Source organism: Rosa rugosa, chromosome 6 (assembly GCF_958449725.1).
Source record: "Rosa rugosa chromosome 6, drRosRugo1.1, whole genome shotgun sequence".
NCBI classification, from domain to species: Eukaryota; Viridiplantae; Streptophyta; class Magnoliopsida; order Rosales; family Rosaceae; genus Rosa; species Rosa rugosa.
Genome location: NC_084825.1, coordinates 7,313,016 through 7,373,963, shown reverse-complemented (window position 1 = coordinate 7,373,963; position 60,948 = coordinate 7,313,016). Strand labels below are relative to the sequence as shown.

The 60,948-nt window shown below is 38.6% G+C and overlaps 4 protein-coding genes across 4 annotated transcripts; 2 read left to right on the top strand and 2 right to left on the bottom strand.

Annotated features, from left to right (window-relative positions):
• Positions 1-1,259: 1,259 nt before the first annotated feature.
• LOC133718885 (cytochrome b-c1 complex subunit 6-1, mitochondrial-like) lies at positions 1,260-15,168 on the bottom strand. The gene is made up of 5 exons (XM_062145765.1): positions 15,054-15,168; positions 14,928-14,957; positions 12,524-12,608; positions 1,958-2,047; positions 1,260-1,435 (listed from the first exon to the last, which is right to left on the bottom strand). Coding segments are annotated over exons 2-5 (210 nt in total). The 5' UTR covers positions 14,930-14,957; positions 15,054-15,168; the 3' UTR covers positions 1,260-1,402.
• A 6,805-nt stretch (positions 15,169-21,973) lies between these two features.
• Positions 21,974-26,445, top strand: LOC133717169 (putative disease resistance RPP13-like protein 1). Its single transcript, XM_062143828.1, has one exon. The coding sequence runs from the start codon at positions 22,026-22,028 to the stop codon at positions 26,346-26,348; it is 4,323 nt and encodes a 1,440-aa protein (XP_061999812.1). The 5' UTR covers positions 21,974-22,025; the 3' UTR covers positions 26,349-26,445.
• Positions 26,446-34,522: 8,077 nt separating this feature from the next.
• On the bottom strand, positions 34,523-45,951 carry LOC133713883 (flowering time control protein FY). Its single transcript, XM_062139910.1, has 18 exons — positions 45,436-45,951; positions 45,186-45,277; positions 44,381-44,449; positions 44,133-44,237; positions 43,289-43,384; positions 43,112-43,194; positions 42,949-43,020; positions 42,777-42,874; positions 40,857-40,916; positions 40,700-40,760; positions 40,529-40,616; positions 40,349-40,412; positions 39,525-39,603; positions 38,008-38,097; positions 36,920-37,008; positions 36,075-36,589; positions 35,123-35,341; positions 34,523-34,830 (listed from the first exon to the last, which is right to left on the bottom strand). The coding sequence occupies exons 1-18, from the start codon at positions 45,710-45,712 to the stop codon at positions 34,762-34,764; spliced, it is 2,226 nt and encodes a 741-aa protein (XP_061995894.1). The 5' UTR covers positions 45,713-45,951; the 3' UTR covers positions 34,523-34,761.
• A 153-nt stretch (positions 45,952-46,104) lies between these two features.
• LOC133713882 (nuclear intron maturase 4, mitochondrial) lies at positions 46,105-50,131 on the top strand. Its single transcript, XM_062139909.1, has 2 exons — positions 46,105-46,190; positions 47,620-50,131. Exon 2 carries the CDS (start codon positions 47,656-47,658, stop codon positions 50,104-50,106), a length of 2,451 nt encoding a protein of 816 aa, XP_061995893.1. The 5' UTR covers positions 46,105-46,190; positions 47,620-47,655; the 3' UTR covers positions 50,107-50,131.
• The last annotated feature ends 10,817 nt before the right edge of the window (positions 50,132-60,948 follow it).

The following is a 60,948-nucleotide window of genomic DNA, read 5'->3' as shown; positions in this document are numbered from 1 at the left end:
TATTCCTAATTTAGACAAGGACAAACATTTTTCGCAGGTATGAGGCTAGTATTTGTGCAATAAAAGTAAAACGTAATTGCAAGCAGGTGAATGAATTCGTTCACCTAATAGGTGAACCTAAAAATTATCTAAATGTTTAAATTACATTACTTATTTAAATCAAAGAGAGTATACAAAATAAATAAAAAATGAAAGAGGAAACTCTGCGGCCTCCAAATCCTAGTCGTTATGACTTGGTTATCTATCAAGGTCTTTGTCGTCGCAACCAGCACCGGTCGAGGCTCGACCCACTGAGTTACAGTGCGTTATCGGATTTCTATTTATGGCAAAGATGGTCACCTTGATTTTCGCTACTCTCAAGTGAGACCTTGGCTTTTGGCTTGATCATGGCTGTATGGAGTGGCTGGTTTTGACTTGGATCTTGGAAGCAATCTCGATCCTCGTGGACGTCTGCGGTGATACTTAGGTAGCCTAGGTGGAGAATGGATAGGATTTGGAACTATAAAGGTGTCGGGCGGCGCAGGTTTGGACGTATTAATTTAGAATCAGTTTTGGATTCTTGCATATGGTTGTGATTGTCGTTGGTGATGTGAGATTTATCAAACGCAGATGAGAGGAGCCAGTGGTGGATATAGAGGCAACTGGGTCGAAGTTGTTCCGGTCAACCACAGCAAAGTTTGGGTGTCCCGTTTCTGGGTGCATTGGTTCATGGGGTTTGAATGTGTATGGGCTCAACCATGGGTCTCTATATTGGGTATTTTTGAATTATAGGGTTATGCACTTCTGTCTGGGTTTCACATCTAGGATTAGGTGGAAGGTATGGTGTTTTAGGGTTCTCTGCACTTTGAAGCCTTTTCTTTATGACTTGATGGGATTGCTACTTCTATTGTCAGGTAGGTTGTTTATTGTTATACTCTTAACGAGTCTCACTACAAGGGCATTGTGAGTACCGCAATTGTGCGTCTTGGGGAACAATGTCTTTTGTGTTAGAACGAGGTTAGTTTTGATCAGTTTATCATATTTTTGCATTCCCTAATCGTCGTCTGTGATTTGATCCACAAGTCTCAAGATCATGACAATAGTTATGTTGTTGGTAACTATCTTTGGGATGTAGATGAGTTAAGTTTTGCTTTTGCCAAAATTTATTTAGTTACGTTAGAGTTGCATTCTCATGTACTAAGACAACAAAGTGGTGTAGTACTATTGCATTTTTGAATCATTATTTGATTAGATATTACAAAAAAAAAAAAACATGCATGTCAACATGAAATTAAGAATTATTTTATTAATTATTCCAAGTTAACACCTTTTAATAATGATGCTAAAATAAAACACGACCAACATCAAAGCATAGGTTCAAAACGGTAAAAGAATAACAACGAAGATCCTCAAATTTCAATTGTTACTTGAGCTTTCCAAATAACTTTGGCGCGACCTACATTACATGAGAACATGATCAACAAATGAATCAAAACAAAAGAATTTCGTACTTAAGGGATAAATTCATTTTACATTTTGAATTTTAAACCTAGCCTAAAATCATTTATGCATCAAACTCCTAATTTGATCATACTCCCTTAATATTTCTAATTTGATCATACTCCCTTGACATCTCCAATTTGATCGTACTCCATTATAATCATCAATAAACTACTACATCAAATTCTCCTTGAATTGATAATATGGCTAGTCCACTTAGGCTAATTTTTAGCCTTGATCATGTACATGGTGTATTTTTAACATGTCCCAAGTCCTGAGGCCCAAAAAACTATTTTGAGTGGGTTTACTATATTAATAAATCATGAAAAAGTTGAACAACTAGATAATAGTTGGACATGATTGATTAAATTGGAGAGTACAAGGCATGTGATCAAAGTATAAGTCTGGGCACAAATATTTTTATGTGTAAATTTTGGAGAGGTAAAATGATTTTAGCTCTAATAAAATGATAACTTACACATTTGTCAACACAAGATATGTAGTCAAAGTACTGGCCAGTACAATGCTTGTAACCACTATCATCACCTTCAATCCTCTTGACACACGCCTACAAAAAATGAAATAGTTGAATTCACAAACTATGTCTATTCAAAACTAATGTGAAATATTGTGTTGTTGTGTATGTGGAAGTGCAAATACTAATACCAAAATAGTTGAATTCACAAACTATGTCTATTCAAAACTAACGTGAAATATTTTTCCTATTGTCTGTTTTTAATATTGAAAAATAACTTGTAGATAGAGAAAAATGTTCAGAAATTAAAATTCTCATTAAAAAGTTTTTTTTTTTTTTTTTTGAGGATGATCATAAAAAAGCATTAAAGAGACTATAGAACATCAATACAACTTTAGTCATAGCATTAATACACACAAAGCAAACTCAAAAAAAATTTCAACTTTTCAAATAAAAAAACTTGGAAGACCTAGGGTTTTTCCGTTTCCAATCTCAGTGTCTCGTCCGGCGGCTCCCCCTCGGGGTAGGCCTATGGCCTAGTCGGGCTGTGGTGTCCGGCCGGACGGGGTTTTTCTTGAGGCTATTGCTCGGAAGGTTGCTGCTCTAAGTTTTTGGAAGATGGTTGAGGCAGAGTTCCTGGTTGCTCAACCTTTACTGCGTGGTGGATGCGGCGTACTGTGGCGCTGCTTCGAGTCTGGCAGCACAGGTCGTGGAGATGACTGGGTTGATGGCGCGAATCTTGTGACACAGGCGCATGCATGGCAGCGAGGTCGGGCAGCCTGGCTGTTGTGCGTGCAACAATGTGGTGGAGGTTGGAACTGGGCTTGGGTCTAACCAAGCCTGCTGAGCTGGAGTTGTGGCTTTCCTTTGGGCTGCCTTCTTGGGTTTTTTTTTTTTTTTTCTAATAGTTAGTTTTTTTACTTTCTAATAATTCCCTAGCTTTTTAGGGACCTATGCTTGTTAGTTTCTTAATGAGCGCTAATGAGTGTAGTTGCTTGTCAATTTGCTATGTTTTTTTCATAGCTTATATGCTTGCTTTTTTAAGTGAGCGATTAGTTCGAATATAGATGGTATATCTTCTATGTATCACAAAAGTTTTTCTACTAGAACTTCTTGATCTGTCTAGTCGAAGGCAGCAGAATGATATATAATGACCATCTTGGCATGCATTTAATGAAATCCACATTTCAAAAACAACTTTAGTCATAGCAAGAAGAAAATGGGATAGAAAACGAGTAAAAATTAAATAGTGCTCAAGAGAATAACGTACTACCTTATCTACACTTTTAAGCAAATATTGGAGGAGTTTATCAAATCTAGCCGGATAATTGTTGTCACTAGAGATTTCCCAATCATGAAAATAATGACTCATTCAACTTGATTTATTCATTAAAGTGATTTTGAAAATTACTATATCAAGTAAATAAGTTTAGGGACAAAAAAAACCTAAAAGCCTAAAAACCCCGACCAATACAGTCCGGGCCTTAATAACAATAGGCTAAACTAAATCAACCTAGCCGCTAGACGCGAGAGAGAGAGGGAAAAAACCCTAGTTAGAAAACTTCACAGTTTTGACGGCATGGAGGAGGTGGATGAGATGGCTGTCCGACTGGCTGCCTCTCTTGGACTGGCAGATGTGCGTAGGCCGGTGGATCTGCGGCCGGCTCGTGGAGAAGGTTTGCGGCGTTCGCAGACGTATCTGGTGGGGAAGCTGCTGACGGCTAGGGCTTTTAACAAAAGATTGTTCATGGGCATGTTCCGTCGTGCATGGAGATTGAATGGACGGTACACTGCTCAGGAACATGGAGACCGATTTCTGTTCACCTTGACGGATCCAACTGACCGCAACCGGATTCTTCGCGGTGGTCCTTGGGGTTTTGACAGAGCTCCGGTTGTCCTGGCACCTTATGATGGAGTGGGAGCGATTAAGGATGTCCCGCTCTCCACCATAGCCTTCTGGATCAAGGTACGTGGGCTGCCACCAGACTTTCATACCGATCGGTGCTTGAGGAGAATTGGCAGTGCTTTGGGGCGGTTTCTGCAGAAAGATATAACAGAGTTTGGAGAGGGAAGGATTCGGATCCGGGTTGAGATGGATCTTCTGCAGCCTGTGATTTTCCGTCGTTGCTTCACGGTGGATGATGGGATTGATGTAGATCTCGATTTCTTCTTCGAAAATCTCTATGGAAGATGTCAAGATTGTGGTTTGCTTACTCATGTGGGTTTACCATGTGCTGGGCCGCCCTTGCCGGCGGAGGTCAGGAGTGAACAGTCGCCGGTACGGCGAAACCTTGACAGGGTGTTGAGTCGTGTGGATGTGTCTCCTCATGTGGGACCAATGGTGTTCGGAGCACAGCTGAGTCCACAGGTTGGACTCGAGAGGTTTCTGCCACTAGCTAAACCAAAAGGGAGGAAGGAAATCAAGCGCAAGATTGTTACCGATGGTGGTGCGGGCAGTTCTGGAGTCAAAAAGGCACCTGTGCCTGAGCTGGTGGAGACTGGTAGTGACCCAGCTTCGGGAGGTTCACGGCAGGAGCTGATTGGCAGTGGTAGTTTTGTGGAGAAGGAGATGCTGGAGGCCGCTCCGAGTTGTGGTATGCGTCGGAAACGTGTGGATGAAGAGGGTAGCTCTCCCAAGAAGCTACGCCTAAGTCTAGCAGTAAGTCGGACCAATTTGGATGCTATGACAATGGGATTGTGTCCTGTGAAACCTATGAAGGAAGTATACAAAAAAAGGCCAGGAAGGCCAAAGGGGGCAAAGAATAAGGCAAAAGAGCTTAAGGTCATGCATGCTTCCCCTATGAAAAAGTCACCGGCAAAGAAGGTCAAGACTCCTAGGAAAGAGGAGAAATTGGTGAATGGTTTACCGGAATTCACCGTGGTGGAAGCAGTTCATGGTTCCGACCCATCAAAGGGTAAGGAGCCAATAGTTGTTTGATAGGTTGATCCTAGTTCCTATTGTCTATGCTGGTAGAGATACCTCTATGAGTCTTGTGGAAGTACTTAGTTGTTAGCGTACCACAATTGCGTGCTCGGCGTGTGTGACTAGGTAGAATAGATTGCCTGCAAGGCGAGGTGTTTGTATTTGGTATAGGCTACTCAGAGCATAAGTGTCTTATTGGAGTAGTCTTTGTACTATTTCTTAATCTATGAACGGAGCATACTATTGGTATGTCTCAATTTGATCAAAAAAAAAATACAGTCCGGGCCTTGTTAATATTTGTGAGAAACGGTTCGGGTTCGGGCCTAGCTGAGGTATATACGGTTCAGGCCCGGGCCTTTGAAATTCATGTAATAGAAAGCCCGCAAGGCCCCTTAGTTACTTTTTATACTTTTTATTTTGGCCAATTCCTTACCCATTCTAGCATAAGTTACAAACGTTACCATACACCCCAATACATGATATTATTCTCACCCTTTCTCTCTCTTTCTAGCCGCACACCCTTCTTTTCTTCCTCATCTAGTCTTCTTGGTCTCTTACTTCCAGTTCATATGACATTTAACTGAAGGGAACCAGCCCCATATCACGCACAAACGCATGCATATATATAATTGCATTAAGAAGGCTAGATAGCTTGGATCCCTTACTCTTTTCTGTGCTCAATTTTTTATTCTTCTTCTTCTAGTCTCTTTTGGTTTTAAATTTTTTCTCTTTCTTCAAATTTGAAGTCTCTAGATCGTGTTAATGCAAGATCTCAAAGTCTTTGAATAAGTGAATAACCCAAGCAAAAACGGAGCAACCAAATGTTGAGACACATCATTTGGGCCAGGCCCGAAAAGTTTTGGTTCGAGTTCAGGCCCATAAAATTTTAGCAAAGCCTGACCCATGCCCAGCCATAAATAAGTTCCTCCAATGTAAAAATTTGATTTCCATAGTAAATCAAAATGCCAAATTGTTTGGCCATGAATATAGAAAAATGGAGAAATACAAAAATTTTCTTACTCTAGTTAAATATAAATAAATCAAATTATCCACTTTTCCGTGCCTTCATTTGAACCCGCTCGACTCATGATTTTCAAAATCTAGGTTTCCATTTCTCTTTGTAAATTCTACCCCGCTAGCTGTCCCACCTCAATGTATGCAGCCGAATGGGTATCCCTTTCCAAGGGATTGTTGGTTTATCGAAGCTTGGGGGTCAGTTATGGTTTTCTCATATGAAGATAAGGGATGCAGCAGTCTGATTTTGTTTAGTTTTCTGTGGTTAAGGACGGATTAGCAATTTGGGAGTTTGTCGCAGGGCAATGTATGGAATAAAGGGATGGCACGGTCGAATACTCTTACAATGGCGGCTGGTGGTAGGTGAATTGCGTGAGAGTTGTGAATATGAATTCGATTTGGGTTTTTTCAGTGGTCTAGAGATGATGCGATGACAGTGGGAAAGATAGGTGGGTGGTTCATCATACATACAAGGATGAGTAGCTAAAGAGACTGTGGTGAGATGGTGGTGGTGGTATGGCAAAGACGAAGGTCATCTATGCTGAAGGTGCAATGGTTCTGAGGATGAATATGCAAAGAAGCTCATGTTCCCATTTCTATCTAAGCTATAGATTGGATTTGGTCTCATTCCATGGAGCCTAAGGGCAACTCCAATAGTGGGGCTATACTAGATTTGAGACCATTTTGAGACTTCACATCTCTAATAGCCCATTTTAAGGGAACTTAGTTTCAGAATTATAGGACTTGGGCTCATCCCAAGTCTAATATTTGAGACTTTGCTAGAACTAACATCGGGCTACAGTAGAGAGCGACCACAAAGTGGGCTGGGTCAGCCCAACACTAGACTTGACGCGATGGGCATTGTGCTTGTTGGTGACGCGCTGGCAGCTACAAGGGCATATGCAGCACGCGCTGGAGATGGGCTACAGAGAGAAAAAGTGCAAGACATGAGGGCTCCGTCTGACACCCACGTGCAGCAATTGTCTGTTAATGACTATTGTGGGGTTGCAACGGTCATTTAATGGATGGCTAGGACTAATTCGGTTTGAAAATAGATGGTCAAGATATCCTCTTTTTATTATTTTTTTATATGCAACAGATATATTTTCAATCTAACGGATCAGATTTGATCGAAAAACTTGATCAATGACTCCTATTAATTCGAGGCTTATTAATTCTAGTTTTATTCAAAAAAAAATTAAAAATTACTAGAAAATTATAAAAATTACGAAAATTTGAAAGAAAAAAATTATTTTTTGAACCAAACATCAATTTCATTCAACTCAAGCCAGAATGGCACGGATACATACCTTCCCTTGCCATACTAAGGACAAGTTTAGGACGTGGTATGCTAGCACCACTCATTAGACAACCAGTGCTCACTTATTAAAAACAAGCCTATAACTGTGAAAAATCTAGAACACAAGAAATAGGCATAGTTCAACAAAAAACTAAAATCTCTCACTGCCATCCGAATTAGGGCTAGGAGTTTTGGTGGGGTCCATCCTCCTGGATCCTAAATTAGGAACCGCATAGAACCAGAGCCCAAAACTTTGAGCACTAAATCTGGATTTAATCTTAGCACCCAATTTTGTTTGGGCCCCCAAAAAAATCTGGACACCCAAACACAATTGGGCCTCCAACTTGATATGGGCCATAAGGCTGATCTGTGCACCCAATCCACTTTGGGCTCGCCCTTTTCTGCACTGGTTACGCCCAACGTCGACAACGCCGCCGCACGTACAGGAATGGAACACCCAGATTGCATCACCACCGCTTCTTGAAACCGGATGCCCTGAAATGCAGTGATAATGCAATGGAAGCTTCTATTGCACCAAACCACAGCCGGCTTTGAGCCACCCATCCACATCTGACCTGTAAAAATAGCGATCCACTTCAAGCCCAGCGGTAAGCCGTAAACTCGGTGCTGCCTTGATTGATTCACCATCTGCCTCCCGGCGAAGCCAATTGGCCGTGGCCCCTGCCATCGCTGATCACCAGAGGTCGACCAATGCTTCACGCGGTTCTCTGTCACCAAAACCAGGTCGCTCAATAGGCGACAACTCTATGACCTCGCAACGCAGCCTACGCACGGCCTAGATTTGAGTCTAGCTCTGCGCGGCCGCATCCACCACAGCCATTCTCGCACCCACCCCGATTTGAGTCTAAACAAATCAGACCACCTATCATTATCTGTCACATCATTAAAACCACTCCGGCGAGCCTCGAAAGAAGTGATGAAGATCTTAGGGTTGAATTGGGTGATCGCCGCAGAAACTCGGTGTTGGAGGGCCATCAGATGGCTTAGAGAGGAGGCCAATGCCGGCTTCCATTGTTAGAATGCAAATCCTTGGGGGCTAGGGTTTGGGTAGCGGCGAGCCATGCTTACTTTTTTATTTTTATTATATTATTAGATTGTGAAACATAATTACTGATTGAAAGAAAAAAATTATTAAATGATAAGAATAATGTTTAAATATTATGATAAAAATAATAATGTAAATTTTTACCTTATTTATTTAAATTAACATATTTTTAATATAATATTCATAAACATTATACTCATATATACTATATTTTAATCAAGAATAGTGAAAATAGTACACCCATATAGCACCTAATGGTTTTTTTTTTTTGGCATTCATATAGCACCTAATGGTTGGAGATGAGAGTTGAGTCCTATATGAATAGTGTAACGAGGGGTGCTAAAATGAGGATAGCACCCCTAAGTAAAACTTGATTGTTGAAGTTGCCCTAAATGGGCCGTTATTTTATTTTTATGGTTTAATATGTTTTTTCATTGTTGGTTCAACAAAACTAGTATCATTTTTGGTACGTCTTTAAATGGATTGACCAAATCTAGAGTGGATCGACCTAAATTTGAATCCATTTAGTAACAACAAAATTCAACCCGACCCAATCCGTTAACAACTCAATCCAAATCTGTATCTAGCAAATTAACGGATACCCGATCCACTAGTCTGATCCGTTTATCATAACAAATATTTTTAATATCTAATAATAATAATATTAAATCTTTTATTATGATACTTAATAAAACTTTAATAAAATATTGAAATAAAATTAAGAGTGAAGAAACCCTTTTGTAGGGTTTGGCAGAGTACTGCGGCCAAAGCTTCGGTTGCAGGCTGGTATAGCGCAGGCAGGACATCTTGTCGCAGGTTGGGGTAATTTGGGTGTGGTTTTTTGTTGTTTGATTGGTCCAATCTCAGTTCGTAAGGGTCTGGACGCTGTTAGTTGCAGTGGTGTCGGGAAAAGAATCGATCTGCGAGTTCGGCGAGATCAACATACAGATCGAGGGTCGTGTGAAATCGGAGGACTATAGAAGAGGAGAAGTTTTCTACTAATCCTGCTGGTAGATTGGATTTTCTTTTCCAGATTTCGATTGGGTTTTGCTGTTGGCTTGGTTCGTATAGCCAGCGGAACCGAATCGAGGATGATGCGATGCTGGAAAGGTCGGCCATTGGAGAACTTGGCGGTGGCCGTGCTGGAGTGGCAAAAGCTGACTAGGGCTACAGCTATTTTTGCTCCGGTTTGGGCTTGGGCCTATGATCAAATTTGAGTCGTTGGGTCCTATGTTGTAAGCCGGTAAGGAGGATGCCTTGCCACCCTCATTTGTCACTTAGTGATGAAGGTGGGCCTGGCCTGAGATGTGGACCCTCTTGAGATTCCAGATCGATTTATGGCCAAGACCAATAGTTTCAGATCATGACTTTTATGGGAGTTGATAATTATCTGGAATAAGATTGGTTGACAAACGGCTTATAGATGAGGAGTTGCTCCTATTTGTTTGCTGGGAAGTGGCATTTTGTTGGTACCAAAATTGCATGCTTGGCTAATGGGAGGCTAGATTATGATTTTGCCCCAGGAGACACGGAGTAGTTTTTTGTACTATAAGCTCGCTGCTATAGGGAGCTCATAACAGACTTGTAATGAGTTTGCATTTACTTGATAGAGTTCAAAATTTGTCTGTATCCTAATCAAGTACATGGTAGACTCTAGCCCATGCTAATGACTATTGGATCTATTAAAATCAATACCCTTTTCAAAAAAAAAAAAAAAAAGGATAAGGAGAGTGAAATACACGCTCCCAATTTTACAATCCATACTTTATGTATCCTTTTTTAGTAACTTAAATTTTGTCTTTCTATGAAAATTTTTGACCAAGGAAGGAAAGAGGGAGTGTGGTTCACTCCCCTTCATTAACCAATATACTTCTTAGAACACTAAACTAAGGTAAGCAAAATATTTAGTTCATATAATATATATATATATATATATATATATATATATATATATTATAAAAATGGACCAAATTATTAACGGATCGGATTAAATAAACGGATTAATAGATATGGACCAATACTGGATCAACGGAACAAATCTTCAATCCAAACTCATCCAATTAGTGCAAGGAAAACACAAGTAGTAATTTGAGTAATTAGAAATAGTCAAAATAGGTTTTTCATTTCCCCTGGAAAAAGGAAATCTTGATCTTCAAACTTCTTTAAATTCAAAGAGTCAAAAAGGTTGCATATATGAACAATGCTATTTCAATAACAGCAAACAAAAAATTACAGATTGTTTTTGAATCAATTGCAGGTCGTTATGATTGTTAATCGAATAATATAAAAAGTAGTTTGTTTCATCAATGAGATTCACATCCACTGTCTTTGAATGGGGGATTCCAATATAGGGATATTCATATCCAACATTATAGAGACAAGTACCACGAATTAAATATAGGTTTTCTCTATGCATGTATGAATCTGGACCAAAATCCGGTCCATTAACAAGTCTATTTTTGGGTATGGTTTGTGGGGCTTTATGCTGGCTTGCCCACTCTATGTAACTCTGTACTAGGGAAGTAATGAATTATTTGCATTATCAAACGGACACAACCTAGTAGTCCCATAATGAAAAGAAGTGTCGTTAGATTTATTTCTGATAGAAGTATTATGGGAAAACTACTTTAATTGTGTGTCAATGGCGTACATTACCATAATCTTTCTGGTATGTCAATAGTACACTACTACACAAAGTTAATCAGACAACTGGCTAAAGCCCGTTGTCTGAATGAAAATGAGAATGTTGTCTAGTAGCCTGTCGTCTGTTTGACTTCAATCAAACGACAGTCTTTTATGGTTGTCTGCTTCTAACTTACACAACACGTATATATAAATGTGTTGTCTGAAATTACCCAAATTCTATTAATTACAGGAGACTGTTGTAGAGTATGGACTGAGACAACAGTTTATTACTTTGGTGTTGAGTAAAATTATTCTAGGACAACAATGCTTCGATGGGTGTGTTGTCTATGATTAATCTCCAACAACAAGTGCTAGGTGCATGTGTTAGCTTGAATGAACCGCATACTACAGTAACTGTTTGTTTCTATTATCTGAACTGCATTTAACATAACAATTTGCTGGATGTGTATGTTGTCTGAAATGCATTTAAGATAACAGGTGTTGGATGCATGTGTTGTCTTGAATGAACCTCAGACTACACTTACTATTTCTTTCTGTTGTCTGAATTGCATTTAAGACAACAATTTTCTAGATGTATATGTTATCTCAAATGAATTTGAGATGACCAGTGCTAGATGCATGTATTGTCTTGAATGAACTTCACACTAGCCTTACTAATTCTTTATGTTGTCTGAATTGCATTTAAGATAATAAGTTACTGGATGCATATGTTGTCTTGAATGGACATCAGACAATAGGTATCATGTGTATGTGAACACTTGTGTTGTCTAGCTAATAGCTTGCATTACTACAATTACTTGTCTCATATGTTGTTTGAATTGAATTGGCACAATTGCTTTATAGAAATAGGCAAATATGAAAATGTTGATATAAATCAATTCCAAATGTCATTTAGCTACGTAGCTAATAGTGCACTCTTTGCTTGTTGGTGCATATATGAATACATATGATTATGTCATAGTGGGAAAACTATTTTAAGTATCTTATGGCCCGTATGAGGATCATCTTTCCAGTGTGTCACCGTTATTATAGAGTAAATGGAGTAACAAATAGTGTAGTCTTTGGTAGTTGGTGTATTTTAATACATATTAACACATATTATTGTTGGAGGCTCCTATTTTAATTTCTGACACTTTATCGATGCTTATTGTAATCTAAGGGTTAGCATCATATCTCTCCACATTTATTTGGTAAAATGGTCTCATTATTAATCAAGGGTGAGGGCAGGCACACACGACTCTTATTTAATATATATATATATATATATATATATATATATATATATATATATATATATATATATATATATATATCAAACAATAAATTAAAAGTTCCAATGAAAAATTATATTAAAGAAGATTTTTATTTATGATACCCATTAATTGAAGAGTAGGAAGCTTGAATATGGATATAAGAAAGAGATAAAATACAATACAATACCTTTTAATTGATATGATTTTATTAAGAAAGTAATTAACGGCTAAACATAAATATAGTTGTTATATATGAAAATTTGATCTAGTTGTAAGTTTCGTTTGTTACCAATTTCTGGTCAATTTCTTACTAGAAAATCGATAGATTTTGTGACGGCCTTTTAGAAATTAATACAAAATTACATACCTGATATTCAATTAAAGGCTTCACACATTTAGGTTGACAAGAATCCTCAAGATACTTTTTTGTATCAGCAATCTCCTCGTCCGCCCTTAACATAGTGAATAAAAACAAATAGATGAGTAAGAGATAGATCCAAAAGATATCATTATGTGCAACAGAAGGTATTTACAAATATATTTATGCAACTGCAATAATTCTTTACTAAATATGTATATAATTATTACATTGAAAATGAGAAAGTAAATACAATCTTATCAAACAAAAGAAAGATGGACTTTCATTCATTTAAATGCTTTTTGATTTTTCATGATGTGTCATATTTTTAACTAGACAACCATGGCAAATCCATAATTTTATGTGTTAGAGCGCTCACGCACACACGCACCCAAACACACACATATATTCATTTGTTGTCTATTGGAAAACAATATATTGAAATCTCAAACATATGCATTATACCATTATAAGTACTTAATTGATACATAAATGAGACCTTAATCAGCTGCATTTCAAAATCCATAGTTACTAACTTGATTTTTTTTTCTTTCTAAAGTATTGAGTCACTCTTACAATCTTTGTTGGGGCTAGGCATGGGTCAGGCTGGTCCTAAAATATGTAGAAACCGAGACTGAAATGGATACATTGAGTTTAGTTCGAGCTTGTCGATTCTTCAACTCAAAACTAAGCAAAAATCGGTTCGACGACAATCTGTTCGAGTTTTTTGGTTTTTCAAGCTCATTTTTGTAAAAATCTTCAAGAACCCTTGATTTTTCAAAATTATATGAGTTTGAATAGGTTTTTGAATAGAACTGACTTCAAAATTCTTATCATTGAATGCCTTCATCACTATAACCTTGTTTTCTCAACACTTAGATCTATAATCATCGTTGAATGGATATGATGAAACTCATCAAACCCAGCTTGACTGAAGAGGAAGTATGCGCTTAGATCGATGCAAAATACAAGAAAGAAGAAGCAAATACAGAGTTACAATTGAGAAGAGAAAATAGAAGAAGAAGAAGAAGAAGAAGAATACGAAGAAGAGAGATAAGGTTTTTTCATTATTTTGGTATGCAAATAAGAGATACAGTAAACTACAGACCAAGAGACGAAGAAAGGAAGAGAAGAAGAAGAAGAAGAAGGCGAAGAAGAGAGATAAAGTTTTTTCATTGTTTTGGCATGCGAATGAGAGATACAATAAACCATAGACCAAGAGACAAAAAAGGTATCTAACCCTTTCAAAATGGGTCGGCTAGGTTGAAAGCAAATTTTTAAAAATCAAGATCCAAGACCAACCGAGAAGCTTAAGGTGCAGTCCAAACCCAAATTCAAACCGAACTCTAAATTTTTGACTTAAAGAATGATCAAAATCGTCAATTTCACTTCAATTTGAACGGGTTCCTCGGGTTTTTAGGTCAAAATGCTCAGTCCTAGTTTTTGCAATTAACGTATTTCAATTGTTATATAATTATAGGCTAAAGACTCAAAGTTGTAGAACAAAAAATATATGATAATACTGATTACACTAGGTTCGCTTATAGATTCAATGGGAAAAAAGTGAATGGCGTAACTAAATCATACTTAGCATATTCGGCTTTGGATGTTATGGTCTATTAAAGCTACATCATTTTCAAAGGAAACAAGAAGTGATTTCATTAGACGATGTGGTGTTAGCTCAGTGGTTAGAGCACCCACTACCTAAGATCAAGATCCTGGGTTCGAGTCATCATGGGGGTAGGAGTGAAATCATTTGATCCTCTTTTATAAAAAAAAAATAAAATAAATAATAATAATAATAATAATAATAATAATAATAATAATAATAAAAGTGGTTTCATTACCCAAGATCAGGTAACATACATTCTATACTTCATTATTATTCCACCAAAACAAGCATTTATGAATCAAGTTATAGAGAAAAAAAAAAAAAAGGCATAAATCCAGATCTATAGGTCCAAGAAGATCAAGGTGCTATCCTAATAAGGAAAAACAAGTTTGTTGCCTAATTAATCTTTAGAGAATAAAAGGTTTTTTCTTTTTCTCCTAAAATAATACTTATTTTCTTATCACTTTCTACTTTATTATTAGTGCTTATCAAAAGGATGAAGCAATCATTTGTATTTGTAACTTGTTAAAACCTACATGTCAAAGTAAACATATTTCGACATTAGATAAAATATAGAACGCAGATTGAAAAGTAAAGTTGAACCTCAAGATAGCTATTCTATATGAAGATTTGGTGTTTTGACCACTAGAAATTTGAGAAATAACGTCATTATGATACTCAATTCATTGTTATCTAGTATAATATGACTAATAACAAATAAAGTTTGTAAGAAAAAGCACATTATGCATTACACAAAACAATTACTGCAAACAAAACCTACATATAAACACAAATACTCACATAGAAATGAATGAATAAACTTTGAGACTCCTGCAAAGAAATAAGATAAACCAATTAGACGAGCATAATTGAAAATTTGACTACAAACTTTGTTAATCTTGCAGGAAATTTGAAATACAAGGATACCTTTTTGAGTTCTGATTCAAAGAGAAAGAGCTGTTACGTAGTTGCAATGGCTTTACTCTAATCTAGAATAGAGACTAAGAGAGGAATGGAACTCTGAACAACTACAATTGTGGAAATGTTGAATTTGTCTCTTTAACTAACTATCTCCATTTTGTTTTGTTGTAAAAGAACTTGTCAAACTATAACAAATTTTACGCAATCCTTGATTTTTCACCCTTTTTTTTGGATAGTGAAAAATTAAAATTAAAATTCTTACACAACTTTTTGTTGTAAAAAGACATCAATGTCCTTTTCTTTTAAAGAAATTCTTTGCATGTCCTAAGTTGATTGCTGCTGTGTTTAGTTCTTGCCTATTACAAACAAACCCCTTTTCGGTATTATGAAAATATTTTGGGTGATTGGGAATTACCCCCTTAGAAAATGTGTCAAGTCTTGTCCATGTTCAAGACTCAATCTTTAATAGATATTTTGGCATACATTTATTTAGAACACAAGCCTAGGAATTATAGGTTGCATTTCAAATTATGCAATGAATACTAAAGAATTTAGTAAATATATTAAGGTAAGCATTAGAACAAAAAATTATAATTGTTGTAAATGATAATGACTATTCATGCAATAGGTATTGCTTAATGTATGCGATTGACAGACTCGTAATGTGTGCGATTGACATACTTGTAATGTGCGATTGATTAGTATAGCTATTATGTATTGCCTTTTAATTTGTATACATGATGTAACCCTATATAAACCTCATAGTGAGATGAATACAAGACAATACAATTTTTCCAATTCTTTACAACACGTTATCAGCACGAGCCCTAACCACAAGAAAAAAACCAAACCAGAAAATTCTTCAAAACCTGCCATTGCCACCTTCGAGCCTCACTGCCGCAGCTCCTAGCCCACGCTAGCCTCACCTGCGCACCTGCCCCTGCAGCACCTACGCGCCCCTGCGCACGCATCCCTGCTGCCCCTGCAGCACCAACGCACACCGACTGCATCCTTCTCCTTTCCTGTGCACGTCCGTCTGCTTGCAGGCTCCGAAACATCTAGTTCGGAACCTCAGATCAAAATTCTTTCTTCATCAGAGTTGTTCGTCTCTGTCTCTTCCATCTGACCTCCAAATTTCAGCCTTATCGGAGTTATTTTGAGACCGGTACAACAATCAAAGTGAAAGATGTTCAGAAGAGAATCTGCTCCGAATTTCAACACGTAAGTTTTGTAATTAAGGTTGCTGCTTTCTTGTATTTTAAATTCCTTTTATTTTTTGCACAATTTTGGAATATATGAACAGGATTTTGAGTATTTAATAAAGTGGAATTATGGGGATTCACGCTTAACGAACTAAGAGTGTTCGTATGAACTAAGAGTGTTCATAATGCTCGGACTAAGAGCGTCCGCAAGCATCAAATTGTAACCATATTAAACATCATTGTTCGGTCTAATCCAAATATTCTTGGAAATCGATTTCTTGGTAGCATTAAGGCTCGGAAATCTTATATTAGTTGTCGTGGAAGTTTTTACTCCGAAACTAATCTATTCTCCTTTGTCTTTGAATGTCGAATGCAAACGTGCAAAAACTCGACTTCACTAAACCAGATTCAAATGACATTTGTTATCACCGATGGGTGAATGACGTCAAGAATCACCTCACTACTAATGAGATTCTGTGGAGAAGAGCTCACAGACTAAAGATTAATTGAGAAAAATCCTCTCAACCTTCCCCGTCTCAGCGTTAATGATTGCCAAGCAATAGGCTTGTGTGCAATGCTAGATGGATTACGAGGTTTCATCAACTTATGTCAGTTACTGAGAAAGCTAACAACATATTCGTGAAAAACTATAATTCAAAGGCCCGTTGGAACTAAGAGCGTTCACGAGGCGAATTATAATAGCGCACCTAAAGAATGGCGCAAGGAGCGGAACCCTAAAAAGTTAAGGGCCAACGAAATGGACGTGTAGGTTCATACAACCGCCCTACAAAGGAAGGAAAACCGCGAGATTGATAAGCGGACACGTGGCAACATTGGCCAACGTGGGAGAGGCAAAACAGGCGCCGCCGGTAGTGATGGTGTCGCCACCAACGTCCATGGAGGATGTCCAAATGCACAAGGTGCATCTCAATTAATGGGTGAGGTAATGCTATAGATGTGGATCTTTAAAGCATTGGTTTAAGCACTAGAATGCGAGTGGAAATTAAAACAAAAGCTGCACAATACAAGTGCATAAAGATATGAGAGAGCATGAGGCTCATCTCGCAGCTGAAGGAGATGATGGAAATGACAATGACTTCAATCTCATCATTATAGACTTCAAATCTGGCGAGGAAAACAACCATGTTGATGCCGCAGATTTTGATTAAATAGTCTTTTATTTTTCCAAAGAATTATGTAATGGCAATTATGCCTTAATTAATAAATGACAATTTTGTATTAACTCTTTCTCAAGTGGCGCATCCAATGAAGTATGATGTCTAGGAAAGTAATTGAGATTAGTGGTACTTAAGAGAGCCTCGCTCTACCGACATCTCTCTCTACTTCCCTGGTCATATTTGATTGGAGTTACCAAACGGATTGAGTGACTACAATCTGTCTAAAGTTTGACTTTTATTTTTTGGATTAGACTTTGGTTAAGAAACTTTGATGTAATCATTGGCTATTAATAAAGTGTCGATTCTTTTACTTAATGTCTTGGACATACCTTAATTCGAACTTTATTTGAAAGATATAAGAGCCAATGGTTTTCATGTGGAAACACATTGTGAGAATGGACAAGAGTTCCTTTGCATCACCTCTAATGACTACGGGCATAAATGAGTATTAGAAACTTATGTGTCGCTCTAGTGGGTTGTATGCAACCACTATTCGAGTCATTGAATCCATCCATGTCATGAGAAATGATTTATGGGATTCTGACACATATAGGCTTTGACATGACCGTTTGGGACACCTAGGTCGTGATATGATGATCCGTCTATTAAAGACTTCACACGGACATCCATTCTTCAAAACGAAGAGAAGTAAGAACCAAAAATCGGTTCGAGGAGAAGCACATACGCCTCACGGCGCCAAGACTGTGCATGACCGGCCACTTAGGGCAGGTGTCGTCTACCCCCTACGGCAACAACATGGCTTTGACACCATGGACTCCTCTTTGACTCCTTTTTCTACTTCTAAAGTCAATTGTGACTTCGTGGCTCAACCAAATTCTTATTTGGTTGCTTCTAAAGCCCATCTTTCATTTTGCAAAGCCTGCTCTTTAGCAAAATTAGGATCGAGACCATCCTATGCAAAGGACACTAAGGAAATAATTCCATTCTTACAAAGAATCTAAGGGAATTATGTGGATTGGATCAACCAACTTGCGGACCGTATAGATGTTTTATGGTGTTGGTTGATACGCAAACACGCTGGTTACGTGTTGTGTCATTATTCACTCGTAATGCTGTTTATACTACACTTCTAGCACATAACATATGGCTGCGGGCTCACTACCCAGATCATCCCCTTCAGTCAATTTGACTTGATAATGCTAGAGAGCGTAGGAGACCCATAGGTTCGATTGATTCTCGCCCTAAGAAGAGAGCGAGTTTGGCACAACTTGATCCATTGATCATTGATACTCAAAATTCGTCTCATGAGAATATTTTAGATTGTGGTTATGTCCAAGAGACATCGTTGGGGGACGCCTCAATGTTAGAACAAATTCCTGAGAATATAGAGATCTCTACGAACTACACTAGTGTACATGAGGACGTGGAATTGTTGAGACCAATGACATCGAACCTTACTCCGTTGAAGAATGCCAACGTAGAGAAAATTGGCCTAAATGGAAAGATGTGATCCAAGTTGAATTGGATTTACTAACGAAGAGGAAGGATTTCGGGCCTGAGATGCCAACACCTCCTAACATAAAACTTGTTGACATTAATAGGTCTTCGTTAGATAGCGTGATGAGACAAATATATGATAATCTCGCCTTATGGCGCAAGACTTCTCACAAAACGCCCTGGAATCTACTACGAGAAGACATATTCTCTCGTAATGGATGTCATTGCACTCCACTACCTTGTCAGTTTGGTAGTTTCCAAATAACTGAACATGCAGCTTACGAATGTGGTCACTACGTATCTTTTTGGGGATCTAGATACGGAATATAATGAAGGTTCTTGTGAACTTCATTTACCAAGTCAAGTGGCTCTAGACCACGGAGCGCATTTGCAACGAGGTTGAAACGCTCACTAAAGTGACTACTTGATTGGGAAGAGATATGATGAACTATGCCCACGCGTTTCCATGACAAGTTCCGGATTTGCAATTGTCGCGGTTTATGTTGATAAACATAATTGGAAATCTTAAGAGTTAAGGGAAACCGCTGAACACCTGAAATCCGAGTTTGAGATGAAGGACCTTGGGAGAACTCTAGATTTAGAACTTGTATACCGTGTCAATAAATGCTTGGCATTTTGATAAAGTCAAAAATGCACTCCCATGGTCGTCCGTAGTCTTGGCCCTAAAAGGGATCCGTTTCGTCCCAGGGATGATGACGAAGACGTGTTAATAGCAGAAGTGCTTACTTATGTACAATAGACGCATTATTGTACTTAGCACAATACAAGACCGGACACCTTAATTGTTATAAATTTGTTGGCTAGATATAGCCCCGCACCAACGCAACGCCATTGGACTGGTATAAAAGCAATCTTTCGTTACTTAAAATGTACGATAGATATGGGCTTGTTCTATCCCTACAGAGAGAAAAGAAATAACGGAAGTGTGGGATCGGACTCCACAAGGCAAAACGCCACCTTCCGTGCTCCTCCTCCCCTCCATCAAAATCACAACGATGTCTTGATGGGTTTTGCTGATGCAGGGTATCTCTCTGACCCTCACAAAGGTCGCTCCCAAACGGGTTATGTCTTTACCATGGGAAGCACTGCGATATCTTGGAGGTCTACAAAACAGACCCTTGTTGCTACTTCCTCAAATCATGCAGAGATTATCGCTCTACATGAAGCCGTGCAGAATGCATATGGGTAAGGTCTGTAGTTAGACACATTCGAGGAACTTGTGGTTTGAAGTTTACCACAGATGAACCTACATGCATTTATGAAGATAATGCAGCTTGTATTGAGCAAATGAAGTTAGGTTTCATCAAGGACGACAACACCAAGCATATATCGCCTAAGTTCTTTTACAATCAGCAACAACAAACACTTCTAAATATTGAAGTGAATCAAATCCGTTCAGAGGATAATGTAGCGGACTTGTTTACCAAGTCGTTACCTAAATCCACCTTCGAGAAACATGTGAAGAGCATCGGATTAAGAAAGTTATCTGAACTCCCATAATTGTAGAAATTAAGGGGAGACCTTGACATCAGGGGGAGGTATGATGTCTACATGTTCGATCTCGAAGAGTGAATGACGTGTTGTGCTCTTTTTGTCCTTCGACCAGGGTTATTTTTGTCCCACTGAGTTTTTGTTACCTGACAAGGTTTTTAACGAGGCAACAATCAAATCGTCATCACCAAGTTTGAGCGGCACAAGGGGGAGTGTTAAAGGATGTCGACTACTCCACATTCACGCGCGTTGTGCTCTTTTTTTCCTTCGACCAAGGTTGTTTTTTTCCACAGGGTTTTTATTACTTGACAAGGTTTTTGACGAGGCAACTTAGAAGCGCATAGCAGAGACAACACTATTGACATGGAATATCTAAGGGGGAGTGTTGTAAATGATAATGACTATTCATGCAATAGGTATTGCTTAATGTATGCGATTGACATACTCGTAATGTGTGATTGATTAGTATTGCTATTATGTATTGCCTTTTGTATACATGATGTAACCCTATATAAACCTCATGGTGAGATGAATACAAGACAATACAATTTTTCCAATTCTCTACAACAATAATATGAAAGGAGATTTTAAAAATTGATTTATTGTTCCTAGACATGCAATCTGACACAAAGATTTTAAAAACAAAAGTGGACAAACCCCATGTGATGGTAAGGACAAATGATGGTGCAACAAAGAGAAATGCTGCTATGCTGCTCTTGTACCCCTTTTCAGTATTATGAAAATATTTTGGGTGACTGGGAATTACCCCCTAGAAATTGTGTGAGTGGGAAATTCCCCAATTCTTAATTTTTCAACAAGAGAAGAACAGCTAGTTCTTATCGGCTTTGTGGTGGTTAGAGTTTTTTTTTCTTCTTTAAATATAATTGTGAAAGATATTAATCAAAAGGTGTTACCACTAGGATATATACATTTTTAGAAATTACATAAACATACTATTTGCCTAAGTTAAATTGTACATATTTGTATATAGAAAAATCTACTCTCTGCATTGTTGTATGATCTCAATATTATTCTTAGAGATACGTGCCTTCAAGGATTCACCATCTTCATATTATTTAATTGAAACTGTTAGAAGCTAATAGTGCACAAATAGATTCTAGTAACCTTGATCATCTTGTAAACATTCTTTTGGTGTTTACGCTAGTTTTGTTGAGTGCAAAATACAAACTAACAATAAGATTGTGTTGACTTCCATTGTATTCTACAGACATGTTTAAGTATTCCACTTTGAACACTTGGTATGCACTCAGTATTTTTTTTCTATTCTTTTTTTTGTTTTTTTGTTTCAAGTATTCCGCTTTGCAGAATTAATACTAGTGCAAATAATGTCTTAAGTGTAGCTACATGTCTTTGACGAATAAACTCTCATAAATTGTTCTAACGATCTGAATGATTGACCATCTAGATAAAAACTACTATTGTTGACTGGAAACTAGCAGCCACCATGTATGTGTTGTTTACTAGTAGTCTAGTACTTTTTTTTTTTTTTTTGGTCAAAGTAGTCTAGTACTTTTGAAGACTTGTATTCTGCATATATAGGCCAAAGCAACACTGTTCTTAGCCTTTTGCATTTTCTCTTTACTTTTCAACTCTGGATATTACAATCCATGGCTATTGGAGAGGCTTTTCTCTCTGCCTTTCTTCAAGTTCTGTTTGATAGATTGGCTTCCCATGAATTTCTAGGTCTACTATGTGGCAGGAAATACGATGATCTGCTGGATAAGTTGAAGATCACCTTGCTGACGGTTACTACGTTGCTTAATGATGCTGAGGAGAAGCAGTTTTACATCACTGCAGTGAAGAAGTGGCTGCACATGACTAAAGATGCTCTATATGATGCAGAGGATATACTCGATGAGTTGGCTAGTGAAGCTTTGGCATTTAAGATGGCAGCTGAATCTCATACCAGCACGAATAAGGTATGGAATTGGAACCCTATTTCCACCCCTCGCAGTCCATCTACTAGAGGGATAGAATCTAAATTGATGAAGATAATTGAGAGGTTAGAGTTAATTGCCAAATATAAAAATGTTCTAGGCTTGAAAGACAATGTTGGAGGGAGGTTGTTTGGCTTTAGGCTTAGATCACCAACAACATCGTTGGTGGATGAATCATGTATTTATGGCAGGGGCTGTGATAAAGAGAAGATAATTCAACTTCTTGTACGGGATGGGCCAACAAGTAGTAACGTTGGTGTAGTTCCTATAGTGGGCATGGGTGGTATTGGAAAAACGACTCTTGCGCAACTGGTTTACAATGATAACATAGTGGACATGCATTTTGATTTGAAAGTTTGGATATATGTATCTAGTCACTTTGATGCTGTGAGGGTGACAAAAACAATGCTTGGGTCAGTCCATTCAGAAAAAGTTGATCTTGATGACTTAAATTTGCTTCAAGTTTGTTTGAAAGAAAAATTGGCTGGGAAGAGGTTCTTGCTTGTTTTAGATGATGTTTGGAACAAAAGAAATAATGATTGGGATCTCTTGTGGTTCCCTTTGGAAGTAGGGAAAAGTGGAAGTAAGATAATAGTCACAACGCAGAATAGTGATGTTGCCTCAAGCATGGGTACCGTACCAGCTTATCATTTGAGCGGTTTATCATTTGAAGATTGTTGGTTATTGTTCATGAGTCAAGCATCGGAGAACAGAATCATTGATGTTAATTTTCAGGCCATTGGCAAGGAGATAGTGAGAAGGTGTGATGGTTTGCCCTTGGCAGTGAAAAGATTTGGAATCCTGTTGCGGTCTAGAACTGAAGAAGATGAATGGAAAGACATTTTAAATAGGCCAATATGGGATCTACCAGATGATGAAAGTAACATTCTTCAAACTTTAAGCTTAAGCTATCATCACCTTCCTGCACATTTGAAGCCATGTTTCGCATATTGTTCCATTTTCCCAAGAGAATTTGAACTGGACAAGGATTCACTTGTTTTATTATGGATGGCTGAAGGTTTTCTTCAGCAACCTAAAGGAAGCAAAAAATTGGAAGCTGTGGGTGGTGAGTATTTTCATGAGCTAGTATCCAGATCATTCTTTCAACAGTCTGTTCACAACAGATCAGGGTACATAATGCACAACCTTGTGCAAGAGCTAGCTCAGTTTGTTTCTGGAGAATTCTGTTTCAGATTGGAGGACAAAGTTGAGGACAGTGATGAACACAAAGCTTTTGAGAAGGCTCGTCATTCTTCCTATGTTCGTCGTCAACGAGAGGTAACAACAAGGTTTGAGTCCTTCAGCAGACTTGAGCACTTACGCACCTTCCTTCCATTGGATTCAACAGATGGAATTGGAGTCAGCTATTTGGCTAAGAAAGTCCCTAATGACCTGCTGCCCAAGTTACGATGTTTACGAGTGCTATCTTTCAGTGCATGTCGTATTACTGAACTGCCAGATTCACTTGGCAATTTAAAACATCTACGCTATTTGAACCTTTCTCGCACTGCAATAGAAGGGTTGCCTGATAAAATGACTATGCTTTGCAATTTACAGACATTGATATTAACAGAATGTCGCTCTCTCACAGAGTTGCCAGTACGGATGGGGAACCTAACAAGCCTACGCCATCTTCATATCAATGGAAGCAGACTAAAAGAGATGCCACCGCAAATGTGTAGATTGAAGAATCTTCAAACCTTGTCAAGTTTCATGGTTGGTAGAGACAGAGGATGGGGAATTAGGGACTTGAAGGACATGGTGCAACTTAAAGGCTCGCTTCTCATTTCTGGATTGCAGAATGTTGATAATTTTGTAGATGCAATGGAGGTTAATCTGAAGGGAAAACAAGGACTTGAGCACTTGGTGTTCCAATGGAGTGAAATTTTTTATCATTCACTCAATGATAACATGCCAAAAATTCACAAAAACCTAGAAGATCTCAGCACCAGAGGCCGTAGTTTTACAAGATTTCCTAGTTTCAAGGAAACCATGGAGGCTTGTGCATTGGAACCGACAAACAGTGTGGATATTTCAAGAAATGAAAGAGTTGAAATGGTTGTACTTGAGATGCTGCAACCTCATAAAAATATAAAAGGAGTCACAGTAAAAGATTATGGAGGCACAAGGTTTCCTAGTTGGATTGCATCCCCATTGTTCTCCAATATCATATTTTTGAAGGTTACTGATTGCAGGAAGTGTATAGAACTACCAGCACTTGGGCAACTACCCTCACTAAAAGATCTCATTCTTGAAGGAATGGAGGGCCTAAAAAGTATAGGTGCTGAGTTTTATGGGAATTGTTACTCTCCTGTCCTTCCATTCCCGTCGTTGGAAACTCTAAAGTTGGACCGGATGATAAACTGGAAGGACTGGTCGTCTTCTGGGGTTGAAGGTAGGGAAGACTTTTGTCGCCTGCAGAAGATTGAAATTCTAAACTGTCCCAAGCTTAGAAGTTTTTCACAACACTTTCCTGCCTTGAGAGAAATGAGAATCAAGTGGTGTGAAGAACTGATTGCTCTTCCATGCCTTTCAAATACAGATAATGCCTCAGGACAAGGCGTAGAATTTCCTTGCCTACTGGAACTTTCTATAGGGACATGTCCCAAGTTGAATAGATTGCCTAGTCTCTTTCCTTCTCTGAAAGTACTCAAGATAAATGGATGTCAAGAACTAGAAGAACTGCCCAAGCTCCCTTCCATCCATGAGTTGGAGCTTAAAAATTGCAATGAAGGGGTACTACAAAGTATAGTTGGACTTGCCTCGCTTACCTACTTGCATTTGAATCAAATTCCCAATCTGACATGTCTACTTGAAGGGTTTCTGCAACAATTGACAGATCTTGAAGAGTTGAAAATTGCAGATCTAAGCGAGATCATCACTTTGTCTAATGATATTGGATTGCAAAACCTCTTGCACCTCAAGCACTTGGAAATTTCAGAATGTCCATTCTTAAAAGAGCTACCACAATGCTTGTACAAACTCTCCTCTCTTAAGGAGTTTAGAGTCTGGAGATGTCCCTCGCTTGTATCATTTCCAGACACAGGCTTTCCTTCCACACTTAGAGGCCTTGAGATCAAGGGTTGCGAGGCTCTGCAGTTCCTACCAGAGTGGAAGATGCATGGTAACAAGTGGTCCTCTCCGTTTGAGTATTTGGTAATTGAAGATTGTTCTTCTCTGAAGTCTTTACCAGGAGGAAAGCTTCCTAGTACACTTAAACACATTGAAATCCAAAACTGCATAAATTTGGATTCCCTCTCAAATGACATGATTCAAAATAGCACTTGTCTTGAATTCCTTAACATTTCTGGGTGTCATTCTGTCATGTCCTTTGCAGAAGGTACTTTTGGGCTCCCTGCAGTCACATCTGGCATGGTGATGAACCTTAAACATCTCATCATCAACAACTGCACCAAACTCAAGTTGATACCTGAAGGTCTTCACAATCTTATCCATCTCAACAACTTAGAAATTGCCGAGTGTCCACTTCTCGAGGCTATTGCAGAATTTGGCCTGCCAACCTCCATGCTGCAGTCAATCAAAATCTCCAAATGCCAAAGCCTCAAGTCCCTGCCAAATCGTATGTACAGCCTCACATGTCTTCAAGAACTCTGTCTAGAAGGTTGCTCCAATCTTGTGTCATTTCCAGAGGGTGGCTTGCCTACCAATCTATTGTCACTTTCGATCTTGGATTGCGAGAAACTCCTACCAACATTTGAGTGGGGGTTGCATGGGCTCACATGTCTCACCAACCTCACCTTTGGCGGTTGTGAAGCTCTGGTGTCGTTCCCAGAGGACTGGTTGTTGCCTACAACTTTATCCTCTCTTCAACTTCAGCGATTGCCAAATCTTGAATCCCTTCCGAAGAGACTGAATGATCTCACCTCTCTGGATAGTCTGGAGCTATCAGAATGTGACAAACTTCAAACCTTTTCTGAAGAAGAGCAACCAAAGATGCTTCAGAATTTTGAAATTTTGGGATTTCCTCTTTAAGTGGTTTTGTCTGAACAGGATACAGTTGTGTTGACATGGTTGTATGTTTATAATTCCGACTTCTTCAAGTAATCTAGCTCAGGCCAATGTATCAAAATTCATCTTGCAGGTATCTATCACAACACGCGCGCACACACACGCGCGCGCGCACACACACACACATATATATACATTTTCTTTTCACAGGTATCTATCACAATATTGTAAAATGCTGCTTAATGGTAACAAATATGCCATTTGAGTTCAAATGTTAACAGAAACATAAGGTTTAGTTAATGGGGTTCAACTATATGATATTACTCTTAGACGGGTTATTTAAGGTAAATCCAGAATTCATATGTAAGTCCACGGAGCAACCTTGGTTCACCTCAGCCGTAGTTAGCAATGCGGCAGAATCACTAGTTGGGGGCTTTTGTGTTCTTTACCAGCTATTATGAATGGGGATGAATCAAAACTCTCTCACCACAAATTAATGAAATACCCCATTGCAACATTTGTTGGGGGATTAACAGACACACCTAATTGTTCAAGAGGCAACAAAGCAATCAGTGCTGCCCAGCAGCATTGATAACAATTTAGCACTACATTAAATTTTACACCAATGAGGCTGACTAAAAATTTATAAAACACAGAAATCTCTTGTAATGTGGCTAACAGAGCTAATTTCATTGTTACAATTTTGCTGGTTATCATTTGTAAAACAAAAGCAAAAATGAGCAGAAGAAATTTCAACATGTTCTTGGTTATACTTGATTAAATTCCATCTCGCTACGTCAATTCTGGGCTGCAATACTTGAAAAATAAGCAAAAAGGAGCAGATACAACTTCAAGAAATTTTTCTTGTTCTGTTCAACCTAAGCAATCTCAGTGAGTAGATAGTAGATACTACGCTGATGTAACATAACTATGTGCTGATTTACAGGCAACAACAAGACATCCTGATAGAAAGCTATAACTGAGGGAGAAATGGTCTATTGAGGTGTTTGTCCATGTGGTGGTGGCCCTGGTGGAGGCTGAGGCATACCAGATTGACCCCTACGCTGCAACTGCAATAAGCAAGACATGGGCACATTAGCTTCTTCTGAGTAATGTTGTGGTTTGCAAAAAGGAATGCTACTTGTCCATCTTTTCCACCCAATTTTGTTTTCTTTTCCCAAAACCACAGGGCACTTGATATTCACGCGTAATAACAAATAGAAGAAATGACAATGTGGCAGACCATAATGTGAGAATGCTTTGGTAAAAATAGTTGCACTCAGTAGCAGCATTCTCGTGAAAGTTTCTCTGCTGTAGATATTTAATATTATGATGCAGTAACAACAGAATATATATAAGAATTACTAAGGGATCTGGTATAACTTAAAACAGCATCCCAATTAACCGCAAGAATTTGCAGCTTATTGGCAATAGTTACTCTTAAAAGAACAAAACAGAGGATAATCAAAATAATCAAAGTGCACGCAGTTCAAGCACACACTACAGACCAAAACACTCGAGGCAAGAACCACATAGCTAGCAAACAGCAGAAGAAAAAACACATAAAAGGGCACATATATAGCCCCACTCACAAAATCTAAGAACAAAAGAACAAACTAAAGCAACTCGGAACATATATCAACTTCTACTGGCATTACTTTGTTCAAACACGTCTTTGTATAATTGTACGTGTAACATATAGACGTCGCTCACTATATGCTAAGGCACTCTGAAAAATGAAGTTCAAACAAGTAATTCTATTATTGCCAAAAAGAAAAACAAGCAATTTCTATTGATCGAGAAGGAGGGCTTCAAGTCCTGTTTACTCGTTCCACAAATTTCTAGTACAATATTCACAGGGGAGAAAGAACTAGTCTCTCATATCCGCGAAACAACTAGTCTTGCAGATTTCCAGCACACATGCATTCATATAGTGAGGAAGACATATTACCCCAGAGTACAATCATCAGCAAGTGAATCAAAAAACTTAAAAATGAACATCAAGACCCTTTTGCATAGACATAACAATGTTAGCTTTGACAAATCAGGAAGGCTGCCTCAAATTAAAAATCATACAAGTTGCAAATGTTAAACAGCGACAAGCGTGGCCCGTGGTCCACCATTGTACCGATACTGTCCCAACTTAACCACCCGATAGGTGTTGGGTTTTAATCACAAAAGGCCTCGGTACAATTGGGTAAGAGTCACCCACTTATAAGTTATATTTTATTTGTCACTTTTCCAATGTGGGATCTTTCCTCTCCAACACCCCCCCTCACGTGCAACCTAGCTCTAGGTCTGCACGTGAAATTAATTAATCCAATTCCCACATTGGAAATTGGGACACAAGCCTCATATCGGAGACTTGGTCAATACAATCCAAGGCCCACATCGGACACTTGGTAACAATCCAATCGGAATTTTCCGATGGCAATATAAGGAACCCAAATTAGGGCTCATGATACGTGCCTACGTGGAGAAGCAATTGGAGAAGGACCCGCTCTGATACCATGTTAAACAGCGACAAGCGTGGCCCGTGGCCCACCATTGTACCGATACTGTCCCAACTTAACCACCCGATAGGTGTTGGGTTTTAATCACAAAAGGCCTCGGTACAATTGGGTAGGAGTCACCCACTTATAAGTTATATTATATTTTGTCACTTTTCCAATGTGGGATCTTTCCTCTCCAACACGCCCCCTCACGTGCAACCTATCTCTAGGTATGCACGTGGAATTAATTGACAAACCCGATTCCACATTGGAAATCGGGTCACAAGTCCCACATTAGAGACTTGACCAATCACATAACAATCCAAGGCCCACATCGGACACTAGGCAATAATCCAATCGGAAACTTCCGATGGCCAATTTAATGAACCCAAACTAGGTCCATGATTGGAGAGGAGATTGGTGAATCAATTAATGAATGAACCCATATCCGGGTCCATGATGGCGACGTATTGAAGAGCGACCCGCTCTGATACCATGTTAAACAGCGAATCGGAAACTTCCGATGGCCAATTTAATGAACCCAAACTAGGTCCATGATTGGAGAGGAGATTGGTGAATCAATTAATGAATGAACCCATATCCAGGTCCATGATGACGAAGCAATTGGAGAGAGACCCGCTCTGATACCATGTTAATCAGCGACAAGCGTGGCCCGTGGCCCACCATTGTACCGATACTGTCCCAACTTAACCACCCGTTAGGTGTTGGGTTTTAATCACAAAAGGCCTCGGTGCAATTGGGTGAGATCCACCCACTTATAAATTATATTTTATTTGTCACTTTTCCAATGTGAGATCTTTCCTCTCCAACACGCCCCCTCACGTGCAACCTAGCTCTAGGTATGCACGTGGAATTAATTGACAAGTGTGGGCCCACATCGGACACTATGCAATAATCCAATCGGAAACTTCCGATGGCCAATTTAATGAACCCAAACTAGGTCCATGATTGGAGAGGAGATTGGTGAATCAATTAATGAATGAACCCATATCCAGGTCCATGATGACGAAGCAATTGGAGAGAGACCCGCTCTGATACCATGTTAATCAGCGACAAGCGTGGCCCGTGGCCCACCATTGTACCGATACTGTCCCAACTTAACCACCCGTTAGGTGTTGGGTTTTAATCACAAAAGGCCTCGATGCAATTGGGTGAGAGCCACCCACTTATAAGTTATATTTTATTTGTCACTTTTCCAATGTGGGATCTTTCCTCTCCAACACGCCCCCTCACGTGCAACCTAGCTCTAGGTCTGCAAGTGAAATTAATTAATCCAATTCCCACATTGGAAATTGGGACACAAGCCTCATATCGGAGACTTGTGTCCCAATTTCCAATGTGGGAATTGGATTAATTAATTTCACGTGCAGACCTAGAGCTAGGTTGCACGTGAGGGGGCGTGTTGGAGAGGAAAGATCCCACATTGGAAAAATGACAAATAAAATATAACTTATAAGTGGGTGGCTCTTACCCAATTGAACCGAGGCCTTTTGTGATTAAAACCCAACACCTATCGGGTGGTTAAGTTGGGACAGTATCGGTACAATGGTGGGCCACGGGCCACGCTTGTCGCTGTTTAACATGGTATCAGAGCGGGTCCCTCTCCAATTGCGTCTCCAATTGTCATGGGCCCAAATTTGGGTTCCTTATATTGCCATCGGAAAATTCCGATTGGATTGTTACCAAGTGTCCGATGTGGGCCTTGGATTGTATTGACCAAGTCTCCGATATGAGGCTTGTGTCCCAATTTCCAATGTGGGAATTGGATTAATTAATTTCACGTGCAGACCTAGAGCTAGGTTGCAAGTGAGGGGGCGTGTTGGAGAGGAAAGATCCCACATTGGAAAAGTGACAAATAAAATATAACTTATAAGTGGGTGGCTCTTACCCAATTGTACCGAGGCCTTTTGTGATTAAAACCCAACACCTAACGGGTGGTTAAGTTGGGACAGTATCGGTACAATGGTGGGTCACGGGCCACACTTGTCGCTGTTTAACAGCAAACTAAAACCATAGCAAGAGATGCATGATATGGTCAAAGGCGATTCAATGTCTTTCTAGATCTCACAGCAAGTGACTGAAACAATACAATTAACGCAAGAGAGATAAATAAGATATATAAGTGCGTGTTGAGTCAAATAAAACATGGTATCAAACAAAAGCACATGGAAATTAAGGATCAAAATGAAGCTCACTATCTTCAACATGTAATGGCTTCAAGTATATCTAGAAGGCTTTATAAGAAGGCAACTGTTTCTGTTGAAGAATACGGAACGGGAATTAAGCATGGATCATGGAAGGGAGAGAGAAAGAGAGAGACACAAGCATGTATAGTGGTTCACCTTGCCCTTGAGGCAAGGCTACATCCACTTAGAGATTGTACTAGTAGTGAGGCCAAGTAGCCTTTGATAGTGATACAAGTTGGGGATCATGGATTCCATCCCTTCTAAGAAGGGGAGGACTTCCTCTTATAGCTAAAGGAAGTCCCCATCTATTCTATATTTCCAATGTGGGATACAATACACATATTGCTTCTCTTGAAGCCTCTTGGAGAGCATGGGAGGGTGGCCTCCTAGCAAGGTACCGGCCGACCTCCACCACAGCGAGGTAGCTCGGGTGTCGGACTACCGGATGCATGTCGCAGGCGGGACTAGCCATGCCGCGGGGCCCACCTAAGAGGTCGTTGCTTATGCTTGGCGGTATGTGGTATAAGTGATATCAACAGCAACAATAGAGCAGCAAATGAAAGCAAACAATCCTTATAAACCCATAAAGCTAGACAATAAGTGATTCAATGAAAGCTCTAAATCATTCTCATGAACTGATTAAAAGCAATGAAAGCAAACCATAACGCTAGACAAAGCTTCAAATACTTGCAATATTCAGTTGATCAAAGATCAAAGATTTACCTTTTCCAGATCATTTGCCAGCCGCACCTTTTCCGGATTATTTGCTGGACTTGACTTGACAGTCTCAATGGTGTGGAGCAACGTCCCCACGTCGTTCAGGTCGCTAAGGCAATATTCAACGATATATTTTAGGACCTCGTACATGAATATTCTGATGCAGCAACGATATACTTCTTTTTGCTGAAGCTTCTACTCTGCAGGCTACTACTCTAAAGAGATGCTTGGACTTTTTTGGCTCTTTATATGGTCAAACTGTCAGCTTTGAGAAATCCCTCATTTACTGTTTCCTAACATTGATCGTGATTTGGCTAATAGTATCAGCTCTATTTGTAGCTTTCCATTAAAAATGAACTTGGAAAATATCTTAGTATGCCTCTTGTTCACTACAGAGTAAATAAGCACACTTACGCAAGTATATTTGATAAAGTTCAAGGGTGTTTAGCTAGCTGGAAGAGCAATGTTCTTAGCATGGCATGTAGATTAATCTTAATTAATTCTGTCTGTTTCTCTATACTTGTTTATGCAATGCAAACTGCCAAACTCCCCCTGCAGCTTTGCCATATTATTGACAAATTAAACAGAGATTTTTTATGGGGTGATATTGAAAATAGAAAGAGAGTTCATCTTGTAAATTGGGATGTTGTTTGCCTACCTAAATGTCTGGGTGGACTTGGCATTAAAAAAACTGAAGACATGAACCAGGCCATGTTAGCTAAGGCTAGTTGGAGGATTTTTCAAGGTGACAATGGTCTCTGGAGCTCCATTTATAAGCATAAATACCTAGCGAATGACAATATTACTGGTATAGATTATTCTCCTCCTACTGGGAGCTCAAGCACTTGGAGGAGCATTGCTCATAGAGCCTCTCTTCTAAGCCAAGGTCTTATATGGAGAATTGAGGATGGCATGATTGCAAAGTTTTGGACTGATCATTGGTTGGGTAAGTTTCCTCTCATTGATGTTGCTTTGCCTGGTTATCGGGCTAATATTGATGATACTGTGAGTATCTTTTGGAACAACAATGGATGGGACATAGATAAATTATATATTTGTTTACCTGAGACTTTTATTCAACTGATTTTGAGCATTCCTCCTGGGTTTGAGGGGTGTGGCCTTGATATTCAAATATGGGGATATACTTCTTATGGTCGCTTTATTGTTAAATAGGCCTACAATAGCCTTTTTGATATGTCTGAGTCCAATCTTTTCAAGTGAAATTCATCTTAATATCTCCCCCAGGCTAAAAACTTTTCTATGGTCTGTTGTTCATGGGAAACTTCTCACAAATGTCCAAATGGTTAAAAGAAACTTTTCTGGTGATGATAAATGTCATACTTGTGCCCTTATTCCCGAGACTCTTCTTCATCTATTCAGGGATTGTCCAAAAGCCATGGCTGTTTGGAGAACTTTCAATTGGCCAACTGCTGTGAAACATACTTTCAACCTTGACTGGATTGGATAGCTTGCTGCAAATCTCCACTGTAAAGTAATCTACTCTAATAATATTCAGTGGTGTAGTATCTTTGTCTTCATTTATTGGTATCTGTGGAAATGGCGAAATAAGGATATTTTTTATGTTGGTTTTCATAGACCCTATAATGCCTCTCACATTATTCTGAATGCTACTATTGAGTGGTCTCATGCTCAAGCTAAACTTAACTTGGTGGATCAGTATTGTTTCAATATGTTTTCTTGGACCATGCCTGATGATGGTTATGTGAAACATAATGTGGATGCCACAAGGGCTAGTCAATCAGGACAAATTGGTGCTGGTGGAGTATTAAGATATCATAATGGTGATTGGCTTTCAGGTTTTATGATTAATGTTGGTAAAGGACAGGTCCTCACTGCTGAGGCTTGGGGCTTGCTTTCTGGTTTGAAACTTGCTACTGATTTTACAGGTTAAGAAGCTTGAGATTCAATCTGACTCTGCCATTCTCACTAAACTCATTGTTGAAGGCTGTGAAAGTTCCCATCCTGTTGGAAGCATTTTGAACAGCTACAAGTCTCTGCTTAATGGTTTTGAAGATGTGAAGATTAAGCATATTTTTAGCGAAAGCAATATGACAGCTGATGCTATGGCTAAGAGCAGCCTCTCTCATCCTGGGATTGTTATTTTCAATACTCCCCCACCCCAAGCTTCAAGTGCTTTCATGGATGATATCTGTGGAGTTATGAGGAGCAGAAGATCAAAAGTTAGCCTCCATGGCTAGTGTTTCTTTACATTCAACTATATGAATTTAATCTTCAGACGGGTTATTTACCAGAAAAAGAACGAAAAAAAGAAGTTTTTAGGTAAATCCAGAATTCAAATGTACATTCACAGGGCAACCTTGGTTCACCTCAGCCCTGGGGAGCAATACGACAGAACCACTAGTTGGGGTCTGAAACTGTTTTCCCTTCAGTCGTGTAACGAAGGACTTCTGGTGATCTTTACCAGTTATTATGAGTGGGGAGGAAGGAGGTTAGATTGACCCTTTTGGCGTCATCAGTGAATCAAAACTTTCTCACCATAAATTAATGAAATACCCCATTGCAACATTCGTTGGGGGACTAACAGACATACCTAATTGTTCAAGGGGCAACAAAGCAATCAGTGCTGGCCAGTAGCATTGATAGCAATTTAGTACTCAGATAAAACTTTACACCAATAAGGCTGACTAAACCCTTAAAAAAACAAACAAATCTCTTGTAATGTAGCTAGCTGAGCTAATTTCAGTGTTACAATTTTGCTGGTCATCATTTGTAAAACAAAAGCAAAAACGAGCCGAGGAAATTTCAAGATGTTTTTGGTTATACTTTGAATAAAATCTGTCTCGCTACATCAATTCTAGGCTGCAATACTTGAAAAATAAACAAAAAGGGGCAGATACCACTTCAAGAAATTTTTCTTGTTTTGCTCAACCTAATGAATCTCAGTGAGTAGACACTACGCTGATGTAACATAAATATGAGCTGATTTACAGGCAAAAAGAAGATATCCTGATAGAAGCTATAACTGATGGGAGAAATGGTCTATTGAGGTGTTTGCCCATGTGGTGGTGGCCCTGGTGGAGGCTGAGGCATACCGGATTGACCCCTGGGCTGCAATAAGCAAGACATGGACACATTAGCTTCTTCTGAGTAATGTTGTAGTTTACAAAAGGAATGCTACTTGTCCATCTTTTCCACCCAATCTTGTTCTTTTCCAAAAACCACAAGGCACTTGATATTCACATGTAATAAACAAATTGAAGAAATGACAATGTGGATAATGTGAGAATGCTTTGGTAAAAATAGTTGCAGTCAGTAGCACCATTCTTGTGAAAGTTTTCTCAGCCGTAGATATTTAATATTATGATGCAGTACATAGGTAGTAATAAAAGTTTTGTCTGACCTGGTAGGGATTATACCCCGGTAGCATTGGCATTTGTCCAGATTGTGCACGATTGAAGGTGCCAGCATGAGAATACATTTGCCCTCCACTTGCATTAGATGGGCCCTGCATGTTCGGCATCCCATTTGGGAAACCTCCAGCAGGTGGAGGTGGGTTCATGCCCATATAATGACCTTGTGGCAATTGATGAACCATCTGATTCATTGTACCTTGCATGCCCTAAAAAACCAAATTAATCATAAATACAATTACCAATATGAAGAATTTTTAAAAAAACAGTTGTTACTTGTTAAAATGGATCAGCCTACACCAACATTTTGTGAATGGTATTCTATGTTCACAAAAGTTAAAAATGTGCTCCAATTAATATGACAATCAAAATAAGCATTACAACTGAAAGTATCTTCTAGACCCTCTTCAAATACTTCAATGGAAATGTTCATTTACTATTCTATCTGGCACTAAACATGGGTACTAGAACAATCCCAGGCCGCATGCTATTACTCATCCACAAAATAATACCGACGGTGTGAAAGAATTTCAAAACTCATTTGACATACTATCTCTATGTTGAAGAATACTGAAAAAAGCGAATTTCTAAATTGCTGAAATACCCTACAGTTTTGTATAGAGAAAAGACAAATCTTTCATGTCATGACATCTACATGAAAATGGAACTGGGGAAGGAGAAAATGCAAAAGTGAGTATTATCATTTCTGAGAAGCTATCTCAGCTCGGTTTGAAACCTTAATGGGAGCTCCACAAATAACTTGGAGGCAACCCTTATTTAGTTTAAGCAGGGCAAATGGACCACAAACCAGTCTTCCCTATATCTAACTTCAAATAAAGAAAACTTAACTTATAAAGGAACTTCACTGATTGATCTAATATACAAAATAGAAACTGGTGCTTAAAGTAAAAAGATATTTTTTTGAAAGCGTTGAGACCATACCATTGGCATTGAAAGTGATGTTGGAACTGATGAAGGCATAGGCAAAGATCCGGACACTGAAGATGGCATACCGAGTGGGGGCATTTGGGGTGGTGGACGTAAATGAGGATGCGGCAGCAAGGGTAAATGGGATGGAGGCTGTAGCTGTGGCATATTTGGAGGTGGCATAGGCAAAGGGGGCATTTGTTGTGGGTGACCTTGGTGTTGCTGATGTTGCTGTTGCGCATTTTGATGATATGGTTGCTGCTGATTTGCAGCAAGAAGAGAAGGATGTGGACCAGGTGGGAGAGGAGGAGCTCCTAAAGGCATTGAATGTGCATGAGGTTGCTGTTGTTCTCCCTGAATAGATGCGTCAAGGGATGGTATGGCTAACGGCATAGCTACTCCAACCCCTGGAATGGTTCCTTCATTTCGAGTTCCCCCGGGAGTAAATGGTCCTGGAGTTGGTGGCCCATCGTGTAATGGAAAATTACCCGTCATGCGACCAGCAAAAGCAGAGTTTTGATCACCATAACCTGAGAAGTTAAAAATTGCACAATGCTTCTTTCAAGTTAGGCTGCATCTACCTCAATTTAAACTACAAATTCATATCCAAGGTGGGTTCCTGTTTTATTCTTTGTGTGTGTGTGTGTGTACAGGCTTATGCGTGTTTTGCTCTACAATATGACCCGCAGTACATAGCACATAGACAACAATTATTTATGAAATAACAGAAAGCTAAGTGTTGTGTCCGGCTTGCTGTGCACAAGTCAATCTTAGAATGCTTAAGAAAATGAGATTCTATTTGATAAGCAATCAGATGATAATGTCTTAACAATTTGATATTGGGTTAGGAAGAGTGGAACCTTGAGTCTGATTGATGTTAAATTTATCGCGACCAGTGTCTCCTGGCCTGTTTCTGCACCAAAACTTTGTTGTGTGATCATTGCTACCACTGCAGAAGATCAAAGCAAGTAGATGAAGGCATTGCTGATGCATCATAAACATTAGATAACGACGATAGCTATAAAAGTGAAGAAATTTTCTATATTTATTCTATATAGCCAGTCCAGGTCATCAAGATGCATATACATACAGATTGAAAGTTCAAACTGGAGATGCAACCTGTCAAAAGCATATAGGTTTAGGTGGCCACAGGTAATGGTGCTTAGCCCAAAATTACGTCTAACCTCCAATAACAACATATTTGGAAGTGGGTAAGGTAGACACATACTAGCTTGATGCTGAACCAATAACTGCCGATCTTTAAGTCTCTTAAGAATGTTCTCATACCTATAGACCCTAACGAACTATAACTCTTGAGCGATCCAATAAAGTATACTCAAAATCTGACTTTCTCTTTGAGTAATCCAATCATGTATCTTCTCAAAAGCTGGTTTTCGAATTAGTTAGTTTTACTGAGATTCACGTAACATACAAATCAATGAATATATTGGTTTGCTACCATTTCCTAGGAAAGAGTGCTTCATTGAAAGTTGCAATAGATGGCTTTCAAGGAAAAATATTTAGCAATGGAAGAAAAATATACATAACATGTGTCTGGACAAGAGACTGCACGTTCTGGAAAGGAATCCTCATTTTCTTGAGAAGGGGATGTCCTCTATAGGAAGGTTCCATCACAAAAGTTATCAACAGAACTTTGCAAAAATAAGTTGCCATAAAAATTGACCTGGATGGTAATTTTGCTTAGATTTTATAGACTTCCATTTTGACAACATTTCACCATTTAGTTATATATATGGAGTATAACATGATACAGACTAAGATTATATAATTATATATATATATATATATATATATAGAGTAGAAAATGAAATTCATAATAATATAGAGAGAGCATTTCCCCATTTATAGACTTTTATTTTGGATAAAAGAACGAACACACTAAGAAGACCAGAGCACGATCATAAACAAAATGACTAGATATGCATACCTGCAAAGAATATAGCCAATAGGGTGCCATTGGAGATCCCACACACTGTTATCGTGTGCATTAGCAATTTCAACCTGGGGAGTGTCATGCCTGTGCATCAGAAAAGTGGATTAGGGTTACAAGATAGAAGAACTATAAATTGCGATAAAAAATGATCTAGAAACAGACAAAAAGAAAACTATTTTAGGGTTTAGGGTAATATAATAAAGGAAGTGGACAATAGATCCACAAAAGAGAAAAGCATCAAACACCAAGTTACATCACAGCTGCTAGATTAGGAAACACTTGGAATACTGTTTCCTTCCAATCTAACAGAATAAAATAACTCGAACAAAAGGGCACCATAAGTTGTGTATGAGACCTCAGTCATTTTTCTCCAGTCATCAAATAGACCATGGAGAATGTAATTCAGCTTTCCACTAGAGATATCATAATTTATTAATGTATTGCTTCCAAATGACACAACCCTACTTCACAACCCGCACACCTTGCCTTTGAATTATGAATGCTAGTCTCAATAGTAATACCCTACTACACTCATACTCAACTTCCATCCATAACCATCGTAAAAAGCTTAAGAACCTGAACCAAACTACTAAATCCAAATTTCTCCTGAAATGAACAATAAATTTGGCAAACTATAGGTCGGCTACCTGAGTCCCCACCTTAAGAAACTTGGACACAAATAACTTATGTGCTATTCCAAAAATTTTAATAAATTCTATAATGCAGCAGCAATGACTTGGTTAGAAAAGACATATCCGCTTTGGAAACCTAAGATTAAGCCCACCCCATTTTGGTCCAAAGGAAAGTCTCCATGGTAGTCTAAGGGTCTTGTCAGGTTAATTTTCAGTTTTATGTAGAATAATTATGAGCCTAGTGCTTTTAAGAGTATTAAAATCTTAGAGTGAGTATTCAAGGGTCTTGAGTGTGTCTTTATGTCTATTTAATAAGTATTGAAGAGTCTTATTATTAATAAGTCTTTAGTAGTCTTTTGGTGTGCTAGGAGTCTAAGGGTTGTGTTTGGAGCCTATAAATATGGTTATCTATTGTAAGCCAAATCAGATTGGAATGAATTAAAATTAAATCTTTTTTGAAGGCTTGTGCCTTGGTTTCTCTCTCCCCTTACCTTCCTCGCTCTATTTCTCCCTTCTACAGCTAAGAACCCTCTGTTTCTTCTAAAATCATTCTGCTTTCTTATTCTCTCAACACTCCCAAACCCACCCGAATCATACTCTCACCTACTGTTGCTCTCTGCTGCATCATTCTAGGTGCCAAATATATTTTTACAGAAGCCATACAGTATGTAAAATAACGGGATGCAGGATCATGCAGCACAATATCTGCTCACTTGGCTGTCACAATATTTGATTATTTATTGCTGGCTTATTGTTATTTAATTAGACCATGACATTCATGATAAGTAAAGATCTAAGAAATGAATAGATCAAACTACTCTATAACACTGATTAAAGAAAATTGACACACAGAAACTATGGATCAGGAATGGAATTTACCCAACAAGCCAATGGAAAATGGATCCATCAGAACTCCCACTGACAAAATATTCTTCATGAAAAGGATGCCAAGCCAGAGCTAACAAAATTTAACAATGACAACCATAAGCACTATAATCTTAAAAGATATTAGCAAATACAATAAATGCACTTGAAAATTTGGCCCAATATTAGTCTGTAGCATAAAAAAAGACGCAGGGGAAACTGAGAGGAAGCTTTCAAGATAATATCACACAATTTTATGAAACAATACAACTAGCTAAATCATTGTGAAGCCAAACTACAATAACTTTAGTTAGTTTACAACTCACACTGGCAGAACAGTAAGAAAAAGACAATTAAACATAGTAGAAGACATTCAAACAGGATGAACAATATGGAGCAATTAGGGTGTATAATGCAAAAAGATGGTGAGAGAAACGTGATGATAATGCTATGGACGAAAAAGAGACGATCTAGTTCTAATCATAGAAAGTTTCAATAGGGATTTGTAATTTTATCTTGTTTATATAAGAGTTTTAAACAAAGCTCAATGAAGCTTTCATTAAAGCCATATGTTCTTTATGGGGAGAAATGTTGATTCAAGTAAATGCAAGAGTAATATTAAGATGGATTATAAGAGTAACTAGAACATATAAAATGCTGAGATGGATGATAATAAGTAACTAGAAAATAGAAAAGGAAAAAAAAAATACAATATACTCACTACCCAATCTAAATGCAGACTAATTAAAAGAATATTTAGAAACAGAATTCAGTACAAAATAATGGAAGATAAAAATAAAATAAAAAAATACTGCAAATATTAAGAAACAATCACTAACCAGTCACTTCCTTCCGATGCCCACGGAAAGATTCAAGCTCCTTCATAGCCCTTATGTCGTAAAGCTGAGAGTATGGAGTGCAACAATATCATCAATCAGAGAAAAACAAATAAAACTTCAAAAAATAAAACACCAACTTAACCTATATTGAAGTATATAAGCTAAAAATTAGCTGCTTACCTTTATGACTTGATCCTTAGAAGCAGTTAGCAGCCAGTTGCCATTTTGGTTCCATTTAACAGATTGCACCAAATTTTTGTGACCATGACTGCAAAGGCATGCATAAAAATTTTAAAAAATTTCAATCTACAAACTAATTCAAAGGTATAGTAACCAATTTTCAGAACTCACAATGAACATAGTTCTCGCCCTGACTTAGCATCCCAAAGTTTGACAAGCTGGTCTTTCCCACCTACGTATAGACCAACAACTTGGAATTAAGTATAAAAAAGTACCAACATAGGAAAAGATGTTTGACATGAAAATCCAAGAGAATCATTGCAACTACCTGAAGCTAGTAGAGACTTTGTAGGGTGCCAGTCAACACTCTTCACATCCCAACCATGGCCTGCCTGAGTTTAAACCACACATAGAAATTCTAAGGTTACTCCATGCACTTTTCAAGCATGAAAAGGCCACGAACATGGTGTTAAAAACTTAAGCAAGAATTAAATTTCATGCAATTATGAGTCCAAGATAATCTGGTGAGAGTTCATGCTTTGAAGTGAATAAAGTATTTCTCTTATTCTATTCGATTTATTTATCTTTTAAGGAAAACTCAATGAAGTGTGCAACGAAAATAAGAAACCAGAATCTCCTAAATAACATACTAGTATCAGAGTGACTAAGAACCAAACATGACTCTGGGCATCAATGGTGCTTAACTGTCATAGACTCGGAACACAACAACACAAAGGGGCCCCTGAACTGGCTTAATGGCCATTTGGTAACACTTAAAATCTTGGCCACATATATAGACAATCAAATACTCAAGTAGGCAAATAAACTACCCATTTACAAACTTCAGGGAATTGAAATTTTGAGCAGGATTTTGGAAAGCATAAACAAAGCGTGTCTTGAAGCCCATTCTGAGGTGAGATGCCTGAGGTGTCCCTTTGAAAAGGATAAGACTATAAATGTAAGCTCCTTTGCCAAAGCAGTGTGGTTCAAAATAAACAGAGTGGTTTTTGAGCTATATTCCCACAGGCATGGGCCTCTAAAATCTAAAACAAAAGCACATGAAACCCTCAATCCCCTTCACATTTCTGTCAGCAGCAAAAAATCCCAAAACTCACCTTGGAGGCATTTCGGCAAATCTAAAGTGGTTATCTAATGCCCTTGGCAGTAACTCAGTGGCTATGATAAATATTTACCCAGCCCTGAGAAGCTATCCTTTAGAATTTCGGTGACATTTATACACTCGCCAGTGCTTCATCATCCCTTCTGCGGCATTTAAGCAATTGGTGAATTGTTGTGGGTGCAGGAAAATTTCATAGTCGAAGGAATTTGTGGGCTGTGTAGTTTAACTTCACCTGATAGTGCAGCTAATGCACTGTTTGACATGATTTTTTTATTTTGGTTTGGTTGGGGGGGGGTGTGGAGGAGGGCACATGTTTTGGCAAACTTGAGACTTAAAGCTGAAGTGAAAGCAACGTGGCATCCTAGGTGGCCTTAATAAAGAAACTTGGCAATCCCCTCACAGAACAAATTAAAACTACACAGAATAAAGCAATATGAAATCCCGCCAAGGATTATAATGAATAACTATGGGCTTAGAGAGAGAAATAAGAAAGTATCTTTTACACTATTTTCCTTAAATATTAAGTATAGAAAAGTACAATAATAATTGTTTAGTTATAATAATTCATTGCCTTGCAAATAAAAATACCCCCACCTTATGCTTTCGCCTCTGAAAAATGCTTTCGAGTTCACAAAAACTTATGATTTTCAGCAAGGACGTGTTTAACTTGCTTGATAATGGGCAAGGAAGTCAAACAAAAAACAGACAAATAAATAAGGTCTAAACTAATCCCAGAAACACAATCTAACACTTTTAAACAAAGTCTATTTCATTGCAGTAAACATTACAATTGCGAAGCTGAAGGAATTCTGGGTCCTATTATGTTCCTTCAAAAGTAGAATAAAAAAAGGTACGAGTAAAAGATGAAATATTCAATCCTACATCCTCTGATGCAACTGACAACATCTGCCTATTCACTCAATCATTCAGATAAAATATTTTAAATAAGCATGCATTAATGAGGAAAATTTCATATTTGTGCTTCGACCATGGATGAAGGAAAGGCGCAGGAATTGCATTTCTTAACTAGGTCATGTCAGATTACATATGAATAAATCAGTACTGATCAAGCTACACACTTAGGGTCAACAAACTCATTCTGTAATTGTTGTGATCAAAGCACTTTACCAGTCAATGTGCGCTCTTCTTGGCACCGTGCAAAATCCCATATTTTAACAGAAGTATCATTCGAACAGGAACAGAACTTCAAGTCAGTCTTACAGAAGCTGTTAAGAAAAAAAGGGTGATTAGGACATGCCTTAAGCAGAATGAAGAGGACTACTCATATTTAAGTATTTACCTCAAGTCCTGAACAGATTCTTTGTGAGCAGATTTATTGGCCTTCACATTATTCATGTTGGTCTGCCAATACCTAAAAGTAGACCCATATGTATCAACACATTAAAGCTATTACTATTTTTCATTTAATACAAAACACCAATTGAAACTATACATGTGATTACTTTATTGATCCTCCATCATCACCAGAGACCATCCAATTTTCATTATGACTCCAGACCATAGATCTGATTGCTTGATCATGAGCCTACAAATTGAAAGATGAAACTATCATAAACTACATTTTGACATCCTTTCTGATTGAGTTACCCTAAGGAAAAAAAAATCTGTCTAATATTTACCTGAAGAATCATTTCAAAATTAAATGATTGGCCATTCCAAAGAGTGAATTCCCCATTTTGAGAGCCTGTAATAAGACGCCTCCCAGGAGGAGTCCACTTTGAAAAGAAAGTGGAAGGGGTCAGTCAACATCAGTATGATAGGCTAACTGAGGACATCACAATCATGTCAAAGATTCCTATTATGATTTTCAAAACAATCTGAATATCTAAAATCAATACAAAAAGAGAAAACTGAAAAAATATATGTGTGTGTGTGTGCGTGTAAATGAACGCCCTGAAATGAAGTTTTGTCTGGTTCCTGGCCCAATAAAGAAGAGAGCTCTAGTTCAATGACGGTTCTATCTTCCATTAGAATATACATGGCCATAATATTCCCTCCTCCCTTTTTTGCTTCCCTCGTCAAACACCATTCTTAGACCTAACAAGTCATACAAGTGCAGCATCATATTGATCTGAACATAGCATACTGTTCTGTGTTTAACTCATATCCCTCCCAATTGCAAATGGAACTAAGACCCACATCTTTGGTCCTGGGTGTAAAATAATTTAAGCTAATCAACAGAAGTCATAGCACTACAATTCGATTAAATTGTTGCTCAACAGAAGTTAAGGTATACTCAGTTGGTAGCTACACCTCACTTTAAAAAAGAGATCCCCAACTTCACTCACCCTCCCACATATACGTTGATTTCTCCAAATAACTTTGACTTATAAGCATCAAAACAGGACAACATCATGCTTGTAAAAGAAAACATCAAATGCTCAATGAACCATGGTTGGGGAAAAACTAATCACAGAAGAATTAATATGACCTTTGACCAAAATTGATTGTAACTGAACTTACCAAAACCCGATTAATTGAATTACGGACTTTGTTTGTGGAAGTATGCACAAACTTTGCAGCAAAGCCCGTAGATGGGTTATCTGAATAAGCAACTGTCGGCAACATCTACACCACAGAAACATAAGATTCAAGTGAAAAAAATCATATGCACTAAGTTCAGACTATAACTAGACTACCATCATGCTACCGGTCAAACATTTTTTATATACCACAAAAAAGTGAAATAAAAACAGTAAATTATCACTTACGTCAATTGCAGCTGCTGGTGTAGGTTGCAATACTGTCCTATCCCTCGCATCCCGCTGCCACATTCGAGTCTGAAGAGCAATAATACAGGATTTTAAGATATACAATCAGAAATTAAGATGATCAAGTCTGTGAGACAATAACAACTAGAATCCTTCAATATCAGACTAGCATACTTGAGGTTGGAAGCCATTTGAGAGTTGTTTTTAGTTTTAGGTGATGTTTGCAGTACCGGTCTGTCTTGCATTAGGTTCTACTGAGGTTGTTCAGTGGTCTGGTCACTGCTAGGCAGTTCCAGTGTTGTATTGTTTCCTGCCGGGACTTTGAAGGCTCTCCTTGGAAGCCCTGTTTGAGGGATTGTTTTGTATACTTCTGGTTCACATTTTTTTTTATCACATTTCCTTTTTACATAATTAGTTTTGTTTCACATCTTGATAGAAAATTATCCACATCACTTGACAAAGGGTGTAATGAAGAATAGTGCTACAAACTAGATACAGGACTCATTACTCGTGATAAAGATACGAGATCAAAATGGATAAGAACAAGGAATACCTAGCTACTTCATTTGACACCATTAGATTTTTCTCGGAAAAAGAAAACAGAAAAAGCGAAACAAGACTACCCTAACAAAAGAGAGCAAGGGAAGAATAAGCTCACATCCAATGATAACCAACAGAAACCACAAAATTAGCTTTGGCACAAACTAGAAAAGCCATGGTCTATCCTATAACTTTCCTCACCACGACCCCTGTAACAGGACTTCGGCGAAAGTTATGTGTACCCAATAAGTTCAAACAATGGTACCTGTGTATACCGCACGACAGTGCTAGTGTAATCAACTGCCCTTCTCTGAGTCTGCTTTCTGTTCCTCTTTGCACCAAAACCATCACCATGAACTGCAACAAACAAACCATTTCCGCTACTAATTAACCAAATTTCCAACAAAATTCTACCACCACTTTCCATTGCGAAATTCTCAGTAAAGTTTTAAACCTAGAAATTCAAATTCAAACAAACCAAGAATAACCAAGGTTGTTAAAAATTCGGTACACACCATCATAAGGAGGAACAGGAGGACCAGGGGCGGAGGGGTGGTGATAATCCGGAGCCATGTTAGTAGAAGAAGCAGACGGCTGACGCATCATCGGCGGCGGCTGCTGCGGCGGTGGGCCCCTGTGAAAGTCTCCACCTTGCTGCTGATGCTGATGGTGTTGCTGCTGGTGTTGGTGGTGTTGCTGTTGCTGCTGGTGATAGTGCTGCTGTTGTTGTTGGTGTTGCTGCTGCTGCTGTTGTTGGTGTTGCTGCTGCTGTTGAGGATCAGGGTACATCATTTTGGAAACCCAAAACCCTAAACCGGCAACCCTAGTTTCCTCGGGAATAGATTGCACAACCGGAAAATTGCAGCGCTTTTTAGGTTTCTTGAAACGGAGGAGAGAATGAGCGCCGTGAAATCAGATTCGGATGAGATTTTCCGTCGCAGAGCGAAACGGCATTCAATGCGAAACGAATTGGTTTCGGAAGAAGGAGGAGGAGAAGAGAGAAAGGTTCAGTCTTTGAAGAGAATTGAAAAAACTCTGGGAGGGTTTTATTTTGGGGTGTTCGGGTCATGGGTTTTATACCGTTTTAAAATGGGTTGTGAAATCTCAGCAGTTGGTATGATCCAACGGCTGAGATTATAATTCTCAAAGGTTTAGTCTTGGGTCTCAGAAAAAGAAAGCAGCTTCACAGTTCACAGTGCTTCTGGGAAAAGCACCTCCCAGATTAATCTTCAAAGATTTCAACTTTCAAGTCTATATCCAGTACCCAACTGTAAGTTTCTAGTCCCATGTTTTCTATTTGGTGAAATTGCTATATGAATATACTAGTCTTTCAATTGCTTTATATAATTCTTAAGATACTGGGTGCTGAATATGAATTGAGAACTGGGAATTCCTTTCTAAGTTGTAACTGATTAGAACACAAGCCAGAATTGGTAGCAACCTTGTCTTGATTATTGTGTTGGGTAGTTATGCTTTAGTGTTCTGCCCTTGGTTTGTTTCTTTGCATGTGGCCTTTGGGACCCTGTTGCGTTGCAGCTCTGCTGGAGATGCTGTTCTTTTGTTCTTTCTTTCGTGTTCTGAGTTTTCGAAAAGTAAAGAAGTTGAAAGTGGGAGATGGATATTTGATCAATGTAACCTAGTAGTGTTTGTAGTGGTGGCATGAATAGTTGTATCAGGCAAGTTGGATAGGTTAAGGCCAAGTGACTGACAGTATTGTGGAGTTGGGTTTAGTGCTATTGGTCGGTAATGGTTGTGTTATTAGCAGAAAATTTCGATGATTACTCGGGATGTTCAGTTGTGGTTCTTTTTTTTTCTCTTTTTTGTGTCTTCTAAACAAGTGAAGTAAATGGTAAAAATGCACAAAAGGCACAGCATGTTGTTCTGTTTTGATATATTGCATAGGAGCTGGGACTTGGTGCATTGCTGCTTCTTAACGTTTTGGTATTGGGAATAAATGGTCTGTTGTCATTTCTAAGGGAACAGAAATTACAGATGTCATGAGTGTGTTGTGAATGTGTGGTAAATGATATGCATTGTACGTTTTGTTTTAGAAGAAGATGCCAGTGCCCAGATGTATTCTTATTTTTCTTTTGTTTGTGAACTTGAGCCCCTCTCCTTAACCAAAATCCTCTACAAATTTGTGTTTTCTATTGAAGGAAACTTACAGAACCATCAAGCAGTTTGAGTAGAAATAATATATTCTTATGCAGACACACCCTTTGAGCTGATAAACTCTATTTTAATAGGACTTAATTCGAATGATACTGCTTTTCACTCACCCCTTTTTATACTTGTGTACTCATGACTGGTATCTGGATCCCTTTATGTAGTGGTCCGCCTACTATAAGCTTCACTGTGACTGACACAGACATGGCCACTTTCTAGAAGTGTTTGTGAGTTATAGGATGCAGCATCAAGTTATCTTAAAGTTTTCCTTCAACTCATTTAGGTCTGGATTTCTTACATTCTAGGAATATAATTTCCTGGTGCCTCTACATAAAAAAAATAATAAAAACTAAATAAATAAATGAACTCTTACTAATAAGAAGGAAGAGGGTTTACTGAAAAAGTTGAATATTTCTTAACAACTTTATGATTCTTTTATGATTATTCCGTGAGGAGACTTCATTATACTTATGTTGATGATTTGACTTTTATTTTTCCTCTTCATTTGCATATCCTTCCTTATTCTCCAAAAGGGCCTCTCTAGCAATAGTAGCAGCAACACAATTTCTATGTCTTATGAAAAAAGGCTCACTGCTGTCAGAAAAGCTGCCTCTCTCACTGCTCGCCTTTGTGAGACGGTGCAAAAGACGCTTGTGAAGTTGAACACTTCTTCAAAATCAGATAAAAGTCCGATCACAGTGGCCCATCATGGTAGAGCTTCTGAAAGAATACAATCATTTGCAGATCATTCTACTGTCGCTACTGCTGGAGATGATATTAATAATGGCGTTTGTAAAATGAAATTGGCAAAGAACTTAGCCTGTCTTGTAGATGAATCTTCTCATGTAGATGAGAGAAGAAGACCCAGGAGCAGAAAGGAACTCAAGAGGTCTCTTGAACTGCGCATTAAGAAGAGGGTGAAGGAACAATACCTCAATGGGAAGTTTCGAGACCTAATGGCAAAAGTCATTGCCAATCCAGAAACTCTTCAAGATGCTTACGATTGTATCAGACTCAACTCCAATATTGATATAGTGCTAAATGATGATAAAACTTCTTTTGATTCTATGGCTGAAGAGCTGTATCTTGGGAATTTTGTTGTTAATGCTAATACCTTCTCTATCTCAACAAAGAGTGCAAGGAAAGATGTTTTAGTGCTTCCCAATGTGAATCTGAAGGTCATTCAGGAAGCCATCAGAATTGTTTTAGAAGTTGTTTACAAGCCCCACTTCTCTAAGATTTCACATGGTTACCGAAGTGGGAGGGGGCATTCTACAGCTTTGAAGTACATAAGCAAGGAGACTGCTAGTTCTGATTGGTGGTTTATATTGCTTATTAACAAAAAGCTAGATGCTTGTATTCTTGCTAAACTGATATCAGTAATGGAGGAGAAGATAGAAGACCCTAGCCTCTATGTTATGATCCAAAGCATGTTTCACGCTAATGTACTCAATTTCGAGTTTGGTGGTTTCCCAAAAGGTCATGGTCTTCCACAGGAGGGAGTATTGTCCCCTATATTAATGAATATTTATCTTGACCTATTTGACCGCGAATTTTACAGATTATCAATGAAGTATGAAGCTCTCATTCCAGGTTTTCATACTGATCAAAAGTCCCAGTCTAGGTTGCGCAGCTGGTTTAGGAGGAACCTGAAAGGTAATGATCTTGGCTGTGCAGGTGAAGAGAGTTTTAGAGTCCATTCTTGTCGCTTCATGGATGAGATATTCTTTTCAGTTGCTGGTTCTAAGGATGTAGCTCTTGATTTCAAATCTGAGGTTCTAAATTTCTTGCAGAAGTCTTTGCACTTGGAAGTTGATGATCAAACAGAATTATTGCCATGTCAAATGTCGCAGGGGATCCGCTTTTTAGGCACCTTGATTAGAAGAAATGTGAAAGAAAGTCCTGCGACAAAAGCAGTCCACAAGTTAAAGGAAAAAGTTGCTTTATTTGGTCTACAAAAGCAAGAGGCATGGGATTCTGGAACAGTTAGTATAGGCAAGAAATGGTTGGGTCATGGTTTGAAGAAGGTCAAGGAATCAGAGATTAAGCATTTAGCTGACAGCAGGTCTGTTCTGAGTCAAATTTCCCATTTCCGTAAATCTGGTATGGAAACTGATCATTGGTACAAGTACATGCTGAAGATTTGGATGCAAGATGTCAAAGCCAAAGCAGCAGAGAGCGAGGAAGCTATCCTGTCTAAGTATGTCGCAGAACCAGCTTTACCTGAAGAACTAAGAAACTCCTTTTATGAATTTCAGAGGCTTGTGGAAAAATATGTTTCCTCTGAGACCGCTTCTACTCTTGCCCTTTTGCCAAATGCTGGTTCTTCTACAGACTCTGTCATTGTCACTGAGATAATTGCTCCCATTATTGCAATAAAAAAGCGCCTCCTACGATATGGATTGCTCACACGTGATGGTTACCCCCGTACATGCTCCTTGCTTGTTTTACAAGATAATGTTCAAATTATCGACTGGTTTTCAGGTATTGTTCGCCGTTGGCTTAGATGGTATGCCAAGTGTGATAACTTCAATGAGGTAAAGCTCTTGATATCTGATCTAGTAAGAAAATCCTGCATCCGAACTCTAGCAGCAAAGTATCGTGTGCATGAAGCTGAGATAGAAAAACGTTTTGACACTGAACTAAGCAGTATTCCCTCTACCCTAGAAGTTGAGCAAGAGATGGTAAGTGAAACATCAGACCCTCAGGCTTTCGAGAATGATGAGGCTTTAATGTATGGAATTTCTTACAGTGGCTTATGTTTGCTCTCTCTAGCAAGAATGGTAAGCAAGTCACGACCTTGCAATTGTTTTGTCATTGGGTGTACAGCTCCAGCACCGAGTGTCTATACTATTCATGTAATGGAAAGGCAGAAATTTCCTGGCTGGAAGACTGGGTTCTCAAGTTGTATTCATCCCAGCTTGAATAGACGGAAAATTGGGTTGTGCAAGCAACATTTAAAGAATTTGTATCTTGGTCATATATCACTTCAATCCATTGATTTTGGGGCATGGAAATGAACGCATTCAATTAAATAAATTGTTTTTTTTTTTCCTTGAAATAAGATGAGTATATATATATATAATTTTTTTTTTTTTTTAATCAAGCCCAACAGGGCGAAATAGTATATTCATCGCAAGCCAGAATAGGTCGTTACATACTCTTTCGCTGTCATTTAAGAACATAGACAGACAAGAAGGTAGTGGTAGTACCCATAGTGGTACGTCGAAATAGACTCACTCATTATACATTTCAGATCGTAGAGATAGCGGAGGCGCTAGGGATCTAGGTTCCTAATACAAGGAATTTATTGAATTTAGACAAAAACTAAAAACATAGGGTTGGGCCAAGGGTCTAAACCCTAGCCCAAATTTAGAAGTTACTGGACTAGGGTAAACCCCAGCCCAGAAACCCAAAGCCCAACTAGGATATCCATCAAGCAAAGGTCCACCCAAGGCCCATCAGCCTGGTCCAGACCAGTCCACCTACGCCAGCCAAGCTTCGTCCCCGTGGTGCATACCAGCCAACCAAGCTCCGTCCGCCGCACGCCGCCACGACCAGCACCACCTCAATCCGCGCCCCACGATCACACCACTTGCGACCCAAAACAGCACGGGACACTCTGCCTCAACCCACGCCCCCGAACCTCGATCCTAACCCTCGCACCTCTCATCGTCGCCACCGCAACCTGCCTCGCCTCGATCCGCGCCGCCTAAGATCACACTGCTTGCAACCCAAACCGCACGGGCCACGTCGCCTCAACCCACGCCACCACGGAGAAATCCAACCCCGAGCACATGGCCATCCAGTCCATGGCGCAGCCATCAGGATTTGATCGCCGGATCTGCTAGCACGACCCCCGCCTCCCACCATCCCAACCAGACCATCCGACAAGCCCCGAGCAAAACACCCTATTTGATGGCACCCCATGAGCAATAGCCCATCCAAATACCCGTCCGGCAGCAGACCTCATGACGAAGGCGAGGCCAGAGGCCAACCCTTGCGTCCGGGCGAGAATGATTTCTTCGAACAAACTCGGCCTTTAGGGTTTCCTCGAGGAGAGAGAGAAACCTTAGAAGAAGAAGTCCTCTTCTTTAATCAAAGTACAAAGTCTAGGAATGAACGCATCAACATTCTCGGAAAAAAAAAAAAAGGGAATGAACGCATCATAAAATAGAATCCGTAATCATGTAACTTAGGCAAATCATATTCTACGAAAAGTACTTAACATTTAATTTACAACATTTTTTTAAATTATCAAATATTAGTAATTTGTCAAAATATTCAAGAAACACTAAAACTACAATATACTATTTTTTTAAAACATATATCAGTATGGATTAAAAATGACTAGCAGAATTCGTGTGTTCGTGTGTGTGTGTGTTGAAATAAATATGTTGAGCACTAAAGACATTTCTAGGAAGATTGGCCAAATTGATAGACTTTGAAATTAAGGCCAGAGCTACAACATCAGTGTACAAGTTCATTTTAGGGTGCTTGTGCAGAAGTTAACAATATCTTGTGGAAATCAGAACATGAAGTTCACAATATCTTGTGGAAATCAGAAGCTAATTAAGTAATTGTTTGGCCTAGATTACCAAATTAGTGGAAGATGCACTAAAGACCGAAGATGCACTAAAGACCTTTCTACAAAAAGGAAATAGAAGGTTACAAGTACTCGTTCAGCGAAGATATTGTGTTTGGGATGATCATTGGCGGATACAAACAAGACGGGGTAATTATTCAAACGTTGATTTTTAATTATTTGATAGCTGCTTGTTGCCACTACTACAAAAAATAGATTTAAGGATATTCAAAAAACGTCCTTAAAAACATTTAAGGACGCTAGAAAAACACGTCATCTATCAAGGAGTCATATATAGTAAGTCATCTTTTAAGACGTTCAAAAAAAGTCCTTAAATGTCTATAAGGACGTTGAAAAAAGTGTCCTTGTTTCTATTTACAAATGTCTTCTAATGTCTACAATGACACTAAAAAAACATCATTGTAACTTAAAACAACGTCATTAATTTAATATCTAAAATGACACAAGAAGAACGTCCTCGTATCTCATAAAAACGTCATCTAATGTCATACAATACTTAGAATCTGAAAATCCTAAAACTAGAACTCCCACACTCCAGTAAAAAGGAGCGGACTAATATATTCCAAAGTCTGAACCATTCCATTGATGCGATAAAATTCTTGAACCTTCGGATACGCATCTTGAAACACCATGTCCAATACATCAATCAAACTTCGCTCAGAGATTCCAAAAGGAGGATGCACTATTGAGTGACTACAGAAGGCAAGACAGTCAAAGACATCGCCGTACTTATAGTTATTATACACTCGAATGCCACGCAAGTATTTTTTTTTCAAGAGCCTCAATAATATTATATTCAGTAGAATTAGTGGGTAATGGGACTTTGGCACGTTCAAGCATTGCCCAAATGGTTAATGGCAATGTACTGAGGGATTGACGGTATGAATCTTCACCGAACGGCTATCCCAAGAAGAAAAAGAAAATCCATTGGTGATGAAAAATTACGCAGATAGTTCCATGAGGTAATGGGGTACCTAAATTGATAGGTTTTGCCATTCAGAAATAAGTTTCCTGACAAACCTGCAATATATTTCCTTGTACCTGCAACATCCTTCACTTACTTCATAAAACTTATTGCCAGAGTATAAGCTGATGCAGAGTTGAATTTCAAAATCTCCTTAAACTTATCATATAAAGCCATTTGCAGAGTATGAGCTGTTGCAAAGTCGTCTTCTTCCAAACATATAGTTATTGCATCCCTGCACTTCCAAATTATTTGAGGATACAGAATTTCTTTATCCGGATGAAGATATGGAGAACTTGCAGAGATATTCGCCAAACCCATTCTTGCTTGATGAAAAGAAGTACAGAAAAAGGAGATGATTTTGGGAATACCATATTCAGATTTGATATGCTTTAACTTTCCATTAGCCATCTTGAACAAACAAACCTTTAGAACTCTCATCATGACTGATAGAGACTAACATGTAGAAGGACGATTGCACTCAACATCTTAATTGTTTGTGTACCAACCGTTTGCATAACCCGTTCAATTTGAATTAATTCTTTAATTGCTTTTAATAATAATAATTCGAACAATCATGTCGAATTAGTTCCTAAAACGTAAAGCAAAGCTTAACATCTCTTTTATGAATTACCATAAAAATTGACCACCGTTTCAATCAAAGCCAAGCCCAAGACTATCCACTCGGTCTCTTTTACGGATATAGTCATATGATTTTTTTTAAACATTCGGAGAACAACTGTGATTTTTTTTTTTTTCATCATTGCAAGTATAAGATGGTTGATGACTTTTTAAGGGAGAAAAAGAAGAGTTGCAATGTGTAACACCCCAAATGGAATGAAACTTAAGGTATGCAAATGCAAAAACTTTATAGTTGGGTATGAAAATGAAAATAGTCTCATAGTTCAAGGAGTATTTTGTAATTAATCCTCAAATTTTTCGTTTTCAATCACAGTATTATACTACAAAAAGTGATCAAAGATATATTGTTTGAGACTAGTTCATGATATACATACTTATCAAAGAATGATTGTCAGTATAGATGAAGCAGCATACTTGCTATAGAGGTAGTATATACTACATTATTATTGTTAAGTCTAGGAAGTGCATGTGTTTTCGCGGTAATCTAGCTTAGGGTAGAGTTACTCATTCTCTTGGGTATGATACTCTCACTTTTCCTTTATTAAAACTTGACCTCCTATACTTGGGAGTAGGAGACATCATACACTAAATTTGCACATATTTTTCTACTCAAAGATGTCTCCAACAGCAACCAACATCTATAATCTATAAATATGGCTGCTGGCCGGGAGGTCACATAATGTGTACGTCCTTATTAAATCAAAGAGAGATCTCAGAAGAAAGATAGACTTAACTAACCAAATTGGATAGAGGGAACATCCTTCTATATATGACTCAATTATGGACTGCAATGAATGCACAAATTCCTTGAATTAAAATGAATAAAATTGAGTAAATCACAATTCCTCATTAACCTAATTGGGGTTGCAGCATAGACACCAATCCCAGTATGCACAAAGATAGAACATTATGATATGCAAATGCAATTACCTGTGGTGTACCTTGGAGGATCAGCTAAAGCATTGAGTGCATTGTCCACTTCATTTGACATAACCTTCACCGGAACTAAGCCACAACTCTTGCCTAAACCTATAACTCTAGGTTGTATTAGGAATGCTAATATACAATAAACCTATACTAACATTTGAGTTTCAATAATAGCTTCTGTAGATTCGCATAAAATTCACAGAAAATAAACAACAAATATTCAAATGCAGAAGGCAGCAGAGTCATGGTGTAACTAACCATCAATCCAAAGTAAACTCTCATGATATTCTGTAACATAGGGAAAACTACTCTCAATATTGTACCGGCCAAGCTTATTCCCTCCTTTATGGTCAATCCTCATCAAGTTGATCCAGTTCTTGCTAGTCTTTATGGCAATTGTGCAGCTTTCCATAGCTACAGCTCGAGATCAAATAATTTCAAGTACTTAAAGAGCTTAGATCACGAGCCACCCACATCATATTCTCTCATGACCCAAAAATCTAGAGCATTACAAGCAGCCTCCGAATAACATAGTCCACATATCCATCCTCCAACAGTGACCCCAGGACGGCTGATGAAATGCTTCCCATCTTGGTCGAAATCAAACAACTTTCCTTTTGCGGAACTTCTCCTTGGCCAATTCAAAGACAACTATTTATTTGTTGTCTGTTTTATCTAATGCAGTGCCCCATTCAAAACAGTCCCCTCATAATTCATACTGAATTGGCTAGGGGTTTTCCTTATTCTTTTCCGATTTCAAACCCAAGGAGAATATCTGGGCCTTTTCCTCCTAAACATACATTGCATTGTCTACCGCAATATAATATACAAAAATTTTATAGTCGTTCATGGCAGACAAATATCCAACGCCCTAATAGTTGAGCTCTATGTCTTTGTAGTGAAAGTTCAGAGTCGGTAAATTCTTATAGAAGCCAATTGATGAGTTAAAGATGAAAAAATTCTTAGGCTGAACAAGTACAAAGACCAAGCTATTGCAAGAGCACAGTGGCTTGGGGACTTCTTCACTGTCTGGTTGCAAGAAACAAAAACTCAAATTCTTTTATGTCTTCAAACGACATGGTACATATCCAAGTCTAAGGATCCATGTTTAGGGTAGTGTACGTAAGGAGATGAGAAGTCGAATGTGACATGAAGCTAACTTAAATTGAGTTTTGGCAAAAACTAGGTCTGATAAAATAAGGGAATGATACTGCTTTGAGACGCAGGTGAATCGAATTAGGGACTTGATCAGTAACCTAAAAAAGATGTTCACTATAATATCTTCAAGTAGGTCTGTTTTGGGCATTGCTGTAAAGAGAACAGTTGGAACCAACCTATTAGTGCAATTCTGAATCAAAATAACATGATCTATTTTGTAAATAATCCATTGTTGAATTGTGACATGGAAGTAGGGGTGGGCGTGGTGCGGTTCGGTTCGGTTTGAGGCCCAAACCGCTTTTTTCGGTTGGCCTATATATCAAACCGCAACCGCATTACAAAAGGGCTGGACCGATTATTTCAGTTACACCATTTTTCGGTGCGGTGAGGGTCGGTTTCGGTTTGGAGCAATTTATTAATTTCAACTAGAAAGAGAGGGCCAAAATCATACTTATTTTTACCTAACAATTTCAATAAGGCATAAAGAAATTTTGAATGCATTTAGAGTCCACACAAATCGGCAAATGTCACCCAAATATCAAGCAACTTGCAGAAAGACCATAGCAACTTATTACACACACACAGATATATATATATATATATATATATATATATATATATATATATATATATATATATATATATATATATATATCAATGATTAAGCAAACATAGCAACTTATTACAAACTGAAAACCTAATCAAAAATGGATTTCTTATATATTGAAAACCAACATTTCCATCAATAGAGAAATAATAAATAAATAAAATGTAATTAAAATAAATTCGGTGTGGGTCGGTTTAAATCGGGCGGTTTATGATCCGAAACCGCAACCGAACCGCTTTTATACAGTTCGGTGCAATGTGAACATAAAATGACACTTTTTTTGTTCGGTGCGGTTCGGGCCGGTAACCGCATTTTCAGTACAAAATGCCCACCCCTACATGGAAGCACAACCTGATGAACGAGGATCCACCAAGGCTAACCATGGATAGAATAGAATACACAAATGGCAAAATATAAACCTATATGACCACAGATGGTGTCGTGGTTCCATTGACCGTTTAAGGGTTTATGTAATACCTGAGTCATCGTAAATTGTTGGTGACACGTCATTATAACAAAGAATATACTCCTTATAAAACAGAGATCATGAAACTATGAGAAAATGTAATTAATATTTTCTCATTATCTTAATGGATTTTGAGAGTCATTTTGATGTTGAAATAATCTAATTTTTTTTTGTTCTTTCTTTCTTTTTCCTTGTTATCCATCATTTCCTTAGCAAATAAGGATTTTATTATGTGATTGTCCATCCAAACATGATCTTAAAGAAATACATATGGCAAATTATGAGCCCTTGATTTGTCTGTCGACATTAGTAAACTACATGAATAAATAAAATGGATTAAGAAGGATCGGGAAGAGAGGGGAGGGAATAGGAAAAAGAGGGAGAGAAAGATTGGATCTCTCTGGAACCTAGAGGAACACACCTTTTGACAGGGAGCTCCAGAAGCTCAAGCTTCTGATCCCTTTCGGTGATTCGACGACCTGCGATGGGTCTCTATCGAAAATCGTCTGTCCATCCACGACGTGGTGACGCACCGATCTCATTCAATTACTCTCCTCGCCACGGTTCTACCTTCAGTCTTGGTTTGCTGGGCGAGGAAGAAGTATCGAAGCTCGAAAGGTTTTGGTATTCCAGCGATGGTTGGTTGTACATGAGGTGAGAAGTTGGTCCTCTCGTCAAGATCTATGTCCTGGTATAGTTGTTTCTCAATTTAATTGAGTTCTGAACAAATTGGTGTTTTGGGGCAAAACAATTTCCTTTCCACTAAAAAAAAAAAACCAGGATTATTTTCAAATAACTTCGAGGTCGAGATGTTACAGTTTAAGAACCCCAACTAGTTGGATAATGCCTGAACAGCCCTAAAATATGGGTCAAAAGACTCTTTTTTCAGCAATGCTGGGCCGGTGCACTGTAAGCCCACATGTGTGATCAATTCACACCTTGAACACCCACACCATCCTCCAAAGTAAAGCTATGTTTGAAAGGGAAAGTGGTTGTTCAAGGTCAACAACAACCTGGATCAGAACATAGCCCTATGTAGTTCAACTTAACCAGTCTCACATACTGACTCAAAGTCTCTCCCACCAACCAGATCAGGCGTGGCGATCTAAAAGCAGGGTGATCCCCTTAATCTGAACCTAGAAATCTAGGGTTTGCAAAGGAACAATGCAAGATTGATGCTACTCTGATAAGAAATTTTGAGTTAGGTATGAATTAATTACCACACTCAAATGTTCGATTGAAGTAACTAGGAAATGAGGAATCAGGAAATGAAAGTCATTTCCTTTCCTTTGTTTGGTAGGCACAAACTTTGGAAGTATTTTTTTGACAAAGGGCAAAATAGTAGGAAAGATCATTCATTTCAGACCCCATGAGATTGATTTTCCCTTATCCTTTCCTAACATTTATTACAAAAATTTTGGATTACAATATCTTTGTGACTCTGCTCAAATGTGCTATTGCCAAAATTCGTGTATTTTTGAATTTCCATGATGCTATTTTTATTTTAAAATACAAGGTTATTATTGAAATATTGATATATTTTTGCTTTCATTTCCTGCACCGACCAAACATTGAAAGAAAAATCAAATGGTCTTTTCTGAATGTTTTACCTGCTTTACCAAACATAGGAAATGAAATCTGACAGGAATTTTAATTTTCCATTCCCAGAGAAAAGACAAGAGACTTCCCATTCGTAAATCAAACGAAGCTTAGGTAAAACATACAACAAAGGAATAGCAACATTTAGTGGAAAGACTGATAAAATTGAGGCTTCTGTGCGAAGCTGTCCTCTTCCGGCGGAGCCTCACCATTGGTGACTGCATTTAGCCATGTCAATGTCGTGAGGGTGTTACCGGACGGATGAATTGGTGTCTATTTTCGGCCCTGGTTCTAGGATGGTTGAGATCGGAGGCTGATGAAGTTGGTGTCTACTCTGGTCGAGCCTACTCCTTGGCTTTGAAGCTTGCAGGTTCTGATCCAACTCAGGCGACGGCTATTGGCTGGGAGGCGTTGGACATAGGCAGCAGCAAGAGAGTCGTCGACTCGAAGCTCTGTTTGGTTTGGGTCTTTTGGTGGTTGTTGCTTGGTTTTGATCGCAGCGGAGCGACGGTGGTGGTGGTGGCTGTCGCTGTATGCACGAGTTGATTACATTGGGAGTAAAGGTGGAAAACGGGCCGCTAAGCACGAGCATGGCATGGGCCCCGCACGCTTAAAAGCGGCCCGGCACGGCCCAAGCCTGTTAGTGGCCTGGCACGACCCGAGCATGTTAGAATAACGGGTTGGGTTGGGCCTAGGAATATTGGCCCATTGGCCCGGCCCGACCCGAGCCCGTAATGGGTCCGGCACGGCCCGAACACGACATATTGTGGACCGGCCCATTACAAACACAAAATTTCATTTTGTTTTTAAAAATATTAAAAAACTACAATGATGAGATTTGAATATTAGACCTCTTTATTTAAAATCTCATGACAATTCCACCAATGTTTTTTTTTTTTTTTTTTTTTTTTTTTATATATATGTTGTCAAAATAGTGAAATAAAACATTATATCCTTATTTTGACATAAGTATTTTTTTCCAAATATTAAATATATGTTTTATTAATAAAGACTATTCTCATAATAATACAACTATAGAATGATGGAAAGAATAATATGATACTAAATCTTCATTATATTAATAAAGATAATCTCACAATAATATACTAAAAACAATATATTTTGAGTTATTTTTTTCTTTCTTTCTTATAGTGGAATATAAAAAATTATTAGAAAACTAATCTTAAAAAGCTAAGATTAAGAAAATCGTTGTAGAACTTAATTTATTTTAATTTTCTAAATAGTTAAATAAAATTAATTTTGATTTGTTCAAATTAAGATTTTAAAATCGTGCTTTATAGTGGGTAGGCATGAGCACGGCCCGTTTATTGATCCGGCACGATATGGGCTCGGGCCATGGGTCGGACCGGGCAAAATGTTTAAATAAATGGGCCGACACGAGCCCGGCACGATAATAAATGGGCCGGCCCAAGCACGGCACGAAGCACGACTAGGCCTGCTTAAAATGGGTCGAGTCGGGCCGGGCCGGCCCGTTTGCGACCTCTAATTGGGAGTGGAAGATCGGATATGTCGTCTAGCTTTGTTGGGCCTAGGGTTTTTTGGTTGTCCTTTGGGCCTTAGCCTACAATTTAGTTAGTTTTATTAAATAATTCCCTACTTTTCTAGGGAGCTATGCTTGTTAGTTCTTAATAAGTGCTAATAAGTGTAGTCACTGGATCTATTTGCTATGTCCTAGTTTTATCATAGCTTATAGGCTTGGTTTTCTTTAGTGAGCACTTGATGTCTAATGAGTGGTCTATTCCTATGTATCATCGTGGTATCGCCACAATTTATTGTCTGTCTTTTTTTTTTTTTTTTTTGAACCAAATCATTCATTCATCTCAAGCCAGAATGGCACGGAAACATACCTTCCCTTGCCAACTCTAGGGCAAGTCTAGGACGTGGTATGCTAGCATCACCCATTAGACAACCAGTGCTCACTTATTCAGCGAGCCTATGAACTATGAACATACATAGTAAATAGGCACAAAAACAAAACAAAAGTGCATAGGTCCCTAAAAAAATAGGGTATAGCTTAGAAAGAAAAAACTATCTAATTTAGAGTTCAAACAGACCCAATAGTAGACTGAGGGAAAACACCCAGCCCAAATTAGCAAGCCCTAAAGAGCAGCCCAAAGAGACAATGCTGAACTCAAGGCCAAACTGGACTGGCCCGATCCAAACCAAGCATCTCCAATCACCCTGTAGCTCCATGAGAATAGCTCTTATGCACCGCCACTCCACCACGCCTCCGCCACGACTTGCAGCCACAGCCCCTGCGTTCCATGCTGCCGCGACCATGCCCCCGCGACCAAAGCAGCACCCCGCGCCGCCACGAAGCAAGCAGCTATGCCGCGTCCCACGATCCAAAGCTCCACGACCCCAACCCCTCGAGCCGGTCCCGGAAGCCTTCAACATCCAGACGCACCAAAGCTCCCTCGCCGGATCTACGCAACAAAGGACCAGAGATGCCGCCCAGACCGCAACCAACCATCCGGCCAAAACCCCGAGCCAAACATCTATTCTGCAGACCAAATCCCAGGACATAGAGGTACCCGTCCGGCAGCCAGCACAAGGACAACACCAAGCAGCGAAGCCAGCGCTACCCGTGGCCGCCGTCGGACAGGAAAATTGTTTGAAGGTTTTGGGTCTCTCTTGCGGTGCTAGGGCTGAGAGAGAAATATTGTCTCTTCTATTTATTGTATGTCTTAAATAGTAGTGGAATGATATGTAATGGTGCTTGAGTATTAATGACAATCATTTATTGATTGATTCTATTAAATATATATAAATTCTTTAATGAATATGTAGTGATATTGAAAATGAAAATGAAAATAGATAAGGATAATGGTAAAGAGTTTATTGAATTGGAAAGTCTAGAGAAAATAAATAT

Bases quoted from the DNA above. Each gene is read 5' to 3' on its own strand.
- LOC133718885 (XM_062145765.1), bottom strand. The intron at 2,048-12,523 runs GTATGTAATTTT...CATTTTTTGTAG, and splicing joins AGCCTTTAATTGAATATCAG to GCGTGTGTCAAGAGGATTGA. The intron at 1,436-1,957 runs GTAAGTTATCAT...CATGTAATGTAG, and splicing joins TATCTTGTGTTGACAAATGT to GTCGCGCCAAAGTTATTTGG.
- LOC133717169 (XM_062143828.1), top strand. From the start codon at position 22,026: ATGGCTATTGGAGAGGCTTTTCTCTCTGCCTTTCTTCAAGTTCTGTTT.
- LOC133713883 (XM_062139910.1), bottom strand. From the start codon at position 45,712: ATGATGTACCCTGATCCTCAACAGCAGCAGCAACACCAACAACAGCAG. The intron at 44,450-45,185 runs GTACCATTGTTT...ATTGCTCTTCAG, and splicing joins CTGTCGTGCGGTATACACAG to ACTCGAATGTGGCAGCGGGA. The intron at 40,617-40,699 runs GTGAGTTCTGAA...ATGCCTTTGCAG, and splicing joins GGGCGAGAACTATGTTCATT to TCATGGTCACAAAAATTTGG.
- LOC133713882 (XM_062139909.1), top strand. From the start codon at position 47,656: ATGTCTTATGAAAAAAGGCTCACTGCTGTCAGAAAAGCTGCCTCTCTC.